We start from the raw sequence: 72,089 nt of genomic DNA, 5'->3' as shown, positions 1-72,089 counted from the left end.
CTTTTTAAAACCGTTTTGGGGTATTTTTTAGGATGTTAATGGTTGTTTTGTGCTAAAAAATCACGTTGTGGTGTTTAATTTTAAACCATCTAGGGTGTTTATAAAGAGCATTAAGGGTAAATTTTATAAAGTAATTATGGTTGTGGGTGTTAAATAAGCTCTTTTAGGGTTGTATTTTAAACCAGTTAGGGTATTTTGAAATAACGTTAAGGTTTTTTTTTTAATAATTCCCTTATGGGTGTTGAAAAAGCTTGTTTAGGGTTTGAATTCAGAACCATTTTAAACCCATTTGGGGCATTTGTATAGACCATTTGACGTGAAATAAAATAAAACATGATACCCTTAATGGTTTATTTCACAACCGTTAACGGACTGGTTTTTTTGACAAAAATGAATTTACCATTAAGGGTTTAGGGGAAGTCCCCTCATTTTTACCGTGTGTTGTTTAGCGCCATCTTCAGCATTGCCAGAGTAAATTTTTCCCCTAATTGAATAAATTGTGTGGATTTACTTTGAACGTTTTTCAAATAACAGTGTACTTATTTTTGTGAACATTTTCGATAATTTTACTCATAGGGCCAAGTTGTGCAAATAAATCCATCGAAAATATATCCCCTAAAATATGTCCCTGGTATTCATTTGATCAGTTCGCTTCTAGCCCAAGGTCCAATGATTTAAATCATTGAACTTTTACAATAATCGATTTTGCATCTTTTGGGTTACCATTCCATTGGATTACCTGGGCTTTAGACATCTTTAATTCTAAATGTTGCGATCGGTTTTTGGTTGGCTAATTTTTTCAGACGGGTTAAATTAATCCCGTTTATTTGATGATGCTTAAACATTTCAAAGTCAATTTTATTTGATAACAGTTCCTTGATAGCTTGTAGTGTTGACATAGTTATATATTTCTACTTTAAGATTCGGTGTCAGTATTTTATGGTAACCGGTGTAACCGCGATTTTAGATGGTCCTACATCCCCGGTATATCATCATATTGTCCTGAGCAAGCATCCATAGCCCGGACGGGTGACAAACAACAATGGATAGTGATAGATCCCTACTGCCGAAAGCCACACCTTTGACGCAATCCAACCAATGCGCCGAAAAACCCCGAAATGGGACGACCATACCTCACTTCCCGCACAGCTGCAGAAAAAATGAATAGATGGAAATGCACCAGCAGACACCCAACTTACATTGAAAGGGAGCCAACGCCCGAAAGTGAAGGTTCTAAAAGGCAGGAAGGATAACGTGCTCACTGGAAGGCGGAATAGTAAGTACCAAGGTGGCTCATATAGAGACCGGCCGCCACACAGCTAGAAACCAACGCCGCCAAAGCAAAACATATGCTGGGACACTCTCTGTTAGCCCGAAAGTCGGAGGTGGAGAACCACTTGCCCCCGCTAACGTCTCCCAGTGCGCCAACGCCCTTATGTTTAACAAGTAACGGACCCCAAATCTCCGGTAAAGCCAACAGTTATTACACATCATGGCCCGTTCAGGGTCATTTCATTCCGGCAAAAAGAACCGGAGATAGAGTGCATCTTAAAAAGAAACACCATCTTGATTAGCTCCGAATGAATTCCGAAATTTTGTGCCTGAATCATGGACTACACATTGTAAACTTCAGATCTATGATTAAATTGGTTTACCCCAAAAAAATATTTATGATTATTAACGATTATTATTACAAAAAAAAATATTTTGTCCTCAAGTTTCAAAAAAAGAATAATTTTTTTCTGATGATTGCAATTTATAAGAAACATTATTTACTTTTTCATTATTTTTCGCTTCTGTTCATCGTTAAATCCTTTCCTTACAGCAATGGCCAACCGCTCTTCAAGCATGTTACTTTTCGACAAATGAAGTGGTTTCTCGTGAGTGTGCCAATTCCCTTCAAAGTCGAGTGCTTCCATTTGGTCAAATTCAATATTTCCGTTCATTGATAATTCACCTATGCTATATTTTTTTTCAACTTTGGTCCAAATTGATTTTGAATTTTCATTATTCTGAAAAGAAATCTAAATTGTTTGAAATTTATCGAATCACTTTGATTTAGTTTTGGCAAGACAGTAGTTCACAAATAACTTAAAGCTCTATCATTTCCACCTCTATTAGGATAAGGCCCTTGTTATTAGAGATGGCAATGAATCGAGGAGCTAACCATTTAAATTATGTGCACCGATTACAGCCTTTGATAATGCAAAATTTATAATTGATAACGTAACCACTTTAGTACAGTCAAAGCTAGAGGCTCGTACAGCGATTACGAATAGTAATTATTGCCTCGGTTTCGAAGAATATCGATAATAGCATTTTTTAGGCGTTTAACAAAGAAAATTGACCTTAAATCTACGCAATTAATGTTTAGCTTAGTCTTCCTCTCCTATTAAACTTAGATAATTCAATCAGAAGCTGATTGGATCACTTTGGATTTTCTCTAATAAAAATCAAATTAAGCGTGGTTTAAGGAAATCGAGATAATATAATATTTTGTCTAATTAATGGCTTTTTCCCCATATACTGATTGTAGGCTTACTTATATAGGTAATATTGTTAAAAATCAAACAAAATCTTAGATAAAAACATTACTTTACTCACTTTCAAATGATCCCAAGCTCCTGAATCTCTATAGAAATTAATCTTTCCCCCACTCTTTCCGATTTCTAATAAATCCTGAATGGAATCGACGAATTTGGTATTAGTCGGCATTGCAATTGTGGAGAAGAAAATGCTCGCAAATGCCGATGTGAGAACCGCAAAACAGAAATCCCAAAAAAATATCAAACAATTTTCCTCTCTTACTGACATTTCTTTGTGATATCCTATTAACAATCTTAATTTCAATATTTTAATTATTAAATATGCGTAATAAATTGCTTGGTTTAGGTTCTTTATGTATGAATACGGTGTTTAATGAATGTAACTTAAGAATTTTATTAATGATATGTATATTTTAGGAACGTTAAGCAATGTTAATTTGTAAATTTAAACATTTAGAAGTAATTGAACAGTCCGGACTAGACAACAGGTTACTGTGACCAACTCAAACACATGTAGTTTACTTCAGACCCTATTGGCCTTCTTAACCCTACAATATAAGAAGAAATTCTGTATTATATCAAAGGAATCATTAGGAATGAAAAATGTATTTTAATTTTGAAAGGTTATGTTCGCAATAATCTTACTTCAAACCACCAGCTTCAGATTACCTTTTAGTGTTTAGTTCTTTAAATTTGTGAAGTACCTACCATGTTTAAAAATAACTGAATAGCAATGAAATATGTTTTCAGAATACTGATGTAAATTGTTTCTCCAGCTAGTATTTGATTTTACACAAGTTAAAATTCCAGGAAAAATGAAAAGAGAAGCGAATATAGCCAACCAAACCTAAAAAAAGTTGAACTGAATCAATACCCGCTTCGCAAATATTGTGAATTTTGTTTGAAACCTCCTTGAGGTTTATTCGAAATAGTTATAGCTATTTAATTTTGATTTTATTTTAAAGAAATTCTTACCTTAAAATCAAAGATGTGGATAAATGTAAACGAATCAATTTCGAAAGTGACGGAGCAATGGCTGATTATTTTGGATCTTAGTTCGTAAACGTACGTCGAATAATCCACTGACTCAAGGAACCGCCTATCCGGTGAAATGGGAACTGCACAAATATCGGATAGCTAAGAAATAATTAAGAGAATGTCTTGAAATTTTGCTATCAATTAACAGAGCGTAACGACGAACAAGTTTATGAGTACAATTATCAAATAGTAATATGTAATTAGAAAATGAAAAATAAATAAAAACATAAGGAATGGGAAAGTGAATTAGGCTTGGAAAGGAAAAAATTATCACTCGGCTCTTCCTAAAAATTAAATATTGGTTCACACATTCAAAAAGCGAATACTACTAAATTAATAAATATTAAACTATGTCGTCGATTCTATCTTAAGAATATTTAATATTACTCTTATTTATTATTCATTATCTGTGTATGTGTTTCATATTCAATAATTAAACATTCGCTAACAAGCTTTCCGCAATTTACACTTTACCATTTGAATTCAGTTGCTTTTAAAATTTCTTAAGAAACCCGTTTAATCTTACAATTAAAGTTATTATTATCAATTTATTCATGTTAGATTTGGTTATAGATGAAATTTTGAAACGAGCCAACGGTAGTATATGTCGGACCTACCAATATTACGCTTGTTAATGAAACTTTTGTCAAACGTAAAAACAGTCAGCCCAACATTATCTACATATAGGATAACAAATGCATATGTTAGACATATCATTATAGATCAAAGGTAAGTGCAACGTCGGCCATCGTCTTAGCCAGCAGTCAGCAAAAGATTGGACGTAACATTTAAGGTGCAGGCGGGCCGACTTATGTTGCTGAACATTGGCCGCTGTGATATTCAACCCGATCCACCAGACAGTACGCCGACCTTTGGCCCAACCTTTTTTAAAGGTCCTTGGCCCGACGATTTCGTACTGTCGGGCGTTTAGCACTTCCCTCTCTTGATCTCTTTCAGTGGGGTGTTTGAATCAAATCTAATAATCAATAATCAGCAAGGCTAATGCAAGGCGCCAACTAATTTCCCAGTCAGCTAGTGACTCTTAATGCTTACAAAATTAGGTTGCAACCAACCCCACCCTTAAATACACCCATGGTGCGAGTGGCCAAAAATTCAAACTTACATTCATTTGAAGCTTTGAATGCAATTGATCATTCATTGGGGAATCGTTTTCCAGCAAGTCATCTAAAAATCTTAATGAGTAGCTAAAAGATATAGTTTGAAAAAATTTAATGCCCATTAATTATATAAAAATATATCGTGATAATTTTTCGTAAGAGCTTTAAGCTATTTATGTATCTAAGTTAGTGATTTAAACTTTCCAAAAACGTCTGGCGAACTCCTGTAATCCCAAGTTTGTGTGAGGACGACCACCAATCCCCCAACAGGTGGGCGGAATACTTCCGCCTTGGGTGTCCGTGCACCCCTCCCAACGATGGCGTGGCCGTTAGACCTATCTCACGATTGTTTAGTCCCACACGTTACAGTCACATTAAAAAAACAGTATTGCTTTGAAGTAATTTAAGAATCTTGGTTATCGATAAATCAGAAAAAAACAAGATAATTAAAAATGTAATCTTACTTATAACTATAATGCTGAGTTAATTTATAAAAAAAATCCAGAAATACGCCAGGTCCACAATCACAAACTTCATACGGGTGACTGTTTTGCCGATCATCGAAGTCGAAACTCTCCCAAGCATCAAATAATATTCCCATCTTTTTAAAGCAAATAACAAGAATTGAACTAAGAAATAATGCGGTTTTCATATATCGAAAGAGACTCGGAATCTGGTAGAACGCCATCTCCCGTTCCTTTAAAGCAAATTGAGTATCTCACTAGAGTTAGCCAATTTTTATCTCTTTCGATAACTTTCAAGTAAAAGTTAAGTACTCACATATCTAGCAAGCACTCTCATAGAGGAATCGGACAAATCATAACCATACTTGGGCTTCCCCATTTTGAATCAAAGTAGCACAACAGACAAAGGTGGTTTTTTCATAGTACAATGGCACACTGTTGCTCACAACTAGGTTGCACAACCAGTATCTCTAGATTTTCTGGTTTAATTCTGAAATTCAGCCCGTGTGCCTTTAGTTATGTAAGTAAGATGTTATAAACGGGCAGAATAAATAATCTTTTTAATCAACATTATTGATCCCGTAGATAACTATTGTTTACAGTGCGGTTCCCACACAATCGTTCGCTTAAGCCTAGGTTATATTGTCCATATTTATTCCAACAATTTTATCTCTAATGAGAAAGTGCCTGGTATAAAGACATACAAATACACAGACACGGACATTTTTAATTATGTCAGAAGCTTGTAATTGTCCTGGAACAATAGATATCGAGCGTTGGGAGAGTAATTTAATATTCAAATGTGTAACTTACCTTATGAAATTGGATTTATCCTTACCCGCTACCACTAGCAAAGTTTAATGTAGAACTGTCTCTATGGTAACGAGTTAATTGTACTATATTGAAATGATAAACCAAAAGCAAAAGCCCTATGAGGAAGTAACAATTTCATACTAAGCTACACTGCAAATTTCCTAAGTCACGATTGTTTACGTTATATTTAAATTCTCAGTGAACTTTATGTGACTAGAACGCAATCAATAGCACAGCACGCGATTTCGCCGAAATTGTTCTTATGACTCATTTAAAATAGCCAATCTAAATATGCCTTTAATTCTAATACAATGATTATTATTTCCAGCTGAGCCGTGACCAAAACACTTAATAGGTGTTTCTATAAAATACGGGAGGTCACGTGTAAATGTTTTTTCTACGTCGCTAGCTGTAGTAGTTGAAGATAGAAAACGCGCCCTCGAAAATATTTTTAAATTTGAATTCCCTGTGCGAAAAGCGCGTGGAAATGAAGTACTAATACGTTTTGTACATTGAAGGCTTTAATGTATATACTCTGAATGCATTTACCTTTATTGTTTGTTTTTGAAAGCTTAATCTCTTAGAAGAAGAACTAGGAAAATCAGCTCCAGACTAAGAAGTTCTTCAAGACATCTTGAAAACCATGGCTTCCAGAAAAGAAGAGATCTTGAACTGGATACTGAGGAAGCTTTCACTTTAGAGTTCCAGGCATAACAGGTCTGTCGAGAAAGAATGCTAATTCTTGAAGGGAAACTGAGAGGATGATACTGGAGAGGAAATTAATTGCAAGGAATTTTAGGGGTCGACAGCTTAAATGATCGAATTAGTTTTGGTGAAACCCATCGAAACGCTCGTAGGGTATGTCAACTTGACAGATTTCCCAGTCACAACACCGTTCTCGAAGCTGTTCGAGATTTCCAGAACCAAGGAGATGTCAATCCAAGATACTGAGGAACTGGTTGTCAAAACATCGACGAAGGTGAGCTAGTTTTAGCGTACTTCGTGGCATATCCTCAAGCAAGCATTCGAAGTGCAAACGTAAAGTTGGGTTTGCCCAGAATCCGCTTTTGGAGTATCCTTCACGAGCACAATTTCCATCCTTATCGAGCAACACATTATTAAGCTCTCCATGACGGAGATAACGTTCGTGAATTTGACTTTTGTAACTGGTTAAGCAACATGGAGATCGAAACTCCGAATTTTATTAATCTGCTCTTGGTGACCGATGAGTGTTGGTGTTTTGTTCTAAAAATAAGAGAACAACACGCAAGGGCTTACAAGTCAATTATGACTTAGCCCTACAACTCATAAACCTTAAAAGATGTATTTAATAAAATAATTGAATTGAATAAATGGAACCACCAAAACAATCACATGTGGAGTGATGTGAAACCACGATTGGGATTTATAATCTGCCTGTTTTCCTTTAAGTTTTTTCCCGGCGCGCAAATATCCTGGTGGTATAGCCAACGTGTTCTGCGGTCGACCTACCACTAGGATATTTGCGCGGTGGGATGAATACTTAAAGGGAAACAGGCAGAAAAAATCTAGGCCTTAAACTATCTAACCATTTGGGTTAGAATAGTCATCTTTCATTAAGCGATAGGAAATTACATGGCCTCGATATCTCATCAAGGGTTCAGTTTATGTTATGTCTTTACATAACATAAAAATCTCCGAGCGATAGCCGTCTTAATATTTTCGGGATTGAGGGCTAAAATCCAGTTCATCTAGAGCAGATCAATTATATTTCTCTAACGCTATTTAAATAATTTTCTCGTTTGTTGGGTAGTGCAACTCTTTTATACATAGGAGGTTAAAGATTGAAACCAGATAGCTTAAAAAAGTGTTACTTTGGGTGCTTTTATCAATAGACCTGTTTATTGAAAAACATTTTCCTATAAGGTTTAAAATAAATCTTAACTATCTTTAATACGCTGTTGCTTTGTTGCTTCGGTCAATGAGGAAAATTGGTTTTTCCCTCTGGTGTTAATACTTGGATTGGAAAATAGTAGGTTATAGGCGAGATTAATAAAACTCATGTCAAATGGAATTGAGATGGTTGGAAATTGGGCCGTACAGAGACGTTTCGGACCCCAGGGCAAATTATATTATAGTGGGCCCTTCTAACTGAAATTTTCATAGGGAGGGGGATGCTAGTGAAAGAAAATCCAATGGGCCTCAATCGTACCGGGCCCCTAAAAGACATGCTTCCGGATCCTTAACCACCCCAGTGGGGAAATATTGAGAGCGATGCATATGAGACGGTATTTTTATGGTATGATAGTATTTTTTGTGGTATGATGGTATTTTTGGTGATATGCAAATATATATAAAAGTGGGCGGTATATATAAGCCCCGTGACATCGTATATTTATAAAATGTGATTTCCATACGATACCGCAATAAATGTAACTTCGGTAATGTTACTTAAATAATACGGAGAAAGTATAAAAGGCTAGACGTGAAATGTTAAATAATTATTCGCGGTTTTACTAACGACGCTACAACACTCCCACAATGTGAGTTTCATTAAATCGATATGTACATTAAATACTATGAATATTATTTTTTTATTGTTAGGGAGTTTGAAAATGATGTTTCTGAAATTTGCTTTGTTGAAGAAAGTTTTATCAGGGAAAACGGTACCTATTACGTGAAAAAACTGGCGTACCTTTTAACGAGCATTGGAGAAAGCGGATTATTTTCCTTCAAAAGCCCGTTTCCATATTGCGATTTATCAACAAAAGACCAGAAATATTTGTAACCTTCACTGGAATGACGGGGAAATTAATTTTGTTGATTTATAAAATATATGCATTGACATCAGTAAAAAAGCGACAAAAATTTACACTAAGGGCTTGGAAAAGTCCAAAATACTCTCAAAACTTTTCGGAAAAGAAATTATAAATGTGGAAAGTTTAGGATGCCCCAAACTTCCAGATGTATCTTAAGATATCAGCTTACCACAAGGTTTTTGTGAAAACCACGTACACCATGAATGAAATTGCTGTCTATTTAAAGTACATCAAATTGTGAAATGGGTGCGTTGAAGGAGTGTTGTTGAAAATAAAAATTTGTTTGCAAAATTATCTTAGGAATTTATTTATTTGGTTCATTCACTATTTAAATTATTAATTAAGTGGAAATTTAACTTCCCCCACATAAACGAGATACGCCTATAGAAGCGTGGGACGCAGACGGTTGAAACACATTCACAAGTTCCTGGTTCGTGCTTTGCATTGACGGAGAAATTTGAGAACAGCATGGACAACAAGAAGGCTGCCGCAGTTGACATGAATGTGGCCGTTACAGCGATTCGGTATCGGTGGGGGGGGGGGGGGGGGTGTTAGGTCCTATTCCGAACCACTTTATTGTTATCAGCTCAAGAATTGTTTTTTCAAATGTGATTGAACCCTCACTAAACACAACCTTCTCCAAGTCTGAATTGCTGTGTAGGTTAAAATGATAAAATTGTTTTTGAGTTCAATAATTCTGCTTCAGTGTGATAAATTTGCATAAATTAACGTTAATGCGTACAAAAATCTTCAGTGTTTTCAGAATGAAACGTAATGGAAATTGCCTTTAAGTATAGTTAAAAATAGTCATTAAGAGTCGGTGTTCACTTATTGATTCTGCTAGAAAAGTAAAAATATTTATGTAGACAACTTTTTAATATTTGAGTTTGATATTTTGGTAGCAAAGTACCTATATCACTTATCTAAAAGCTCAAGCTATTTTCCCCCATTCTATTTAAACCATTACTTAAAACAACCTTCCCCAAGTCTGACAGACTGTGTAAGTTAAAAGTGAAGTGGCTAAATATTTTTGGCTTCAATAGTTGTATTTCTTGGTAAAAATTTGCATTTATTAAAAGGTATCGTGTTGAACGGAGCTTCAGTGTTTTGAGAATTAAACCTAATGTAAATTAGCTTTAAATATATTTAAAAATAATCATTATCGGTCTGTGTTAACTTATTGATAATGGTAGGAGATGGGAAATTTTCATTTATGTAGTTTTGTTAAATTTGAGTTTGAAATTATAATATCCTGCACCCTATACCATTTATTTAAAGCTCAAGCAATTTTTTCCAAATGTGATTGAACCCTCACTAAAAACAACCTTCCCCAAGTCTGACAGACTGTGTAAGTTAAAAATGAAGTGGCTAAATATTTTTGGCTTCAATAGTTGTATTTCTTGGTAAAAATTTGCATTTATTAAAAGGTATCGTGTTGAACGGAGCTTCAGTGTTTTGAGAATTAAACCTAATGTAAATTAGCTTTAAATATATTTAAAAATAATCATTATCGGTCTGTGTTAACTTATTGATAATGGTAGGAGATGGGAAATTTTCATTTATGTAGTTTTGTTAAATTTGAATTTGAAATTATAATATCCTGCACCCTATACCATTTATTTAAAGCTCAAGCAATTTTTTTCAAATGTGATTGAACCCTCACTAAAAACAACCTTCCCCAAGTCTGACAAGCTGTGTAGGTTAAAAATAAAGTGGCTAAATATTTTTGGCTTCAATAGTAGTATTTCTTGGTAAAAATTTGCATTTATTAAAAGGTATCGTGTTGAACGGAGCTTCAGTGTTTTGAGAATTAAATGTAAGTGAAGTTGACTTTAAATATAGTTGAACATAGGAATTGTTAGACTGTGTTCACCAATTGGTTATGGTAAAAAATGGAAAATTTTCATTTAGACCACTTTTTCAAATTTGAGTTTTAAATAAATGATAATATATTGTGCAGAATATCAAAATTTAAAACTCAAATTTAAAAAAAATTGCCTAAATGAAAATTTTCTATATCCTACCATAATCTATGTGTGAACACAGATTAACAATGCCTATTTTAAACTATATTTAAAGGCAACTTCGCTTACATTTAATTCTGAAAACACTGAAGCTCCGTTCAACACGATAACTTTAATAAATGCAAATGTTTCACCCAGAAATACAACTATTGAACCCAAAAAAATTTAACCACTTTATTTTTAACCTACAAAGCGTTTCAGACTTCAGGTGCAGGGTATTAAAATTTCAAATTCAAATTTGAAAAAACTACCTAAATGAAAATTGTCCATCCTCTACCATAATCAACGAGTGAAAACAATGCCTATTTTCAACTATATTTAAAAGCAACTTGAAAACACTGTACCTCTGTTCAACGCGATTACTTTAATTCATGCCAATTTCCCACAGAAATAAAACTATTTAATCCAAAATTATTTAACCACCCTTATTAGTGCTCTAAGTATAATTAGTCAGTATTGGGTAAGTGAGGGTGAAATACTATTACAGGTGTGCCATTTTTTTAAACTTGTATTTAGTTAAGCCTAGGCCATTTGTTTATATAAAAAATACAATACATATATTTACTCATCTTTAATGACTTCTTTATTTACTTAAGTATTACTTAATTATTATGAAATTCTACTTACTTATTTGTTGTGATGATAGTTTTATCTGCATGGCAATTTCTGGCAAAGTCCGATATTACCACGACCTAACCGAACCGTTACTTTTTGAAAACCGCTGTCAGCTATCTCAACAAGAGGGCAAGACATAGGTTATTTGGTATTAATATGTAACACAGGCGCTCCTTAAACGACCCTTTAGATGCAACATAGATGTTCCATGTTCAACAGATGTCCTATGGACATAAAGAGTACGGATTAGACCACTCAGAGTACACGTTGAACATCTGTATTGCATTTGTAAATAAGTAAATAGCATCTAAGTCATACGTAAGGAACATCTGTAAGACATATGTAGGCATTTTATATGTTCAACCGATGTTTTTAGGCGCTCTTCAGATGTCATAAAGATTTGCAGTGCACTAGGCTAAAACCCAAGGCACCACCCTACCCCTATGTCATCGAGCGACTTTTAAATCGTTTAATTCAGGTGGCTTAAATACCATAAATCTGATCAAATATCGATTAGTCAGCACGAAGCGAAAATGCGAACCCCCAGGAACCGGTGGTTAACGACGAAAACAATGTAGATACTTAAACAGATGAAGTAGCGGATAGTTTTGAAAATGACGCCAATCACCGTAAAGCTTTAGACGGGGTTGTGATAACCACCAACTAGTATCCGAAGTTAAAACAAACTGATGCCGAAATTTTCATGAATTCAATCAAATGGGGGTTAATTAAGTATTTGGAGAGAAAACTGGATGAAAAGAGGATGAAAATGGATGTGAAGAAGAAGCGAAAGCCATCCCATTCTTTCGTTCAAAAACGCCCGCAACTCTTTTATCCCTAGCAATCCCCAACCAAATCAATATTTGCGTTACACAAAGCAAAGGCAATGTAGAAATTTGAAGATACAGGAAGTGGTTGGGTTATACAGGAAATTCAGTTCTTGAAAGTGGATATCATCAATTATTTGCCCCTGGTTGAAGGTTTATTTTCCGAACTACCTAGGGAATTGCGGAATTGTTGAGGGGTCTTAAACATTCAAAATATAGATGAAAATTGTTTCCTTGGTGTATACTTGCGAAACTTCACCCTTCAAGTTCCAATCAAATTATAATTTGTAGATACAAACAATACGAATTCGAGTGAGATTGTTCAGCTATCAATTTTCCTGTTTCCCTCAATATTACGCAACTAAAAAATTTTGAACGAGTAAATTCATAATCTATAAACATTTACAGATACGAGGGTGGGATCTTTCCACGTTTTATGAGTAGCAATAGAGTGAGCGAAGAGCGTCAAATTGACCCCTTATTAATTTCCAATCAGAGTACAAATAATTTTTGTCTTATAACTGATTTAAGTAAGCTCGTTAGCAAATTCACAAAGCACAACGGAAAAGTCTACATATGTAGGTAGCGGGATTAACGCCAAACTCAATCACAAAGAACATGTAAAAGATTGTAGCATACACGACCCGCAACGTGTGAAAATGCCTTTCAAAAACCACATACTAAAATTTGACAAGAGGGAGTGGGAACAAAAAGTAAGTTTAAGTTAATGATTCTTTTTCCTTTCTATCAACCTTAGATGTTAATTTTCCGTAGGTTCCGTATATCATCTATTTAGACTTGGAATCTTTGTTAAGAAAAATTGATACTTGTTTACCGGATGAATCTGCTCTCGCAACTTTCTGAACACTTTGCGTGTTGTTTTTGTTATGTCGTCATAGGACCAGACGGTGAACATTTTACCAAAAATTAATCATATTTGAATATTGTATAACGATTTTTTTATACATAGGTAAACCGAGAGATCCGGTTGTATATCGTGGCTTAGATGCGGTGGATATTTTGTAAGATAATTTATTAGTGGAAGAAGAGGTACTTTTTAATGCGTTGAAGCAGAATATCCGGATGAGAAAAGTAAAACTGAAACGAGTTGTTATATTTGTTTTAATATTTTCTCGGAAGAGGACACCAAAGTAAAAGATCACGACCACTACTCAGGTTTATTATATTACTCGCTTTATAGTTTTACATGTCATTAACAATTTTATTTCACAGGCTGTTTTTGAGGTATGGCGCATAGTTCGTGTAATTTAAAAATGCGTTTGGGATCCCACATTCCTGTAGTGGTACATAGTTTGTCGCACTACGATGCACATCTAATAATGAATAGGATTGGCCTTCGTTAGGGAAATAAGATCAAATGGATTCCTATTTCTTCGGAAATCTACATTAGTTTTTCATTCGGCCGACTGAGATTTATTGATTCCATACGTTTCCTGCCCACCTCATTGGAAGCGTTAGTAGAAAACATAGCCGTAGGCGGTATATCAAACTTCGCCATCCTCAGCTCTTTCTTCCAACCTGAACTTGTCACCCTACTACTGAAAAAACAAACATACCCATACGACTATATATACTATATGTCGAAGTTTCAGGAACCTCAACTACCACCGAAGGAAGCTTTATTTTTACGTTTTAACGGGCGAGCACATCCCCGACGAATCTTATCTACATGCGAAGAAAGTTTGGGGAACATTTAAAATAAAAAAATGGGGTTTAATATGAAATATAAATATATATATATATAGTATACATGAAAAAAATCTTAATTTTTTTTGACCGAAGTTGAATTGCATTTGCTTACTGACATCAACATGCATCTTTTCATTGAAAGGGGTATTCGGGGTGAGGTTTCGCTTATCAGCCGACATTACGTGAAAGCTAATAATCAATATCTCCCCGAGACTTACAATGACAACAAACCGGAAAAGTATATAATGTACTTGGAAGTTACGAACTTGTATGGAACTGTTATGCATGATTGTCTCTCTATTCGCGACTTTTCGTGGGTTGAAGAAAATAACCTTTTGGACTACACGGAAGAGAATATTCCCCACAGCCTCACCCTACGGTTACATTCTCGAGGTGGACTTGGAATACCCTGACGAATAGCATGAGCTTCACGACTGTTATCCGCTTGCGCTGGAATCTAAAACAAATCACAAAAAATATGTTTTCCAGATACTACAAACTTCTGTTACTGAAATGGACAGCTTACCAAAGTTAATCCCAAACTTATGTAAAAAATAACGATATGGTCTGCATTATAGAAATTTGACGTACGTCTGTTACAAAAGTCTTCAACAAAGGGAGTTTTTACATATTTCTTAAATTTTCTCGAAACGTGTAAACGATAGAAAAATGAAACCCGAAGCAATTTTACAGTTTTTACACCTATTTTCTAATTTCATTGCTTCCATTCTCTTCTCATTTCCAATACAATATTATATGTTGTTGAAACTCTTTGTATTATCGGGGGAATGCAACGAGTGATATTTGACGTCTTTTAGTTTTTCCTAAATCAAAACCAAAATTGCAACCGATTATAGCTCCTCTACCGTTGGTCGCAGAGCGATGACAGTTACACTTTCTAAATATGAATCGACCATTCTGAATCTGAAAATTCCGGTTTCGGGGGCGTAACTCCTTTATTAAAAAAGTTGTCAAAAACGACATCTGGCGTTACCGCTGAAACTATTGTCGCTTTGAAAAAACCGACAAGAACACGTGAAAGGAAATAAAAAAATATTTAAAATTGCTTCGGTTTTCATTTTTCTATCGAGAAAATTTAAGAAATATGCAAAAACTACCTTCGTCGAAGACTTTTGTAATAGACTGTACTACCTCCAAAAAGGGTTGCGGTTGACTAAAGTGCATCGTTTTATCTCGTTTCGACAAGAGCCCGGCTTCGTGTTAATATCGATTTCAACACCGAAAAACGAAAGCACGCCACAACAAACTATGAACGTAATTTATTTAAATATATGAACAACAGCGCCTTTGGTTAGTACTTTAGATAACATTGTTTACATTTATTTTTTCTAATAACTTGATGAATTTCAGGAAAAACAATGGAAAACCTAAGACATAGAATCGATTTTAACCTTGAACAAACTCCTGAAATGGCGACTAAAAAGGCCCCATCGCCGGCGTTTCAGAAGTTCACAATATTTAACAACGATCTTGTGGGGTTAAATATGGTGAAGAAAAAACTAACATTGAATCGACCCATTTATACAGGTTTCACTATCTTGGATTTGTCCAAATTATTTATGTATAAATTTCATAAAGAGGGAGTACGGAAATTTTGCGAGACTATTATTCACAGATACAGATAGCTAAACTAACGACATCCACACTGAAGACGTATACGCAGATTTTAAACAACATTCGTACCTGTTTGATTCCTCCGATTACCCTAAAAGCCACCCCAATTACGACCCATCGAACCATAAAATATTGGGTACAATGAATGATGAGCTATAAAGTACCCTCATTCAGGAATTTATAGGCTTAAGACCTAAAATGTACAGCATATTGTCCGAAAAGGGGTAGAACAAAACTGTAAAAGGCGTTAGTAAACACACGGTTAAAAACGTATAAGACGTAGCCACTATCGCGATTGTGTGCTTAACGGGAAGGTTTCTATAAGTACTATGAATCGAATCGTCAGCCAAAAACATGAGTTATTTACTATTAATCAAAACAATTATCCCTTAACCCCTGCGACAATAAGCGATATCTTTTAGCTGACGGTAAACGTACTCTATCTTTTGGACACAAGTTGATTAAACTATTAAAATGAAGCTGTCATGTTTTTGTCTTTTTTTTTTAAAATTTTAAAGTTCACTGTTTTAAAATATATTAAAAACTTTTTTATGACAAATTTATTGAGTATTTCTTATACATAAATTCAGTTATCATACAGTCATTTTCATTCAGGTTTTGTCACGCTAATTTATTCGAGTTGTATTATTTACCTTGAGTTTCCCCCTAGCGATAACAATGAAGAGGAAAGGTCTCAGATCTCCTGAAATATTTTAGCTTAGAACTAAAAGTCGGAGGGTCCTCAAATCAGTACTCTCAGAATATCGTGCCAATGGTCGTTTATTTCGTAACATTTACTACAAAATTTCTAGTCACCTGACTACCTCAATCCCTTATCCCTTATTGAATACCCACCCACTAAGTTATATAGCCCCCGACACCACACTCAAATACTTTAAATGACAACAAATAATACCCCGACACTTCCAATCAACACATAGTTTACAACCTAACCCTTGCCGCTGCCAGATTTCTATGCCAATTATTATTTACAACTAATGCCAAGCCATATATCTCGTAAAGTACTTATCACTGGTATAGCTGCCGGTATCAACGCACACCTCCGGAAAACGAAAGACGAAGAGATGAGAATAGATGGCCACAGATGAAGATTAGCGGACAGAAATTAGCGGTAGACGTCGGCTCGGAATCAGCCTTTCACACCTTCCCGACTCGAACGGATTTGGTTATGCTTTTTTTGTTTATTATTATTTTCTAACTGGTAAATTGTACAATATTCACGAACGCCAATATTTCAACTCCCGAGTTAAGTTCAGACCTTCTATTTTTTTTTTGTCGAGTAGAGGATCTCTCTGCCTCCCTACTCTAGTTAGTCTTTTTGGTCCCACACTCTGAAAAAAGCAATGTTCTCTGGTTTTGTTCTTCTAGATCCTTTGGTCACGTGGGGTTATAGTTAAGGGTCATACCAATCACACACAGAGGTGGAGTTATATTTAGCCAATCCAAGAAGTGAGCCGGGTTGCGTAGAAAGTCAAGGTCTTATTTTATAAGTTACTTCGAATGGCTTTATGGCTCAGTCGTCATGGCTGGCAGTTGGCTTAGAACTATGGCATTTTATGGTGGCATATCTGGGCTTTTACGGTAATTGGCAGCGGCGATATAAGAAGAAATGAAACTCTCCTACCAATACTTTTAACGTTTTCCCCCAAAATTTCAAAATGTTCAAAACAAGGTTATAAATAAAAATAGTGACAATAGTCATGACAAGCCCGAACTTTCTTGGAAAAGAAGAATCCATTGGCACGATATCCTTTGCGCGGAGCCGACTCAAAAAGGGCTATCTGAAGCATCCCGAGGGCCATTCATTAACAGGGGGGGGTAAGGCGACCACTTAGAGCCGCGCGACCCCATCGAAATTCCAGGAACAGGACCCACTCTTCTTTTCGCGACTCGCCGGGGGGGGGGGGGGTTATTATAGTTTTTATTGGAAAATATATGGAAAACATTGAAATTAAAATTTTATATCTATAAAAAAAATGTACTGTGACAGTTTTGAGTAAATCTTTGTAATATTTGAAACAATTTGACCCCCTGCACATATTAAGAGCAAAATAAACGCAGTAGCCACCGCAAGTCTTACTAGAACTCCCTTGTAGTTGAATAGAATTATTTGTTAAAGTTGAGCAGTTTCGTTCTATAAAATAGTTAAATTTAAACAAATCAGGACTGTTCCCAAAGCTTTCGCCGAATGTACAATTTTTCGATCTTGAGAAATATATTATACTCCAATGAATACCGAAACCCTTAGAAATATCGGTGTTAGCGTTGTATAGTTAAGGAAACGACGTCACAGTTTTTGGGAGTTTATTCGCGGGGAATACACCCCTGAACAGGTATTTGGTGTTTGGATCTTTTCTGAGTATTTTTTCAAATTATTCTGTGTTCACTATCAACTCTGACAGAATAAAACTGCCCTGTTTTTTATCAATTTCGATCAATGATTGATATTCTGAATAGTAAATCACGCTAACTGTCTCAGGTAAAGATTCCCCGAATATTAATTCAAGTGGAACACTCCCGTTCTTTATAAGGTTGAAACTCTCCGTTGAATTCCCGTTTAATTCCGGAGTTAGGTCGAAGGCAAATATTGAATTTCCGTCAGCAAATTCATCCCGACCAATTAAATTTCCTACATCAATATTCCACTGACCCGTTTGAAGAAAAAGGTTGACGTAAGATCTCATGAACAAATTACTCTTGAAGTTCGGATTTAACGGTTTGGTTGGGATGCTAACACCTTCAATGTATAAGACGATTTGGCTCAATGAGAAATTTTTAAAGTTGAAGGGTGACAATTTGTAGTCTCCTAGAAACGTGTTTTGGCCTACAAACCCAATAACAACTTTACTAGGTAACTGGCCATTATATAAATTGTTTTTAACGCATATCTTGTTCCCCTGAGATATCGAAAACAAATTACACTCGATTTTTGTGATTGGAAATTTCATTGTAGAAAATTCCAAGGTTTTTGCGTGAGATATCATAATTTCTGGGGTTAATCTCATTTTTCTTACAAACATCGATGCGTGAGTAATCATAACTTTACATTTCACCCCATCCGTGTGTAAACAAAATTCGTTTGGGCTTTTGATCAACTTGAAATTAACGTTGATTAGGTTAGGAATGAAACGACTTAGTTGAAAAATATCTGCGCGTACAACTCCAATCATGTCAATAACGCCTTCTTGAGCGAAATGAGCACGTTTTTTGAATCCATCGTTATCGAAAAAATTGACAAATTTTGCGCTTTTATCTTTATAAAAAAGCGAAGCCGTTAAAAAACTCTCTTTTGCGGGTCCTACAAATGTTAGAAGATTTTGAATCATACTCTTGTAGGGAAACTGTTGAGCACACGATGTAACTGATCTGTCCCCCAACGACACGTGAACTTCCCTAAAGAGGCTGTTCAAAAATAGATTTTCCGGTTGAACTTTGTCTGCCGACGTTGTGGTTTAGTAGTAGCGTCATAAATTTCACCTTTAGGTAAAGTTCCATCCGGTTTTACAATTTTCACTTGAACTTGGAGAAGGGTGTTTTTCAAATCAATATACGTTTCCGAATTACCGGCGATATTGAAAATAATCGCTTGTTTCTCGTTAACGTTCGACGTTGGGTTGTATTCGACCCATTGACTCCCTATTATGCCGCTTCGGGTATACGGGACATGAAATAAATCAAGATCGGAGCTAATGCTATTTTGAGAGGCTGCCATTACGTATTGATTAACTTCTACGAAAATATATCAGGCTGAAGTAGGGAACGTCCTTTTTCTTCCAAGCTCGAACTGAACTGATAATTGGTGAAGGTTTACGTTTCGTTTTACGTCCATTTCCTGTTAGTTTGGCCACTTCTTCAGCCCCTCTTCTTAAGGCTTCTTTCCCGAGTTTTTAATGCTTCTTTGATAGATACACCGCTCGAAACATCTGACGAAATTTTTGACCCCGTATTGAAACCAAGAATCGAAACCTGGACTGTAACCTTTCCAACGAACTAGAAGTTCTTTAGTTCCCTGAGTTTTGGTCCTCTTTCTTAACACTTTGTATATTTTAAATAAACAGTTATCGAGGTCCTTCCCGACTTTATTTCCTCTTTGTAGAACACACCCAAAATGGGTACAGAGTTTAAAGCGAAGAGTTTATATACCGGTGGGTCCCTCGGGATTCACTGAGCTACCTTGAATAACTCTTCAGTAAAATTAGCTTTGTTCCCTTTTTCGAAAAATTTTTTTGGTTTTACTGATCCTTACGAAATCACCGCTTTCATAGGGGTACGAAACTAGGGGTGAAAAATTAACTGTACCGTACAAATTGACCCATACTTTCTTAGAGTTTTTGTTTGTCACTTCAACAGGTTTGCATTTAATAGAACTGTGATAATTGTTCTTGTAAGAATCCAATAAATCCGGTAATACGTTGATATACCTCCGAGGGTTTTTCCGTGAAATATCGGTACATACGAGATTTTAAGGTGCGATTAAAACGTTCTATGACGCTACTTTTAGCTTCCGAATGTGTAGCGAAAAACTTGATGCCTATTCGTTTCAATTCTCTTTGAAACTCATCGCATAGAAACTCTTTCCCGTGATTGGTCTGTACAATTTTAGATTTTCGACCAAATTCGATAATATATTTAAACGCTGTAACCTTCGTTGACCCTTTCTTGTCTTTGGTAGCCACAGCGAAAGCAAATTTGCTAAACACATCAATACAGCATAATAGATACCGAAAACCGTCATTGTGACTTTTAAAGTCCTGCAGGTCTGCCAGATCAATCTGCCATTGTTCATCAATTCCATACACTATCGTCTTGTTTCTTCGAAACGTTTTCCTCAACGGTTTATATAAGGTGTAGATATCCTGTTGTTTAAGAATTTTTTTCACGTCTTTTATAGCAACCCTAAGTCCCTTTGCCCTGGCAGCGCGATAAAGCCCTTGTATACCCCCGCAACTTCCGGGTTCTTTTACGTTTACGTATATCTCATTCAAATTAACCATTTCTCGTGCAGTTTATACCCCGTTCGTGATATCAATATACGAATTTCAATACTTCAATAACGATAATAATTGAAAGTTATAAAAACCCTGTGAACACTTTAGAAGATTTTAAATAGGAAAACGTTAAGGCTCTAGTAGGAATAACGTCGTTGAAACCAACCATGGTAAAGTTTGAATTGTAAGTGGAATGAAATGCTAATTGATATAGGTAATATTCTTTATTTTATCCCTACCCAATCTAGTATTCCGCGCCCAACATCGGTAGATTCTGGGCTTGGGGGTAAATAATCTAACTCATTAGTCATTTCGTCTACCGATTCATTCAGTTTATCTGTAAGAGGGGTTTTATCAATGAAGGGTTTGAGAGGGAATTTATTTTTCACAAATGATTTTGGGACATTTTCCTTCTTGCACGATGGGGCGCCACCACATTTCAGCCGTGCCGTGAGAGACCACCTCGATGCGACATTTCATTTAAGGTGGATAGGACGAGGAGGAACTATTCCACGGCAAGCACGATCTCCCGATTTGAACGCTTGTGACTTCTATCTTTGGGGACATCTGAAAGACGTAGTTTATAAAACTGAGGTCCGAGATGTCGACAACTTGCGCCAGCGTATTATCGATGCATGTGAGACAATTCGAAACACACCAGACATCTGGGAAAACTTTCGTCAATCATTTGTCCGACGTTGTCGTTTGTGCATTAGAGTTCAAGGTGGGCATTTCGAACAACTCTTGTAAATAATGTGAACGGTGCGTGAAACAATGTCAATAATTGTTCTGTTTTGATAAATAAAAACATTCCATTAATTATGTGCTGCTGGTTTTTGTACTTTCAAACACGATCTAGGTTACAGTTAAACGTCGAAAATTATTACAAGTCTTGTTTTTAAAGCTTCTTCGTAAATTCACAATCTGGAATGATCTTTTGATTTTCGGCGATCCTTTTATCACTTTATCTCTAAATAACAACCGATCATTTTAAGACAACAATTATGATCAAGGCATAATAAGGATTTCACATTTGCGTGAATTTCGGTGTTTTTAGGTAAAATTTTGAAAGCTTGTATCTCCTAAACGGTACATTTTAGGACCATGGTTCATTAGAAATTTGCAACTCGTATTGACCCATAGAACACATTATAAAAGTCTCGGTACTCTTATCCGTAACACCCTGTATAAGTTCGCCGCTGGAGTTCCATTCAATTTTGTTGTTCCGCTCAATCCACTTGTATAAGGCGATGACGGATTTGAGATGCGAGTCTGGAATCGCAATTGCTATTTCGGTAAACCAATCTTTCTTCTTTTTCGGTTCTTCAGCCATTTTCTTTTGTTAATAGTACCCTGCAATAAGTGGTTATACAAGTTTACTTTTTGAGTTTGATTAAGCTTCCGATTATTCAAAACCGTCTTCTTATCCAAGTTTTCATCAATTTTTGGTTGCAAATTCAATCGTCGATAAACATCTTCAGATACCAGAATCATCTTTCTAGCCATTTCTGATAGCTCTACTTATCGCTGCACCCGCCGTGCTGCTGACGATAGATAGAAGGGGCCTAACAATAATGGGAGGAAACCACCCTTTTGAATGAGAATCTTTTTTTGATTTGCTATGGTATTGGGTTTAGATAGCTTCCGTAAAATTCGACAGTGTCTCTTCCATCGCTTCTTTGGTTCATTTGACAGTTTCACGTTACCACGTAGAACATTTATAGAACATTCCTTAATTGCCTTGATCGAGTCATTATTCGCGTATAAATAATAATAATAAGCTAGGCTAATACCCAAGGCACCACCCTAGGCCTAAGTCATCAAGTGACTTTGAAGCCTTTTAATTCAGGTGGTGCATGTAGAGATATACTTTAAAAATTCTTCAGGATTGTGAACTAGCTTCATTTTGGCACAAAGATGGCAGCTTCTTCCCCTGGTATAAGTCCGGTCCGTAGCCTGTATTCATCGGGTGTTGTTGGTTTTAAATCAACCCATAAATATCCGAAGTCTCGAGAAACTGCTTGATGAAAAGCATCGATGACGTATTTACTGTTAGTTGGGGAAATCTGTCTGAACAAGTGAAATATCGCCGATTTGTCTCGAGGAGATTTGAAAATAATCAGATAATGCGCGTTCAAATTAAGCTTTCTAATTTATTTCCCGGGGAAGTATAAATTTCGCATTAACACAAAAACTGACGTGTTTCAATGGTGGGACCCAAGAATAAATAAATTCGTTATTGCTTTTTTATTACTGATCTCGCAAAGTAAATCGTCTAATATGACAAAGTTCTTCACATTTGGGTCAAATATGTTTACGTCCAGTAGACCTTCGTGATTTCCACTGTAGGCGTATGATCTAATTCTAAATTGAATAATTTAGGTTGATACTCGGTATAGCACTAAAATCTTTATATCGTAATACGGAGGCTATAAATACACTTTTTCCTGACTGAGTCGTGCCGGCAATGACCACATTCAAAGGGTGTTGCAGTCCGAATTCCATTTCGATGAATGACACATATTAGAGAAAACGAATAGTTTTTATTCGTAAAACAAAAACGCACTTTCATACATTTGCAAGATTTATGGAACTTAACGCTAATGAAATAATTGTTATTCATTTTTCTTTTCATGTAATAACATTTTCTTTCCATTACATATCACCTGCGATAATATTTTTTTCACAGAAATCAATACCAAAAAAAGTGTTATTAATGAATGTATAAGTGATATCGGAATAACTTAAAATATTCATTGCATTTATTCATCCCACGTTAACATTAAACAATCGTGTTGAATTTGGAATGGGTGATCAATTTCACATCCACCACACTTTTTTCGTATGAATTCCTCGAGTTGATTAAATGTGATATGTTTTATTTCCCTGAAAACACGTTTAACCTCATTGAGGCACGCTGTAACTTCGTCGTACTTGCTGACAAACGCTTTCCACGTAGAAAGAGAGATGGTGAATCCCACCTTTGTTGGGAAAAACTTTCCATAATTCTCCCCCACCCCGCGTATATTTTCTCGGATATTTAATAACCTTCGCCCTTGATAAATACATAAGTAAATTTTACTTGTCTTTGATACTTTGAACAGTCTAGTGTAACAGCTATCGCCTTTATCGGGGAAATTAGGAAAACCTTCATCCCTTCCCTGAAATAAACGAAAAATATAAACACATTTAAATTAAATAAGCGTCGTTAGTAAAACCGCAAAAAATTATTTTATATTTCAAGTCCAGCCTTTTATACTTTCTCCTTGTTTACTCATGAAAGCTTGATTAAAATAATTTAAGTAACATTACCGAAGTTACATTTACCGCGGTATCGTATGGAAATCACTTTTTGTAAATATACGATGTCACGATCTTATATATATCACCCACTTTTACATTTATTTGCATACCACCAAAAATACCATCATTACTTAAAAATACCACAAAAATACCGTCTCATATACATCGCTCTCATTATTTCCCTACTCACCCCCTTTGGCAGGGCTCTAAAATTATTTAAATGGAAATGATATGGGAATAAATATTGTTTTTTACGAGAATGGCTGAGAATTATCAAGTTTCTGCTTTTAATGTAGTGATAACCACTTCACAACCACATATTTAAATAGTTGGTCGTTTTAGGAATAATAACTTACTCCCTTAAATATGGGTTAAATAAACCTTGTATTTCGATGATAACAGAAAACGGATACTAATTAAAGGAATATAAATTATTAATTTATTTAAATAATGAAACCTGGTTTTCGCACACTTGACACAAAAGCGTTTCCATATCAGACACATTGTATTTAGGAAAAAAAAGAATTGCATGTGCTGGTTGCAAACTGAAAAAATTAAATGTATAAGTATTTTCCGACGGTTCTGGTAAGTCTTCACTGCTCCATTTATTAAAGTGAACGAATCATTTTTCAAACCAATCTTTTATTGGTATTAAAAACTGTGCAATTCTTTTGTTGAAAAATCCCTTAAACCCTTCGTCAAAATAGAGCGGGGCAGCCCAAGTTTCCAATTCTAAAATTTTTAAGGTCATATCCAAGGTCGAAATGTTTATTGCAGTCATATTCAAGGTCGAAATGTTTATAGCAATCATATTCTCATCATAAGATTTTAGTACAATTTTGAAACAAACAATTTTAAGAACGAGGTAGGCGTTTGGAAAGTTGAGATCGCCCATTTAGGCACCCCTGTCAGAGAATAAGCACTATAAGAATGATACAAAAATTAATAAATTTGTTATAAAATACGAAAAAGTATCTTTTTTATTGTGCCGCCTACAATTGTTTAAGAGGTATGGCCATCATTGAAATCGTCCATAAAGCTGGAACTGTCTGTAAACAGTTACTACACTATGATCTTAGCCTAGAGGTCGAGAAGCTTCTAGTTGCTGATGCACTATATATATTTTCCCAAGAGACTAATTCAACGAATGCTATTTTAACTAAGAAAAACCTAATTTTTTTGGTATTTACAGCCCAACCGGACATTAAACAAACACTAGCAGCGCAGCTGGATGGTAAACAAGGTAATGTTAAAATTTACCTGCCAGAAATAACCCTTTTTCTAGGAAAAAGGATTAATAGTGAATATTTAAGTCATAAAAATCCCCGCAAATGGGAAAACCGTACAAATAACAAATCTGCGCAACAGGAAAATCGCGCAAACGGGAAACTGCGCAAACGAGAAAACCGCGCAAGCGGGAAACTGCGCAATCGGGAAAAAGCGCGCAAATGGTAAATTGCGCACATGACAAACTGCTCAAATGGAGAGCTGCGCAAATAACAATTCCGCAAATGGGAAACGCGCAATTGGGAACGTGCGCAAACGAAAACTGCGGTAGTGGGAAGTGCGCAAATGGAAACTGCGCAAGTGGAACCAAACCGTGGGTCACCATAAACAGAAAGATATTTAAACAAAAATGCATTTACTAAATCAGTTTTAAGGCAGATTTTAGGGAAGCGGTGAAGTGGCTATCTATTAAGGATCAGATATTATTTATAATTCAGATTTGGATATATTTTTGTGAATAATAATAATAAATTCATTAATGTTGATCAATTTACGGAAAGGTGACGAAAATTGATTAAAATTATGAAATAAATTAAAATATACTTTTTTAAATTATTCCCAAAAAATATCTCAAAATCTAAAATATAATTAATATCTTATTCATTATTTGTTCTAACATAGCCCCCTCCATGGAATCATCCTTTAAACTGCTTTGTTAAAAGTATTTTTGTTAGAATAAAATATAATGCTTCAGTCAGCAAATGAAACGTTTTTGCATTAATTATCGGTATTAGAGGTCCAATTTTTGTGTGGATATTGCAATAGAAAACATTTATTAAAATCGCTAAGAGTGGCCTTCTCATTAGTCATTTTGATAAATATTCAATAAAATAAGATGACAATTGAAAATAAGCCTTGGTAGATACGATAATAATATTAATAATCAGCTTATAATACCTGCCATCAATTTAAAATCTTTCAGAGCGGGGCCAAATATTGCACTTTTGTATTTTACAGCTGAAAGTCAACTGACAGATGTTTTAAGACGTTTCCATTCTGAGAAGTTCGTGCCACGCGAGCCAAAAACACCCTACACTTACCTGACTATTACCAAAGAGCTAGGGAGAAAACCCATTTAACCAGCCGGGAGATAACTTAAACACTCAACGCAGAAGGAGAGGTTCCAATTTTTCAATACAACAAATAGACCTTCAAATATTTTATTTTTCAAACATTTAAATAAAAATCAAGCAATTAAACTTTGATTAGCAACTATAGCTTTTCCAAAATTCTGAACCATCATTTACAATTAAAATTCCTTGGTTCTCCCAGAACCATGTAAAAGCGGTATTATTTTGGCAAAAAGTGAATCCTCACTATTTGGGTTAAAAAAACATTTACGTACTATCTCAGAAAGAGAATAACTTTTTGTACTTTTCGAAGCCTTAGCCATAAATATTCCCAACAACGATGATTTAATAGGATAATCAAAAATATCTTTATAAAAGTACAAGAATTGGCAATGATAGTTATTTGGTTTTCGGGCGTTTGATAAATGTAGCAAACTTTTATAACATCCCCAGATTTTAATTTGAAACAACTATCTCTAACATGAACTGATACAATAAACTTTGGAGTTATAATTTTTTTAAACGACCTCGCATTTATCGGTACAAGAGGACTTGGATTTTTAAACTCTTGCTTCAGTACTGTTCGGCTTATTTTACAGTTTTTAACTAGAGCAACATTTTCACTCAATCGCTTCTGAATTTGTTCTATTGGTTTGTTTGGGGAACGCACGAGTTTCTTAAGCAATTGAAGATAATTTTTGAAAGGAAAAGCGCCAAAAGAGTCTAATGGTCCGAACATTTTGACATCAGACGATAAATGGGCTAAAGAATGGACATTTAGCACAACAAAATCTAGACCGTAAATATCTGAACAGGAAGAAACAAACGTTTTTAAAAATTATCCAGCATAATCACAATAATTTTCAATTAAATTTGGAGATGCTAAAATGTAAACAGCGCAAGAAAGAATTTTTAAGTGTTTTAAAACGCAATCTTGGAATATACATTCGCCTACGATAGGGCCAGTGTACAATAGAAACTGCCTAAACTCTGTAGCTTTCCATCTGTCAATAGATCTTGAAGCCCTTGGCTTTCGTGCAAATTCACTGGGAATATATCTTTTGCATAAATTAATCTTAGTAGATAAAGCTATTACCATCTGACTGGTTAAAATGAAAATGTTCTTTCCCTTTTTAACCATAAAAGTTAACATCCTTCGCATACCTACCTTTCACGAGCTGCACTTACTTTGATCCCTCAAACTAAGCTGTGCCCGAATTTCCCTAATTCAGCGTAGATCGGAGCTCTGCGGTTATATTACTAAATAAAAGCTCTTAACACGCGTCGACTAAATATGCGAAAATTATGCAACATTGCGATATAAGGCTGCGTCCGTTAACTGCCAGGCCGAACGTTTGGTAATTTAAAAACAAAATCTTCTACCTAGCAATTTTTTCAATCATCATTTGTAATTGATGTGTTAGAATAGAACCAACCCATTTCTTTAGTTTTCTTGGTATTCCTAAACCTCTATTTCTCTCCTCTGCACGACCACAGCTAACTTTCATTCTCGTTTACACGAGGTCAAGCCCTATAAATTTGGCCGTAGAGAAACAACACGTGTTTAACAAAAAGACCTTAGATTCTAATTAAAATGAAAATTAAATATATTACTGTTTCAAAAATAAAACAACAGTATTTTAAAAGCCAAGATACTTCATGGTAAATTTTTTTTTGTTTATTTACATTGGCGAGCTTTCGGACCGCGGTCCCTTTTCAAGCCGAGAGTTAAAAACACTGTACGTATTACGTTTTCGTTAAAGACAGTTTAAATACAATATTTCACTAAGCCTAACGCAGTCTTTGCCGGCCCTTTCTCCTCGGCAGCGGCTGGAAACCTATTTTTCATTTCGATAATGAATAATCTAATTAATTAATTCTAACCCGTGAAATATTTAACCTTATATTAAAATTACAAAAGGAATTGTTATTAACCTGATTGTTAAATGCCCAAAAAATGAATAATAAAGAATTTTTTTTGTGTTTTCGCAACGAGAAAAAAATAACCTAATTCCCACGGTGTTCGATTGTAAAAGTTAGTCTGTGGGGTAATGGCTGCCCTTCGACCGTTGAAAAGAAACAAGTTGGCAAGCCAAAATATACCTCTCCTCGGAAGAATGGTCCATAGTTGTATTTATTTATCGAGATGACCCTAAATGATATATCTCCGCAAGTCAGAGTTATTTACTGAAAACGTAATCCTGGTTCGATCCCACCCGGTATAAAATTTTAATTATAATAAAAATAATTGAGACGAAACAACCGAAATTAATTTATTCAGAATATTATAAACTTAGTAGTTACAACAGTGAGTTAGACGTACTAAAACAATGCACAATTGAGTTTAACCCTCTTAACAGTACAAGTTTATCAAATAATACGAAGCCAATTTCAATGAAAGGAATATTTACAGAGGGTACTTGTTATTAGTGTTCTCACTTACGCAATACTTGACGCATCTTTAACGCTTATTTTATTTCAACACTTGCCCATGATGAAGATAACCTGGGTAAAACCGACACCCTTTCTTAGTTCTTCTTTAGATAAACCCTCGTCTCCTGCCATCTGATATTCAAAATATACTAACTCTTATTTAAAAATCACTACACCAAATTCAATAAAACAAACGTCGTGGCATAAAACAATTCCTTTATAACAACAAAAAACTACTTTAAACCATTTCACACAAAGAACAATAATTTAATGCTAACAATACCACCCAAAAGCTCAATACAATCAACAAATTAAAATACAAAAGCCCAATCGACCAAATTTCGGAGCCAAAATTAACAATAGAAAAATATATAATAACAACCCTATCCATCAGGCTTTAGAACAAAAATAATTAATAGAAAAATTAATAATAATAACCCAATCAATAAAATTTCAGAGCAAAAATAACAAATAGAAAATTATAAAATAACGCAATCGATCAGGCTTCAGATCAAAAATATCCTATAAAAATATTAAATATTAACCCGATCGATCAGCCTTCAAAACAAAAATACTTAATAGAAAATATATAATATTAAGTCCATCGATCAGGCTTCAAAGAAAAAATAACCGGAATAAAAATAGAACGCAATCAAGCAACAAATACCTTCAAAAATTTAGAAAACAAACAATAGAAAATTTAATTATAGCAAGAAGTGCGACACCTTACCATTAACAAACAGGAATTTTCGACATTATTATTATGAAACCAGATAAGCTAAATAACACGACGTACACACTGTAAAGGTTTCTCCAAAACGACGTTTTCGTGGAAAAAAATAACCTCAAACAAGATTTGACGTTTAAAGTTTCATACGTAAAATATTTAGACTTTAACAAGTTCAGAAAAATTAAAAAACAAAGTTCAATAAACAATATATACAGGTATTGTATTAATCCGTTTAGTAAAAAAAACCCTCCTTATCATTATGGTTCCTTTACTTTAATATTTTCTTTAAGGAAGTCAATGGCTCGGCGGTGAACTATCCACATTGTTATAATGCGACCCTAGTTCAATTCCTGATCACGATCAATATTTACATAAAAATACTAAAATATTTAATTAAATATAAAATTAATATAATTTATAAATATTTAATTAAATATAAGATTAATATAATTTATACGCAATGGTTACGCTTTGCTCCGAAAATGCGAACGCGTTCGCAGGACAGACACACTCACACAGACAGACAGATACGGTGATTGTATAACCCCTCCTAGGTTACATAGTACCTCGGAGAGGTAATTAAACGGTATAGGATTAAGATTAATATAATTTATAAATATTTAATTAAATATAAGATTAATATAATTTATATATATTTAATTAAATATAAGATTAATATAATTTATAAATATTTAATTAAATACAAGATTAATATAATTTATAAATATTTAATTAAATACAAGATTAATATAATTTATAAATATTTAATTAAATATAAGATTAATATAATTTAGAATTATTTAATTAAATATAAGATTATAATAATTTATAAATATTTAAAATGATGTAGAATAAATTATAAATTATAAAACCTAAAATAGAAGATTCCGCCATTCGAGGCGTTATTTATGAAATCCCTTGCTCATGTGGAAAAACGTATATTGGTGAAACAAAACGTTCCATTTTAGACAGGATACGTGAACATAAATCCTGCGTGGCTAAGGGCGATATGAATAACGGAATTTCAAAACATATTTGGTCTACGTTAAACCACTCTATTAAATGGGATGATTACAAAATTTTAAAACGGGAAACCAATTGGTACAAAAGAAAATTCTATGAAGGATTGTATATTCGTAAACTAGGTAATTTAAATTTAGATAAAGGATGTCAAGAAGTAACTAATTGGGGTAATATTGTGATTTAAAATTTTATTTTATTTTATATTTATATTTTAATAATTCACACTGACTTACATATACTTTGGATTTATCGGTTACATTGATTCTATTACACACGTAAATTGTTAAAATCAGTAAAACTTTTGTTTATTTTTTAACACGCTGACCTTCTGCTCGCGTGATATTAGAACTTGAATATGGCGCGTGGTAAAATTTTAAATCAAATTAAAACTAACGAACGACTGAAGAAGAGCCTCGGTTCGAAACGTCTTGTATAAAATAAGTTTTATCTTCTAATACCATGCCGTTTTCTCTGAATTAAACATAATTTCTACTAATATTCACCATGGTAAATAATAAGTTTAATATATACGATTATATACATGATCAGAGACATGTATCATCATTTTATCGGACTCGTCATGTTGGCAATACTTTGGCAAGAGTATCGAATCAACTAACCTTCTTGAGTAAATGTAAGTCATGGAATTTGATACCTAATGGATTACGAATTAGATCATCCTATACACCCACGTCGGGTGGGAATGTAAGAATTCAACGCGACACTTATACTCTGGAGAGTAGCATCCTTCATGATAGTATTCTAGCCCTAAGACGAAAGAAAGCGGACCTTCAAAAAGAATTTAAATTTCTCTCTAACCGCCTCTCCAACACCCTTGATACTCAGATTTTATCAATTTTACTTGACGTTATCTCACGTTCTAACTCTAAAGAGTTCCAAGAAGCTAAATCTAAACATATCCGAAAATTCAACGAACTGTGCCTCAGACACGCTACAAGTAATCCGAAATCGAGACATCACATTGATCATCCATCTAACCCTTCTATAATCACCAACCTTTCTAATCGACAATTGACAACCGGCGAAACTTCGCTACTAGAAAAGGGTCTTAACTTCAAACCAACACAAACCAATCCCAATATCAATGATATCTATGCTACAACTGAAAATTTCTTACGCACTTCAAAACAATCCGATCAAGATAAACAGGAAATAAGGAGTCTAATCAAAAATTCGTTCAAACACGAGAAACAAGTGAAAAACTTAACTCCATCAAATCTAAACAAAATTGAAAGAACAGCTCTCAAATTCTTTAAAGAAAATAAGGACATTATTGTTTTAGAAGCGGATAAGGGTAAAAAAGTAGTTGTTATGGATAGACTTGATTATGTTCACAAGATGGCTGAGTCTTTAGATAAGAACAATTACTTAAAGCTAAAAAATGACTGTACTCAGGACATTGATAGGAAACTTAGGATTATTATAAATCAAGCGGTGAAATCAAAAGAAATTACGGAAAAGGAGAGATTTAGATTCTATAATGACAATGTTCAGACCCCTCATATTTATGGAAAACCCAAAATTCATAAGCCGAATAACCCACTACGAACTATAGTAGCTTCATATGGAAACCCAACGTACAACACGGGAAAAATTTTATGTAATATAATTTCCCCTTTAATTGGAAACAATATTTCTTGTTTAAAAAACTCTGAAGATTGTATTAAAAAACTAAAATCCCATTGCCCTGTCTTATCCCAGAATGACGTCTTAGGGAGTTTTGATATAACCGATATGTATGGTAGTATCCCTATAAATGAAGCCCTTAAATTATTGGAATCTAAATTGAGAAATGACCCTAATTTATTACAAAGATCTCCTCTTAAAATCAATACAATTCTTAAGCTTTCGGAATTATGTTTAAATAGTACTTATTTTGACTTTAATTCCCAAATTTATAAACAAAAAGACGGCCTAGCAATGGGGAATCCATTATCACCGGTTATAGCAAATCTCTTCGTGGAAAATCTAGAGGATACCATTTTTGGGTCGGACATGGACAAAAATCATTTGGCTTGCTGGCTTCGTTTTATGGATGATATATTTTTTGTATGGAAGGGAGACTTGGATTCATTAACGACTTTTCACAATGATTTAAATAATTTACATAACTCTATTCACTTCACTCTTGAACTAGAAGTTAACCACGAAATTCCTTTTTTAGACCTATTTATTAAAAATGTTAATGGTAAACTAACCTTTTCATTATTCCAAAAGCCTACTCATTCAAAAACCTTTTTAAACTTTAATTCAAACCACCCCAACCATGTAAAAACATCAGTCGTAAAAGGTTTAAAACACCATATTGAATCCATATCTGATAACCCAATTGCGGATAAATTAAAAATTAAAAATCAGTTAATTGAATCAGATTATCCAAAATCACTTATAGAAACCATATTTGACAGAAACTTAATCAGCATGCCTTCTGATATGAAAAGTAAACCTAAAGAGGAGGTTTTAGTTTTACCCTATATACCTAAAACCACAGAGAAACTTAAACGTATTTTGAAAAATTATAAAATAAACTTAGTATCAAAAACCACTAATATACTAAAAAATCAAATTTCTCATTTAAAACCTAAAATAGAAGATTCCGCCATTCGAGGCGTTATTTATGACATCCCTTGCTCATGTGGAAAAACGTATATTGGTGAAACAAAACGTTCCATTTTAGACAGGATACGTGAACATAAATCCTGCGTGGCTAAGGGCGATATGAATAACGGAATTTCAAAACATATTTGGTCTACGTTAAACCACTCTATTAAATGGGATGATTACAAAATTTTAAAACGGGAAACCAATTGGTACAAAAGAAAATTCTATGAAGGATTGTATATTCGTAAACTAGGTAATTTAAATTTAGATAAAGGATGTCAAGAAGTAACTAATTGGGGTAATATTGTGATTTAAAATTTTATTTTATTTTATATTTATATTTTAATAATTCACACTGACTTACATATACTTTGGATTTATCGGTTACATTGATTCTATTACACACGTAAATTGTTAAAATCAGTAAAACTTTTGTTTATTTTTTAACACGCTGACCTTCTGCTCGCGTGATATTAGAACTTGAATATGGCGCGTGGTAAAATTTTAAATCAAATTAAAACTAACGAACGACTGAAGAAGAGCCTCGGTTCGAAACGTCTTGTATAAAATAAGTTTTATCTTCTAATACCATGCCGTTTTCTCTGAATTAAACATAATTTCTACTAATAGTACCTAATGTTATAACTTTGTAAAGGACATTCGCCAAAGCTGTTTTTTAGAAAAACACCGTAACTTATCAAGCGTTGGTGGCTGAGTGGTTAGAGAAAATCTCTTGCACGAGGCAGACCCGGGTTCGATTCCCGGCCGGTGCCAATAAATCGCAAATTGATACTAAGACGAATACCGTGTACAATTGGTAGAAACCCTGCCATTGGACGTTGAGAGGTTGCATAACATTCGGTCCGTCCCAAAGTCATTAAGAAGAAGTTGGAGAGAAAACACCCGTACAAACACAACAAACTCCACACCCACAACCGTCATAACACGAACTCAACATCGACAACGATCATAACACAAACACAACAAACTCAACACCCACAACCTACACATAAACATTACAATAACGAAATATCCAATCAAACTGAATTAAAACTGTCGCGACGGTCAGCGTTGACGAAAACAAGTTGGCAAGCCAAAATATACCACTCCTCGGAAAAGTTTTTAATTTTCAGTGAAGCGTAACTGTATCCGTGGTTCTGCGGTAGAACGTCACCTGTCGTAGTGTCTAGCGGAACGGCGGGGTACAAATACATAACTTTATGTCGTTCAAGAGGGCTCGGGTTTGAATCCCGGCCGATTAAAAAATTATACTACACCCAATGACCAAAAGAGGACGCTTTTGGAAAAACCTATTCCCTGATTCTAAGAAACTGTGTACGCACCGATTACACTTTGCTCCGAAAAACGAACGCGTTCGCAGTCCAGACAGACACTGTGATTGTAATACTCCTCATCGGAGAGGGAAAAAAGACTTAAGAGGCAATAGAGATATTCCCCAAGAAAGGTGCAGGGCAGGTAAGTGTTCAGTATTACCCCGTTGAATCGCGAACGCGATTCATTGAGCAAAATATTATGAGGAACCTGGCTCCCCGGATACGAAGACAACAGGAATGGTCCCAGGCCAAACTATCACGGTAAATAGAAACAGTTCACAGCCACCGCTTTAAACAGATATCAATTTTCAAGCCCAGAAAAAATACTCGGTTTTCTTATATTCATTATTTGGTATTTTAGAATATTATATTAATTAATAATAGTATACCCGAAATTTAACTTCATAATTTAGTCGAATCAAGTAGTGTAAAATATCTTGCACCGTCCTACTTCAAGGTCGTTTGACGTCGACTTCACACTTTACACATATTCAGCCCAAAAATTTGCCTCTGTCCGGAAAACTGTTGATGTTAGAAAACAAATAATCGAAGGAAGAAATCAGCTTAGACTAAATATGTGACAACGCCCGCCAGTCGCAATAAAATGTCTGAGTGATATTAAAAAATCGGGTCAAGATTAACGTCATTATTAACGTTTTTTTTTTAACCGGAGGGGCTCCTCTCGAACTCTGGGCACTCGGCCCAACGGGCTCAATGGGAAAAAACGGCTCTTCATTAGCAGTTAGACTACAGTGCAACGGGAAAAATACCTTAGTTTGAAAAGTCAAATCAATATTTGTACCTGATTACGTGCCATATTATTGTTTCTGCTGCAACTAAAACATATAACTTCGCGGAAGTGGAAGGGAACTAATATAGAAAAGCAAGGTAGGTGTAGGGAGCTGTCGAGTGGCATGAGGGGCTGGCCACCACCCTCCTACGCTTTTTAACCCGGCCACTGGTTAAAAGGCTTTATAGGTCGCAAGATGACTAAGGCCGGTAGTGGTGACTTAGGTATTAGCCTAGCTTATTATTATTATTAATTAAGGTACACGAAAGGAAATAATATACTTAATACAGTTGGACTTAACAATAATAAGTTAATAGTATATATTTTATTGATTTTGTTTACTTACTTTGTTATTTTTAAGGGGGCACGATGGGACAATCTCAGATTTAATTTGAGGGGGCCATGGCCCCCAGGCCCCCTCGCTGGCTACGGGTCTAGATGGAAGTATATATCTGTGTAAGACTAGTGCCGTCTCGCAAAATTAAACGAATGGTCTACTCCCCTTATATTCGCTAAGTACTCGCAAAATGGTAGCAAAGTCATTTTATTTAACTTTTAAAAGACGCAGAATACCCTTCAAAAGTGGTGAATTTTAATTTCAATTTCTTTCAAAAGTAATTATTTAATTATTGAAATTTAATTTCCAAACACCCTTTACCATACAATACTGCTTAACTTGGCGAAATATAGTCGGCGTCAAAAGCGCGCGGTACAAATTTCGAGACAGACGTCCTTCGAGTTTGATAGCGCCGCGGTATGAAGTTAGAGAGAAAGCTAAGGAAACTATGGAGAGAGTGCGAGATAGAGAGAGTTTAACAGAACTTTAATATTTGTCAAGTTAAATTACTTCAAAAGATTATCTTATATTAGAATGAAATAATATGGTGAAATAAAAAGAAAAAAAATGCAATACAATTCAGTTTATTATAAACAGATTCCCGGTTATTCTTAGCTCAATTAAGTAAGTTTGGGAGTTAGGTGCGCGTTCACGAAAGATAGTGAGACGGGATATCACAATACGCTTAGTTTTTTTCAATAAAAGGCCGCTTGGGGTATTGGCGGAAGTAAGATTTTCTAGAAGGACACGCTTAGTTATAATAAAAATAATGTTGCAATAATGAGCTTCTTATTTATGGTACTACAGTTTTCATTGGTGGTGGATAAAATGTTGACTTTTATGCCGGACTCTTGCGGAAGTCGGATTACTGTTCAATGGCGCGTCGTTTTATTGTCATTAATATGTAGTTGGTTAGTTATTTTTGTCTACTAACTAAGCACACCAATGTCGTGCCGCTGGCGATGGTGGAAAGGGATATATTTCGGTCCCCAAATGAAAAAGACGTGAAGCCTCCCGCGTACGTGAAATTGCTTTTCCAACGTTCCTCGAATTGCCATTGATGTGTCGTTTGACAATTGTGAGAAAGAAATACGATAGGAGAATGAGGCTACTATTAAAATATGTGCCATCTTATTTTAAGTTTTTTAAGTGTGAGTTTTTTCCCCGACTGGTTCGAGCTCGTTTGGTACACGGATTTCTTTTAAGTTTCGTAATATTTAATAGATTAATTCAGTATTTATGTTGTGTTAGCGCTACAAACGACTGAATGTTGACAACTAATATTTAAATAACGAAATATTTTATAAAAATATTAAAAACAAACATTTTGTTTGAACAAAAATACGTATGGAAAATGTCGATGTCCAGACGTTTTGTACTGTTTATCTCAATCCACCTGTGGGTCACCTCGTTACGCTCATGCGCTTAAAATCAATCAAATCGTCTCGGTATTTCATTGCCTCCTTAAAAAGGTCACCCTATCGATGGAATCAAAGGCCGGGGACGTTTTGCATGTCGTCCAGCATCAGACATTAAAGGATTTAAACCTCTCCTCCTTTCTCAAATGGGCTTGGGACCGGCTATGGCGAAGTTATTTTTGGATGCTTTATTGGAGCGAGTTATTTTGCCTCTTGCTATTTGTGCTATTTAAAACAACGGTATTAAATAAAAAGCTCCATTTCATCATTTAGGCCTTTAAATGTGAATAAAATAATAAAATATAAATTTTTCTGTATTGAGTACCTAAAAGTTCATTTTTTTTTACAATATAAAAGGGGTATAAATCGAATTATAAGGTTAAACAAAGACAATAATGAAAGTTTGATTTTCAAATATGACTTTTAATATATTCTCGAATTTTTTTACGGGTCCATTACAACAACGTTTGCGTTGGGATTGACTGGCGCTGGTCAGTAAAGTTGTTCAGGGATATTTTTGATTTGGTTCGTGACGAGCAAAACCTAAATACCAGAGTGTGCTGGCGATATGTGCGCAAGTGCCCAACGTTCTAGCCCCTGATTTGCATGTACAATAGTAACCTAAAATTGGATTGTTTTCTTCAATGCCATGCAGTTCTGAATGTACGATGGAGCTAAATGGACTTGATTTACACCTATAGTTAGCTCTCGCAAATAACCCAAAGTTAAATGGGGAAAGTGTTGGAAATGATCTACTCTCAAATGTGCCCATCTACCAATTCGTACATTTAAATTGAGAGCATCTAAGCGGGCTTGTACCACGTTCGCATCTTTTGCTTTTTCCAGCATTGATCGTGCTAATTCTGCATTCGCTCCCTCCATGTGTATCGTGACGTGATATCGATTGATAATTGCGCCTGCTATGCAACAGAAATCTCCAAAGTGAACGGCGTGGGTAAGTTAAATTGTTCCATCAAAGAACTTAAACTTTGAGTAAAAATGACCATTTCTATACTCGACGACCCAACGCATTTAGATACTAATCTTGATGCATTAGCCTCTTTGGTAGATAGCTGTAGTTCGTTTCGTCCTAAGTGAGACGGCATTTTGTAAGTGATGCCCAACTGTTGAAGTAAAGGTATTGCATCTCTATATCCTCTGTCAACAATAAATATGTCCCCATCCTGAAACCAGTTTCTTATTTGTGCATCATCCTGGTTAAATTCGTATCGTAGAATGTTGGCATCGTTGTTTCGGGAATCTGAGAAATACGGACCCTGTCTAAAATATAACCGTCCGTTCCAACAATTAAGACCGGTTTTAGTAAGTGATGACCTTTATGAACGCAAAACCATTGTCTTAAATCTCTGAAGTTACTGCTTTTGGGTATATATGTAATATGCATTTATGTAATTGCTTTTGGTATTTCCGGTTTATTGTTATATAATTCATTAGCAAATTCAGTTACATGGTTTTGAAAGAACTCTTCCCTTGTTATCGCTTGAAAACCGATGTTTTGAGGTACAAATCATAAACGTAGCGACTTTCGAACCTTAGCGATTGCACAATTTGCGTTTTGCCTAGACGAGAAATTAAAAAGTACCGTTAAAAATTCGTCTGATAAACCTTGTCGTAGTTTGCAAAGAAAGGTTAGAAGATCTTTTTTACTGACGTGCCCTTGAAAAGCTCCCTCCATTATAGGGTCGCAAAAGGTAGTCAATTCTTCAAATTGTTCCTTATTTATTGGAGAAATGGATTTAAATTCTTCGTCAGAAAAGCTATTGGGAAACCTCCAATCAGCGCTTCTGTTAGCAGTGCTACGTAAATTATTAAGAAAAAATAATAATTAACGCCCCTAAAAAATATACGGTCTGTTAGTAAAACTTATCCCTGGTAATAAGTATTGAAATATATGATCTGCCTCGTCAAGATGCAATGGGCAGCATCGTACACCGTTCAGGAATATAAATATCCCTAGCAAGGTAAACTTGTACTCGACACTCATTCGACAATACTTGAATAACGTCTACGGCATTACAAAACATACAAGTACCACTAGAAGTTTGAGTTAAAACATTTAGCCTAAGGCATGAAGGATCATTCTCTATAGCCTGTATATCATTCATAGTCGACCTTAGACAGATAACACATAGTCTTGAAGCATCATCAACTTCAATGGCTGGTCGACCTGCAGCTACATGCCGACTAATCGCTATCTCACGCCTAACAACATGCTCTGCGGCGTCAAATCGAGACATAACTCGAACGTTACAGAGGACGTGACATACGTAGCAGTGGAAACGATTTCTATTCGCCATCGAAACAAAGTAACCCTACTTCGCTCTAAGCAAAATGATTCGAGTAGAAAACAATAACCAACAAGGGGTCAAAGAAAAGATAGTATTTAAATATAAGTTGCTTAGAAAAAGAGGAGAGTAATAATAATTAATAATTCTTCTAAGAAGGGATATCTTCTTCAGCTCAAAGCTTCTTTTCAAGAAGGTCCCTTTAAATTGCGTAGGAAGATGGTGGTTAGACCTCATGCCACTGCTAACCACTAGCAGTATATTAGTGCTATTGATATTTTTTACCTTTTAAATATATTGAATTTCGATAAATCAATAAACAATCTTATGGTAAAGTCTAATCACCCAAAAATAACTCCGCCATGGCCGGTCCCAACTCCCAAGCCGGTTTGAGAAAGGAGGAGTGGTTCAAATCCTTTAATGTCTGATGCTCGACGACATGCAAAACGTCCCCGGCCTTTGATTCCATCGCGTAGGGTGACCTTTTTAAGGAGGCAATGAAATACCGAGACGATTTGATTGATTTTAAGCGCATGAGCGTAACGAGGTGACCCACAAGTGGATTGAGAGAAACAGTACAAAATGTCTGGACATCGACATTTTCCATAGGTATTTTTGTTCAAACAAAATGTTTGTTTTTAATATTTTTATAAAATATTTCGTTATTTAAATATTAGTTGTCAACATGCAGTCGTTTGTCGCGCTCACACAACATTAATACTGAATTAATCTATTAAATATTACAAAACTAAAAATAAATCCGTGTACCAGACGAGTTCGTACCAGTCGGGGAAAATGTTCACACTGAAAAAACTTAAAATAAGATGGCACAGTTTTAATAGTAGCCTCATTCTCCCGTCGTATTTCTTTCTCATTCTGGGCTCCCAACGTCCCCTTTTCACCATGGGCGGCTGGAGGGAACTGGTATCGATAGGTATACGAAAAAAATTGTCAAACGACACATCAATGGCAATTCGAGGAACGTTGGAAAAGCAATTTCACGAACGCGGGAGGCTACACGTCTTTTTTCGTTTGGGGAGCAAAATATATCCCTTTCCACCATCGCCAGCGGCACGACATTGGTGTGCTTAGTTAGTAGACAAAAATAACTAACCAACTAATTATAAATGACAATAAAACGACGCGCCATTGAACAGTTATCCGACTTCCGCGAGAGTCCGGCATAAAAGTCAACATTTTATCCACCACCAACGAAAACTGTAGAACCATAAATAAGAAGCTCATTTCTCTACTTTCAACAATCTTGTCGGTTGAACGAACAAACGAACGCTCTTATAACTATCAGCTAAGCGAACGAACTAACGGTTGGGCCTGAGAGCAAATGTGGACCTCTCCCTAAACACTGGTGCACTGCTATTAGAACACTTTTACATGGGCCAGTAGGTGAAAAATCACAACTTTAACGCCCTCTACAGGTCGAACCATACATTTTAGGAGATTTTGTCCCATTGAAACCTTGTTCATCACAACGAGATCTACCTAAATCCCAATTTTCATCAAAATTAGCCAAAAGCACTTCTCCATGTTAAATGTGCGGGGTCCTTTGAATTTTAATAGCTTAACAATAGATAATTAAATATTAACTAACGCCTTTACTTCAAACAATTTTAATTTTATACTTCTCAAACTTTAAAATATTATTATTTTATTATTTTTTAGAAGAAGATATGGTCATAGAAGAGGCAAAATATGTAGAAGAACTAACGTCACAATTTCCACCAATTCCAAAGAAACCGAGAATAAAACATAAGCAAAATCAAAAGTTGCAGCAAGAAATGATAGTTCAGTTCTCAATATTAATAACTTTAATGAAATGTGGGAAAGCTCTTTAAGTTGGCCGCTTCAAAATTTGGATTGCCCCGATTCTTTTGAATATAACTATGAGAGACCTGTAGCCCAAGCTTTAATTGATGACCATTTTATTGAACCCAGTACTAGTAGTCATATTCAAATTATTGGAAATTACGGCAATTCTCAAGTATATAACTCGGGAGATTGCGATTTAGTGCAAAGTCAAATTGATAATTTTCTACGTAAGTCTTTAATATTTAAAAAAAAATAATGTACATTATAATAATAATAATCTACTCTTATATCCGGCTTTGCAACAGTTCTGAGGCCCTTTTAACAGCGATGCAAGGTAATTTTGAACTACTTGGGAGGGTGGTGGCTAACCCTACCTCAGCGAACTACTATCGTCCCTACACAAACTATTGCTTTAAAACCTTTGCAAGTTTTGATGCGAAGGGGAAACCGAAGATCTTGGGAGAAAAACACTTAAACCAGTGGCGAGAGAGCTCGCAAATTTTACGCAAGAGCGGTTCCAGATTTTTACCCAGGACCACAAGCTAGGATCAAACCTGGCTCATCTCTCTGCGTTGCGAGAGTGCTAACCACTTTGGCAGTAACCCACGATAATACATAAAATAATATATATTTTTTGTTTTTTTTACAGATCCAAAACTCAGTAGCAATCCAAGCAGCTTTATACAAGTTCAAATAGCTCCAATTACAATATTGATAAGCTCGAAGAGCTATGCGATTCAGGAAGTAGACCGAGAAAAAAAATCAGAAAGTGTGAGGAGGGAGGAAATTGATTCAGATGTCGAAATTGATTTGAAGAGTGGGCAGGAGAACGATCAACCAAACTTGAGCCAAAACCAATCTTTTTGAGCATCGGAATCTTAAGAATCAGAACATTCATAAAAAACGGTAATTTTGTTATTAATTATACTTTTAATATTTTTATGAAAATAGTTATTTTTACTTTTCTTAAATTTAGTTACTCTGTTGAAGAAGAAATAAAATTTATCGTCAGTACTGGTATGATTCATGTATAACATTTAATTGTAACAATTATTTAACATATATGGTATCGGTAATAACATATAGTTTCTTAGTCGGTGATAATCCTCTTACATTAATTAACAGCAACTCCTGAAAATATATCTTCCCTCGAAAGGTTTTTGGCAGAACTTAATATGGGACACAAAAAATCAGTTCATAAAACCACCATCTGAGCCATCATCTCTCCGTGTATTTCGAGACATCCAAAACGAAAAAAAGGTACGAACACATTTAAAAACTTCATTTAACTACTCATTTTTAACGCTTGTTTGGTATTTACATCTAAGGTTCCCCTTGTCTCTGGATATAACGTATAAATATCGGTAAGCCAAAAATATACGGAAAACTGATAAGGCTTATTTTGGACGCCATTTATCCTTTTCCGAAGCTTGATAATTTTTCTGCAGATGGAAAACGGGAAACAAAAGGTATGGTCAGGATGTTTTGAATGCCATATTGGTAAAACATTTAGAATGACTCCTGTATTTTTCATATACGTAAATTGACATTACTGATTTTTACGGTATACATAAAAACAACAGTTGGCAAGTTTGAAATTAGTAAGACCGATTTCACTAGAATTATTAATAATAAATGAGGCTCACAAGTCAGTAAAACGTGCGTACAAGGAAGTTTCAGATATGGAAAAGTAAACTAAAAAAATTAATTCTTCAATTGATATACAATGAATTTATCGAAAAGTACATTTCGACTGATTTTCCTCACCTTTTATATATTTTAAAACCCTTCCCTTAAATTTGAGCATTGAAACTGTAAAAATAAACTGAGAAAATTTTAAATTGTAAAGGATTACGTGTAAAATGAAATCATTTAACTTCTATCTGTACTAGAGATCGGCGTAACAGATAAATGAACTGGCAAAATTTCAATTAATCATAATAATTGCGGTTAACCGTTTATCCATGGATATTATCCATGGATAGAAACGATTTAAGATGGTAAAAAGCCGAAAATAACTGATTATATGTTGGAGAATTTTTGTTTATGAATATTATCCAAATAAACGGTTAATTTTTATCCAAACGCCAACCTCTAATCTGTACATATAAAGTAGTTTCACTCTGAAGCTTTCCCAATGGCCGGCATTTTGTGAGGGATTTTTTCTTTATGGGAAAAAGCATGGGTGACGTCGAATCACGTGACACTGAAATCACTATAACAGAAACCTAACTAGAAAAAGTCAGAGAAAAAGGGATTTTCAATAAATTTAATCAAAACTGTGTTCAAGTTAACAGATAATATAGCTTCTATTTTCACGATCAACAGATGATATTCTCTTCCTGTAGAGAGAGCCTGCAAGTGCAAAGAGAGCCATGTGTCCCTTTGGCTTAGAAAAGATAAGTCATGGTTTTTCTTCCAATAACAATAAATTATCATACGCCTTTCTAGAAACAAGTCACTTTTTTACTACCAGCCCTTAATCGACTTGTGTGGAGCTTCAGATTTTCATTAGGCATGCCAAAACTATATAAAGCTCCGTGTTGTTATGTGTAATTCTACCATGGATTAATGAGGTTAATTAATTTGTTATTCTACTTTAAACGAAATTTTAAAAAAAATGCAAAATATGATAGATATAATTTAGTTTATGACTTATGCAACATCAATTAAATTCATCAAGATATATACCTTACATAGAACGTTGCCAACTAGTTTATCCGTTTAATTTATTTTATATTCATACAACACTTTTAATTTAACATACAAAAAAGGAAATTAATTAGGTTCTAACTCATTACGAATACTTATTTGCAAAATAAATCTGCACTAGCTAGTTACACCAACGTAGCAGACGTCTATCAGATTGAAAATCAACGCCAGAAATAAGCTTTTCATTTGAAAAATATGGTGCCGTATCAGGCAATGTAGCTTACCTCGTATTTTTGTCGTTTTTTATCCATGACTAAATGCGCTTGATTTTAAAAATTGGTTTAAATATTTCAATTAGAATAGAAAAATTAAGATCTGAACACGCGTTTTCATTTACAATTGAAATTGGTTTGGGTCCATTAGCACACTTCCCATCTGCACAGTTTCCGTTTACGCATTTTCCATTTGCGCGTTTCCCATTTGCGCCACCCCATAATATAAAAAACGATGGACCGTCTATAACGGCACCTAGAGAACAGTACTTACGAATCAAGGATTGACCAACCCGATATTAAACTTACCAAAATTATTCTAACGTAACCTAACCTTACCAAACACTTTTTCCCCTTAAATAACCTTTTTGACCCCTAAGAATTACGCAATGTAATTAGAAAGTGTATTTTATGTTGTAGGCACGTCTCAAGATTCTAAATTTTTTATCATCATAACTTATTTTTTAATTGTTATAATCAGTGACAGGATGAATATTTTTCTTTAATTTCTCATCGATTTGTCTGTTCTAAAATAAATAAAAAGCGGAACAGAGAGTGCGCAATACTAACTGCATAAATTAAAAAAAGTATTTAGAGTAATATAAAGAAAAACGAAAAACAATTGGATAAAATAAACCGAAACCACGGATAGGACTGGAAAATTAGACTTTTGTAGCTATATTGCACTATTTTACTATGTATAATTATCGCCCGTCGAGATATTGAACGACGAAACCCCTTCCAAATTTAATTTTACCCCCGTAGGTAACAGGTTCATCGAAATCTCGGGGACTCGATTGCTGCAAACATTTTTCTTTCGCTATTAATAAATGCTGGTTTATAGCATATTTTTATGTTGGAAAAACATTTTAATTTTTAGTCATTCCGCCTGATACGTCAAATGACCCTTTAAGAAACCAAATTTTTGTTAGACTAGTGTTTTATTGTCTACGAACGTAATCACTGGTCGGATTGGGAGGAAAGTAGCGATTTTACCAAGTCTCCGCGGATATTTTCCAAGTCACAAACTATACCTCAGTTTACCAACTACCCAAAACTTAAGGGGGGAGGGGGCTCCCACATCCCCTAAGGGAGCCTCTAAAAATAACGATTATAATATTATAACTTATTTTAGGGCATTTATAATTATTTAAAGAATTCAATATGTTTTCCCAATTCTAATACACTAAGTCTAGCAGGTTGCCCACAAAGTTGAAATATCCTAAGGATTTGTGTGTATTAGTTTCACGTACAATCTAGCCGTTGCCGTTGCCGTTGCCGATTCTGATGCTGCCGTGTCGCGCATATCTCTTCAACTGTTAGGGCTAGAAAAGTCAATGATATCTCTTTCGAGTGTAATATCTCGCCATTGATAGCCTTTCATATTTTTTTTAAATCGAAGCCCAAGAAGTTGGGCATTTGCCCAATTTACCGTTTTCGGTAGTTTGGCTTTGTTTGGTAGATATTTTGTTAAAAATTAAGTGGTGTAACGTTAAAAAATATTATTGGATAGGTTAGGATTCAGCGGAACTATCCCTTCGGCTATATCAGTAAATATTAATGTTACAGGGAATATAACCTCAGGTATTTCGTATGGAACACCAACGTTTGCAGCTCTGGCCGCTTTTGCCATTGGCTTTAGAAATGTTTGGCGCCTCTAAACAGGGAAATTTGTTAAGTATGGTAATTTAAGGGAGCCCGATTTTCGTGGTTTTATATTTTCGCCTGAAAGTCGACATAACGTTCCTTAATTTAAGTCCGATTTTGATGAAAGTTATATTTTTAAATAGCTGTTTTTTCCATATAACCTAGAATTGCAATTACGTTGCTTAATTTTAATTCTAAGTAAGGTTTTTTGGACAGCGTAATGGCGTATACGTACCCCCTCAACTGCCAACATTGGAAATACGCGTAGTTATAGCGACTATACGCGAATTTATCTCTGCCATTTTCCAAGGCCGTTCTAACATGACCCAAAGTAACAAATAAGTGTGTCAATTATCAGAGTAATACGCGATGCTTACAACGTATGGCCTGAAGTAACAAATAAGTGTGACACTTATCGGAGCAGTATGTGATGCTTGTACCGTATGAACACAAGTAAGAAATAAGTGTGATCAGAAGTAAAAATAAGAGTGACACTGATCGAATGAACCTTCGATGTTTTCAAAGTATGACTAGAAGTAACAAATAAGTGTAAATAAAATTATGTGGGGCCGTGGATATATATTGGTTGTGATACCGGCGTTGCAGGTTGCTATGAATAGCTCAAAGAAACTTAACACATTAGAAGGATTTTGTGTATTCTGACCGTCGTACGTCTTCTTTATATTATCCTATATGGAGAGATGACCCTAAAAAAGAGTGTCCAATGAAGATGGCGTCAGTGGTCACCGTCTAGCTGAGGATGTGGCGGAGGACCACCAGCTGGTTAGTCGGAGAACCAACACCTCTTTTATCCTTGGATAAAAAGTGGACCTCCATGTGAAACCTTTCGAAAGTACTTTTTGAACTCTATACTTAGTGACGTGCAGACAGTGTCAAACCAAGTTCAAACGCGGGCTTGCAAACCATACGTTCCAATTACGATATCAACTTAATTCTGCGCCATAGAAATGACAAATTTAATTTGGCGGGAGATATTGGTTTTCAATGAAACTTAATTGTTTTTACATACAATCCCTATTTATTTCTATTGAATAATATGATGTAAAAATTTTGGCATAATCTCATGTCGTAAATAGATATTTGAGGTTTTAAAAGTATTTCGATTAAGTTTTTCTTAAAAAAATGTCCTAATTGCGTTAACGGCATTATTTACTTTTTAAAGTAACAGTCTACTGACGGATTTTGTATTATTATGCCCACTCTTTATAAAGTGTTAATTGATGTTTTATATACGGTTAGTTGAGGTACTTTTAGTAGTAAATTCCTTTTTTGGAATGCTAAAAACGCTGTTGATAAACCGTTGATAAGCAGATTTTTAGCAGTGCTTATAGTGTAGGCTACTGTTTTATTATCTTATTTTAATGGTGAAAGTTGGGCACTATCAACCGCGATTTCGACCACAATCGAAAAAGTCGTGTGTTCCTTCGTCTAACCTTAAGATTACTATCATTGACATCATTACATTCACACTGTTTTGGACGGTATGCTATTAGAGTGTAAACTCAATTATAATGGAGCAAGAAAAAAATTTGCACTGCATTAATATTCTCAATACCATAGCAGAGCCTATAAATCTGAGCGCCAGTTCGGGATAAGGACGATTGAAACTGGTCATTCTTTCAAAGACATTAAGTAGTAAACGGTATAGAGAGGGGAATTACCGTCTGGTGATTGGAATAATCAGTCTGATATCTTATTCCAATCACCAGATGGTAATATGGTAATAGCAAGATCCTCTCTGCTTCCTACCCCCTCCCCCCTCTCAATCACCAGAATATCCAATCACCAGATTCTATCTGCTCTCCCATCCCCAATCGCTTTTTCTTATCGTTTCCATTCACCAGAATTTCCAATCACCAGATTCTATCTGCTCTCCCATCCTAAATCGCTTTTTCTTATCGTTTCCATTCACCAGAATTTCCAATCACCAGATTCTATCTGCTCTCCCATCCCCAATCGCTTTTTCTTATCGTTTCCGTTCACCAGAATTTCCAATCACCAGATTCTCTCTCTGCTTACCACTCCCCCTTTCCCCCTCCCTAAACTCCATAAATTTATGGCTATATTTTCTAATATCTAATCACTAGATTCTCTCTACTCTTTCCGTTCTCCAGAATTAGTTTTCCTAACATAGTTTTTACCCCTCCCCCCTGATCACCAGAATTCTTTAACGCTTCCAATCCCTATATCTCCCCAAGCCCTCTCTTTGTTTACCCCGTTAACTGTAATTTCTAATCTCTAGGCAATAAAAACAAGTTATTTACATTTAAGTATTTTTATTTTAGAACTTTGTTTACATGTTAGTAGGTACAATCAGATATTCCATTAAATGGTTATCTTGTACATTACACAATGAAAACAAATTAAACTAGCTAAGTTTACAGGTTAATTGATTATCTACGAGTAAATTAGTAAAATCTTGTAGTACTTGTTTACAGGTTAATTGATTATCTACGAGTAAATTAGTAAACTCTTGTAGTACTTCCGAAGGTGATTTACAAGAGCCAAAATAAGATTAGCAACTTGTATAAATAATTTAATTTAAAGTATTTGTAGTGTCTAACAGCAGTACCATCTATCACATGAGGGACAGTCACAATCGTCGACTTCTTCAGGTACAGGTGAGAAGCTTTTATCGATGACAGCAGTTGCTTTTGGCGTAGGTGTTATGTCCCATTCTTGCGAGATATACTTTTTTTCCCGAGGGTGAATTATCCCTTGACGGACAGCATGGGAAGGAAATGGCGGGTTCAAGTTCTGGTACGTCTCCTGATTCCCAGTTTCCTAAGACTCCATGGCACTTTTAACATCGTACATCATCATCACGTTGAATATAGTCGAATCCAGCCTTCGCTAGTTTATCTTTAGTGGCGTGCGGGTTTTTCCAGTGACGAAACGTTTCAAGTCGATAAGTTTCATTTTCCATAGCTGATCTAGACAAAATATGTTCTATTGTTTCAGATGATACATTCATTAAGCCTACATTCTAAACCTAAATTTATCACTAAGCCTACTAAACCAAATTTTCTCAATATGGTTAAATTTCTACGCTAAAATTCTCAATATAAACGCTTTTTTCAATATGCAAATTGTTTGGAAAATTGTCTAAAATATATATATATATAGTTTACTACAAAATAGAAATAGTAACTTACTTTCTACACGACCTAATTTAGGCCTAATTTTCTGTCTAATATATAAAAGAACGCCTAAAAATTTCATTTTAAATATAATAAAATAGAAACTTACTTTTTTCTCTTTGACGGTCGGAAACCCTAAGCCTATGCCGTATAATAGAGCTCACGAACGGCTGAAAACGGAGCAAAAACTGCGTGGCCTTCAATGGCTATTCCCTAAGACTTAAAGAATGAACGCTAAGTGGAAAAAAACCCCCACTGACGGTTTATCAAGAGGAGGACCTCTAACGAGACTTTTCTGAACCTATTATCGTGTGAAAAAAAAACCCATTGCTCAAAGTTCAGTTATCTTATTAAACGTGCGCGCGCACAGAAAAATGAACGAGTCACGTGAGAATCGGCACGTCACGAGCCCCTATCGAGAATTTTTGGAACTATGATATTCTACGTGAAAAAAACCCATTGCTCAAAGTTCAGTTTTCTTATTAAACAAGCGCGCGCACAGCAAAATGAACGAGTCACGTGAGAATCGTACGTCACGAGTCCCTATCGAGAATTTTTGGTACTATGAAATTCTACGTGAAAAAACCCATTGCTCAAAGTTCAGTTTTCTTATTAAACAAGCGCGCGCACAGCAAAATGAACGAGTCACGTGAGAATCGGCACGTCACGAGCCCCTATCGAGAATTTTTGGAACTATGATATTCTACGTGAAAAAAACCCATTGCTCAAAGTTCAGTTTTCTTATTAAACAAGCGCGCGCACAGCAAAATGAACGAGTCACGTGAGAATCGGTACGTCACGAGTCCCTATCGAGAATTTTTGGTACTATGAAATTCTACGTGAAAAAACCCATTGCTCAAAGTTCAGTTTTCTTATTAAACAAGCGCGCGCACAGCAAAATGAACGAGTCACGTGAGAATCGGTACGTCACGAGTCCCTATCGAGAATTTTTGGTACTATGAAATTCTACGTGAAAAAACCCATTGCTCAAAGTTCAGTTTTCTTATGAAACAAGCGCGCGCACAGCAAAATGAACGAGTCACGTGATAATCGGCACGTCACGAGCCCCTATCGAGAATTTTTGGAACTATGATATTCTACGTGAAAAAACCCATTGCTCAAAGTTCAGTTTTCTTATTAAACAAGCGCACGCACAGCAAAATGAACGAGTCACGTGAGAATCGGCACGTCACGAGCCCCTATCGAGAATTTTTGGAACTATGATATTCTACGTGAAAAAACCCATTGCTCAAAGTTCAGTTTTCTTATTAAACAAGCGCGCGCACAGCAAAATGAACGAGTCACGTGAGAATCGGTACGTCACTGAAAATAGGGGAAGTGTCCTCACTAGAGTTCTTTTATCAATATATGTAATTAAGGATTATTTCAAAGTTTAGATGGCGCCAGGGTTCTCAAAGCAGTGATATTAAAAGATCTCAACGGGTGGAATTGGAGAAACGCTAAAAATATTCTCGACATATTCATTCTCCCCGAGTATAAATAAATACATTCGTGGCGTTGTAGTAGGATTTTAAGAAAAAAAATTAAATACGGAAAATCAATTATTTTATTTTAAAGGTTTGAAATGTCTTCACTTGAGATGTCCCACCAAACAATTTCAACATCTTCGATGTAGGCTAACTCATCCGGGGCATCCCAAAAATAATGTTTTTTCTTGAATATTGAACATTGCTTGTATTCCCCGTATCGGTTAATCTGAATACAACAAGGAACAAAGAAAAAGAGAGATATACTTAGATATTATTTTATAAAAAATTTCTAATAAGGTATAGAAAATGAAGAAATTCAAACATAAAAGATAAACTTAGAAATAAGTTTTTATGATAATGAGGAATTACTATTTTACCTCTTAACCCAAAAAATATATTTGGGTCGTAACCTTCGGGTACTTCGGTCCAACTAAAAGAAAAAAAGTATTATTAAATCTTACTATACTTGAAAATTCCAAGAGATTATTATTAAAATTCTTACCTTTTAAAACAATTTTCGAACGACATTTTGTTTTTTGCGTTATACGCGTAGTTGTAGTGATCGTATTATGAATCTTTCATTTTCATTTCAGAGGTATATATACATAAGGGCCATACAACCTCGATAGTTAAGAAACAGTTTTGAATAAAAAGATAATTAGAAGTCATCCAAAGTTTAGGAATGATTGTTTGAATAAACAACAAAATTTCTATTATCATTTATTTCTCATTGAAATCTGAGCCTAATATAATCAGGTATCGTACGTGGTTTTTCCTAGAAAATAAAATTTCCTCTCCGATTATAATCACGTTTCGTAGACTTAAATAAATTTATTCGATTCATTTTAAGTACGTAAATCTGTTTTAGTCCTATTAACGCCTATTTTAGACCTATGTACGTCTGTAGACGTGTTTCAACAACAGACATGAAAATATTAATTAATTTGGACAGGTAGATTGTTCAGATCAGTACTTTAAGTCGATGATTAAACATATCCTTTCTGGCCAAGTACCGAAATTGTGTACGTCATTCAGAAAAGAGGATTAGGGAAAAATTTCCATTAACGTAGCATAATACAAAAAATGTCTACTACGCGGTATGAAATTAATTATTTGCGCCTTTAGAGGTGTTTCAACAAAAAGACATGAAAATATTAATTAATTTGGGAATATATTCGATGCTTACTGGTTTTTTACCAGTTCATTTTAAGTACGTTAATCTATTTTAGTCCTATTTACGCCTATTTTACGCCTATGTGCGCCAGTAGAAGTGTTTCAACAAAACGACATGAAAATATTAATTAATTTGGAAATATATTTGATGCTTACTTGTTTTTTACCAGTTCATTTTAAGAACGTTAATCTATTTTAGTCCTATTTACGCCTATTTTAAGCCTATGTGCGCCAGTAGAAGTGTTTCAACAAAAAGACATGAAAATATTAATCCATTTGGAAATATATTCGATGCTTACTGGTTTTTTTACCAGTTCATTTTAAGTACGTTAATCTATTTTAGTCCTATTTACGCCTATTTTGGGCATATGTGCGCCTTTATAAGTGTTTCAACAAAACGACATGAAAATATTAATTAATTTGGAAATATATTCGATGCTTACTGGTTTTTTACCAGTTCATTTTAAAGACGTTAATCTATTTTAGTCCTATTTACGCCTATTTTAAGCCTATGTGCGCCAGTAGAAATGTTTCAACAAAAAGACATGAAAATATTAATTAATTTGGAAATATATTCGATGCTTACTGGTTTTTTTACCAGTTCATTTTAAGTACGTTAATCTATTTTAGTCCTATTTATGCCTATTTTAGGTCTATGTTCGCCTGTAGATGTGACTTACTTTATGCCTTGTACGTTGGGTGGAGAAAAATCGGCTGCAAGAGCTTCTTGTTGCACTTAACCATTGTATACGATTTCGATAGTAGATAAAACCTAAACTCCAAATTATTCCACCTATTTAAACCATGGTCTAAGTTTTATATCTTTGTTTATTCGTTTAGGGGTTTTCATTTGTTCCACCCAAGCACTTGTCAAATTCCCAAAGAGATGCGATGGTAGTCCAGATCGAACAACGGCTTCTGCGCGGACTCGTTGTTTATCAATTTCCGCTTCTACTTTGCCTAAGTTTACTTTGTGAGGGTTTAGACTGCAACGTCTAATATGTCGACTCAGTTGTGATTTAAACGATTTATTGCACGTTGTACACGATGTACGTTTACATTTACGGGTTCTAAATTTATAGCTACGTATTCGTTTCTCGCAACTTGGACACTGAATATATTTGTTTCGACCCATTTGGAATATATTCAAAGGAGACAAACACGTACTTTTTACTCGAACCGAGTCTATTCATAAACTGTTCTCGTGTTTTGGGGGGATCTCCGTATACAAAGTTTAAAATGTGTGTTCTGAGGGTAGAAATAATATCAGCCCTATTTTGATGTTCTTCCACGTTAAGTGTTTCAGATAACGTTTACTTATTCCGCACCTTCCATCCATTTTTTTCACATTAATTTGATATAATTCCTACAATTCTGTAGGAGTATAAATTCAGCAGCACTATTTTTCTCAGCCGAATAACGCAATTTTCAAAGTGCTACGCGTCTAACTTTAATTTAGATTGCCTTGAAGCCAAGTATTTAACAAATTGTGTAACCAAGTAGATGGACCTTTAAACAATTTTTCAGTCATAAAGTCAAGGAAATGTTCAAATATACTTGTATTTGGTCATTTTGATGGTCAAATAGCCCAGTATGGAACTGCCCGCGCCCCGTCGGTGCCCCGTTTCACATTTCAGACGTCGATGGTGGCGCGGGCACCATCGGGGCGCGGGCAGTTCCATACTGGGCTATTTGACCATCAAAATGACCAAATACACGTATATTTGAACATTTCCTTCATTTTATACTGAAAAATTGTTTAAAGGTCCATCTACTTGGTTACACAATTTGTTAAATACTTGGCTTTAAGGCCATCTAAATTAAAGTTAGAAGCGTAGCACTTTGAAAATGCGTTATTCGGCTGATAAAAATAGTGCTGCTGAAATTATACTCCTTGCATAGTTGGGACTTACCAAACACGTTTTTACCAAGGCTTAGTGTGTTATTTTATATTATAATTCTGACACCTCATTGTATGATCTTCCCCAACGCGACCATAATTAACATTTTTTCAATTCAAAATTAAGAATTTCACATTAATTATATTAAATCAAAATAGCTCATTATTGAAAATAGAAATAAAGTAAGTGAAACTATCAAACGATTTTGCACCAGCTTACGTGTTAAGGAAATGCGTGTTAAGTTTAACTACCCTTTCACTTGAAATAATATCTAATACACTATTTTGCTGTTAAAAATAAACTTAAATAAACTGAAATAGTTTGTTCAGAAATTGATATAAGTGTTTTACTAAAAGAAATAGCGTTTAACTAAAAATTGTCTTATATATGTTAAAAATAATAGCACGTTTCTTAAATATTTTTATTATTAGTAAAAAAAATATATGTTAGATTTACAGGTATAGCGATTCACGATTAGAATTTTATTATCAACGATCGTTATCTAGTTATCTAATCTCATTGTATGCCATTTCTTATCTTGATAAGTTTACGTTTCACGGATATTTAAAATATCAATCTGTCAAAACCCGTATAATACATTGGAAAGTAGAATTTCGTAGTGCCGAATATTCTCGATAGGGGTAGCCATTATCACGTTACAACGTGGTTCTTGTTATGGAACTTATGACAATAAGCTTTAAACTTGGCTTATCTTTGATAAAAACGTCTCTTATTCCAAAGAACTTGTATATTTATCGAGAATGTACTTGCCCTTTTAGATATTTTGGAGGAAAAGGCCCTCTGAAATTTATGATTATTTACTTAAATATTCCATTGCAATCTTTCCTTAACCTAAGCAGTGTTTATCCTTTATATTTAAATATAACATATTATGTTTTTTATATTGACAACATTCAGATTAATCAGAAGCGATGATATAAGAAAAAGTTTTTATTGGATTATCCATTTCAGAAGATCAACGCCCGTGAATGAATAAGGCTAAATTTGGAATGATGTAATGAATAAGGGAATTGTACATAGCATAAAACTGAATTGTAGGAATTATATCAAATTAATGTGAAAAAAATGGATGGAAGGTGCGGAATAAGTAAACGTTATCTGAAACACTTAACTTGGAAGAACATCAAAATTGGGCTGATATTATTTCTACCCTCAGAACACACATTTTAAACTTTATATACGGAGATCCCCCCAAAAATCGAGAACAGTTTATAAATAGACTCGAATGGAGTAAAACGTACGTGTTTGTCTCCTTTGGATATATTCCAAATGGGCGAAACAAATATATTCAGTGTCCAAGTTGCGAGAAACGAATACGTAGCTATAAATTAAGAACCCGTAAATGTAAACGTACATCGTGTACAACGTGCAATAAATCGTTTTAATCACAACTGAGTCGACATATTAGACGTTGCAGTCTAAACCCTCACAAAGTAAACTTAGGCAAAGTAGAAGCGGAAATTGATAAACAACGAGTCCGCGCAGAAGCCGTTGCTCGATCTGGACTACCATCGCATCTCTTTGGAAATTTGACAAGTACTTGGGTGGAACAAATGAAAACCCCTAAACGAATAAACAAAGATATAGAACTTAGACCATGGTTTAAATACGTGGAATAGTTTGGAGTTTAGGTTTTATCTACTATCAAAATCGTATACAATGGTTAAGTGCAACACGAAGCTAATGCAGCCGATTTTTCTCCACCCAACGTACAAGGCACAAAGTAAGTGCCCTCTACTGGGGGAACATAGGCGTAAATAGGACTGAAATAGATTAACATACTTAAAATGAACTGGTAAAAAACCAGTAAGCATCGAATATATTTAAAAATTAATTAATATTTTCATGTCTTTTTGTTGAAACACTTCTACAGGCGAACATTGGCCTAAAATAGGCGTAAATAGGACTAAAATAGATTAACGTACTTAAAATGAACTGGTAAAAAACCAGTAAGCATCGAATATATTTCCAAATTGATTAATATTTTCATGTCTTTTTGTTGAAACACTTCCACTGGCGCATATAGGCTTAAAATAGGCGTAAATAGGACAAACAAAGATATAGAACTTAGACCATGGTTTAAATACGTGGAATAGTTTGGAGTTTAGGTTTTATCTACTATCAAAATCGTATACAATGGTTAAGTACAACACGAAGCTAATGCAGCCGATTTTTCTCCACCCAACGTACAAGGCACAAAGTAAGTGCCCTCTACTGGCGCACATAGGCGTAAATAGGACTATAATAGATTAATGTACTTAAAAAGAACTGGTAAAAAACCAATAAGCATCGAATAAATTTCCAAATTAATTAATATTTTTATGTATTTTTCTTGAAACACTTCTACTGGCGCACATAGGCTTAAAATAGGCGTAAATAGGACTAAAATAGATTAACGTACTTAAAATGAACTGGTAAAAAACCAGTTAGCCAGAAAGCATCGAATATATTTCCAAATTGATCAATATATTCATGTCTTTTTGTTGAAACACTTCTACTGGCGCAAGTACTTCAAATTAACTGGTAAAAAACCAGTAAGCATCGAATATATTTCCAAATAAATTAATATTTTCATGTCTTTTTGTTGAAACACTTCTTCTGGCGCACATAGGCTTAAAATAGGCGTAAATAGGACTAAAATAGATAAACGTACTTAAAATGAACTGGTAAAAAACCATAAGCATCGAATATATTTCCTTATTAATTAATATTTTCATGTCTTTTTGTTGAAACACTTCTACTGGCGCACATAGGCCCAAAAGAGGCGTAAATAGGACTAAAATAGATTAACGTACTTAAAATAAACTGGTAAAAAACCAGTAAGCATCGAAAATATTTCAAAATTAATTAATATTTTCATGTCTTTTTGTTGAAACACTTCTACTGGCGCACATAGGCTTAAAATAGGCGTAAATAGGACTAAAATAGATTAACGTACTTAAAATGAACTGGTAAAAAACCAGTAAGCATCGAATATATTTCCTAATAAATTAATATTTTCATGTCTTTTTGTTGAAACACTTCTACTGGCGCACATAGGCTTAAAATAGGCGTAAATAGGACTAAAATAGATTAACGTACTTAAAATGAACTGGTAAAAAACCAGTAAGCATCGAATATATTTCCTAATTAAATAATATTTTCATGTATTTTTGTTGAAACACTTCTACTGGCGCACATAGGCTTAAAATAGGCGTAAATAGGACTAAAATAGATTAACGTACTTAAAATGAACTGGTAAAAAACCAGTAAGCATCGAAAATATTTCCAAATTAATTAATATTTTCATGTCTTTTTGTTGAAACACTTCTACTGGCGCAAGTACTTCAAATTAACTGGTAAAAAACCAGTAAGCATCGAATATATTTCCTAATTAATTAATATTTTCATGTCTTTTTGTTGAAACACTTCTACTGGCGCACATAGGCCCAAAAGAGGCGTAAATAGGACTAAAATAGATAAACGTACTTAAAATGAACTAGTAAAAAACCAGTAAGCATCGAAAATATTTCCAAATTAATTAATATTTTCATGTCTTTTTGTTGAAACACTTCTACTGGCGCACATAGGCCCAAAAGAGGCGTAAATAGGACTAAAATAGATAAACGTACTTAAAATGAACTGGTAAAAAACCAGTAAGCATCGAATATATTTCCAAATAAATTAATATTTTCATGTCTTTTTGTTGAAACACTTCTTCTGGCGCACATAGGCTTAAAATAGGCGTAAATAGGACTAAAATAGATTAACGTCTTTAAAATGAACTGGTAAAAAACCAGTAAGCATCGAATATATTTCCAAATTAATTAATATTTTCATGTATTTTTGTTGAAACACTTCTAAAGGCGCACATATGCCCAAAATAGGCGTAAATAGGACTAAAATAGCTTAACGTACTTAAAATGAACTGGTAAAAAACCAGTAAGCATCGAATATATTTACAAATTAATTAATATTTTCATGTATTTTTGTTGAAACACTTCTACTGGCGCACATAGGCTTAAAATAGGCGTAAATAGGACTAAAATAGATAAACGTACTTAATATGAACTGGTAAAAAACCAGTAAGCATCGAATATATTTCCTAATTAATTGATATTTTCATGTCTTTTTGTTGAAACACTTCTACTGGCGCACATAGGCTTAAAATAGAAGTAAATAGGACTAAAATAGATTAACGTACTTAAAATGAACTAGTAAAAAACCAGTTAGCCAGAAAGCATCGAATATATTTCCAAATTTATTAATATTTTCATGTATTTTTGTTGAAACACTTCTACTGGCGCACATAGGCTTAAAATAGGCGTAAATAGGACTAAAATAGATAAATGTACTTAAAGAGAACTGGTAAAAAACCAGTAAGCATCGAATATATTTTCAAATTGATTAATATTTTCATGTCTTTTTGTTGAAACACTTCTACTGGCGCACATAGGCCCAAAAGAGGCGTAAATAGGACTAAAATAGATTAAAGTACTTCAAATTAACTGGTAAAAAACCAATAAGCATCGAATATATTTCCAAATAAATTAATAATTTCATGTCTTTTTGTTGAAACACTTCTTCTGGCGCACATAGGCTTAAAATAGGCGTAAATAGGACTAAAATAGATTAACGTACTTAAAATGAACTGGTAAAAAACCAGTAAGCATCGAAAATATTTCAAAATTAATTAATATTTTCATGTCGTTTTGTTGAAACACTTCTAAAGGCACACATAGGCCCAAAATAGGCGTAAATAGGACTAAAATAGCTTAACGTACTTAAAATGAACTGGTAAAAAACCAGTAGGCATCGAATATATTTCCAAATTAATTAATATTTTCGTGTATTTTTGTTGAAACACTTCTACTGGCGCACATAGGCTTAAAATAGGCGTAAATAGGACTAAAATAGATTAACGTCTTTAAAATGAACTGGTAAAAAACCAGTAAGCATCGAATATATTTCCAAATTAATTAATATTTTCATGTCTTTTTGTTGAAACATTTCTACTGGCGCACATAGGCTTAAAATAGGCGTAAATAGGACTAAAATAGATTAACGTCTTTAAAATGAACTGGTAAAAAACCAGTAAGCATCGAATATATTTCCAAATTAATTAATATTTTCATGTCGTTTTGTTGAAACACTTATAAAGGCGCACATATGCCCAAAAAAGGCGCAAATAGGACTAAAATAGATTAACGTACTTCAAATGAACTGGTAAAAAACCATTAAGCATCGAATATATTTCCAAATTAATTAATATTTTCACGTCTTTTTGTTGAAACACTTCCACTGGCGCACATATGACTAAAATAGATTAACGTCTTTAAAATGAATTGGTAAAAAACCAGTAAGCATCGAATATATTTCCAAATTAATAAATATTTTCATGTCTTTTTGTTGAAACACTTCTAAAGTCGCACATAGGCCCAAAATACGCGTAAATAGATATACGTACTTAAAATGAACTGGTAAAAAACCAGTAAGCATCGAATATATTTCCAAATTAATTAATATTTTCATGTCTGTTGTTGAAACACGTCTACAGACTACATAGGTCTAAAATAGGCGTTAATAGGACTAAAACAGATTAACGTACTTAAAATTAATCGAATATATTTATTTAAGTCTACGAAACGTGATTATAATCGGAGAGGAAATTTTATTTTCTAGGAAAAACCACGTACGATACGTGATTATATTAGGCTCAGATTTCAATGAGAAATAAATGATAATATAAATTTTGTTGTTTATTCAAACAATCATTCCTAAACTTTGGATGCCTTCTAATTATCTTTTTATTCAAAACTGTTTCTTAACTATCGAGGTTGTATGGCCCTTATGTATATATACCTCTGAAATGAAAATGAAAGATTCATAATACGATCACTACAACTACGCGTATAACGCAAAAAACAAAATGTCGTTCGAAAATTGTTTTAAGAGGTAAGAATTTTAATAATAATCTCTTGGAATTTTCAAGTATAGTAAGATTTAATAATACTTTTTTTCTTTTAGTTGGACCGAAGTACCCGAAGGTTACGACCCAAATATATTTTTTGGGTTAAGAGGTAAAATAGTAATTCCTCATTATCATAAAAACTTATTTCTAAGTTTATGTTTGAATTTCTTCATTTTCTATACCTTATTAGAAATTTTTTATAAAATAATATCTTTTATTAGTTTGACCTAAAATGCTAAGTATATCTCTCTTTTTCTTTGTTCCTTGTTGTATTCAGATTAACCGATACGGGGAATACAAGCAATGTTCAATATTCAAGAAAAAACATTATTTTTGGGATGCCCCGGATGAGTTAGCCTACATCGAAGATGTTGAAATTGTTTGGTGGGACATCTCAAGTGAAGACATTTCAAACCTTTAAAATAAAATAATTGATTTTCCGTATTTAATTTTTTTTCTTAAAATCCTACTACAACGCCACGAATGTATTTATTTATACTCGGGGAGAATGAATATGTCGAGAATATTTTTAGCGTTTCTCCAATTCCACCCGTTGAGATCTTTTAATATCACTGCTTTGAGAACCCTGGCGCCATCTAAACTTTGAAATAATCCTTAATTACATATATTGATAAAAGAACTCTAGTGAGGACACTTCCCCTATTTTCAGTGACGTACCGATTCTCACGTGACTCGTTCATTTTGCTGTGCGCGCGCTTGTTTAATAAGAAAACTGAACTTTGAGCAATGGGTTTTTTCACGTAGAATATCATAGTTCCAAAAATTCTCGATAGGGGCTCGTGACGTGCCGATTCTCACGTGACTCGTTCATTTTGCTGTGCGCGCGCTTGTTTAATAAGAAAACTGAACTTTGAGCAATGGGTTTTTTTCACGTAGAATATCATAGTTCCAAAAATTCTCGATAGGGGCTCGTGACGTGCCGATTCTCACGTGACTCGTTCATTTTGCTGTGCGCGCGCTTGTTTAATAAGAAAACTGAACTTTGAGCAATGGGTTTTTTCACGTAGAATATCATAGTTCCAAAAATTCTCGATAGGGGCTCGTGACGTGCCGATTCTCACGTGACTCGTTCATTTTGCTGTGCGTGCGCTTGTTTAATAAGAAAACTGAACTTTGAGCAATGGGTTTTTTTCACGTAGAATATCATAGTTCCAAAAATTCTCGATAGGGGCTCGTGACGTGCCGATTCTCACGTGACTCGTTCATTTTGCTGTGCGCGCGCTTGTTTAATAAGAAAACTTAACTTTGAGCAATGGGTTTTTTTCACGTAGAATATCATAGTTCCAAAAATTCTCGATAGGGGCTCGTGACGTGCCGATTCTCACGTGACTCGTTCATTTTGCTGTGCGCGCGCTTGTTTAATAAGAAAACTGAACTTTGAGCAATGGGTTTTTTTCACGTAGAATATCATAGTTCCAAAAATTCTCGATAGGGGCTCGTGACGTGCCGATTCTCACGTGACTCGTTCATTTTTCTGTGCGCGCGCACGTTTAATAAGATAACTGAACTTTGAGCAATGGGTTTTTTTCACGTAGAATATCATAGTTCCAAAAATTCTCGATAGGGACTCGTGACGTACCGATTCTCACGTGACTCGTTCATTTTGCTGTGCGCGCGCTTGTTTAATAAGAAAACTGAACTTTGAGCAATGGGTTTTTTTCACGTAGAATATCATAGTTCCAAAAATTCTCGATAGGGGCTCGTGACGTGCCGATTCTCACGTGACTCGTTCATTTTGCTGTGCGCGCGCTTGTTTAATAAGAAAACTGAACTTTGAGCAATGGGTTTTTTTCACGTAGAATATCATAGTTCCAAAAATTCTCGATAGGGGCTCGTGACGTGCCGATTCTCACGTGACTCGTTCATTTTTCTGTGCGCGCGCACGTTTAATAAGATAACTGAACTTTGAGTAATGGGTTTTTTTCACGTAGAATATCATAGTTCCAAAAATTCTCGATAGGGACTCGTGACGTACCGATTCTCACGTGACTCGTTCATTTTGCTGTCGCGCGCTTGTTTAATAAGAAAACTGAACTTTGAGCAATGGGTTTTTTTCACGTAGAATATCATAGTTCCAAAAATTCTCGATAGGGGCTCGTGACGTGCCGTATCTCACGTGACTCGTTCATTTTGCTGTGCGCGTGCTTGTTTAATAAGAAAACTGAACTTTGAGCAATGGGTTTTTTTCACGTAGAATATCATAGTTCCAAAAATTCTCGATAGGGGCTCGTGACGTGCCGATTCTCACGTGACTCGTTCATTTTGCTGTGCGTGCGCTTGTTTAATAAGAAAACTGAACTTTGAGCAATGGGTTTTTTTCACGTAGAATATCATAGTTCCAAAAATTCTCGATAGGGGCTCGTGACGTGCCGATTCTCACGTGACTCGTTCATTTTGCTGTGCGCGCGCTTGTTTAATAAGAAAACTTAACTTTGAGCAATGGGTTTTTTTCACGTAGAATATCATAGTTCCAAAAATTCTCGATAGGGGCTCGTGACGTGCCGATTCTCACGTGACTCGTTCATTTTGCTGTGCGCGCGCTTGTTTAATAAGAAAACTGAACTTTGAGCAATGGGTTTTTTTCACGTAGAATATCATAGTTCCAAAAATTCTCGATAGGGGCTCGTGACGTGCCGATTCTCACGTGACTCGTTCATTTTGCTGTGCGCGCGCTTGTTTCATAAGAAAACTGAACTTTGAGCAATGGGTTTTTTTCACGTAGAATATCATAGTTCCAAAAATTCTCGATAGGGGCTCGTGACGTGCCGATTCTCACGTGACTCGTTCATTTTTCTGTGCGCGCGCACGTTTAATAAGATAACTGAACTTTGAGCAATGGGTTTTTTTTTCACACGATAATAGGTTCAGAAAAGTCTCGTTAGAGGTCCTCCTCTTGATAAACCGTCAGTGGGGGTTTTTTTCCACTTAGCGTTCATTCTTTAAGTCATAGGGAATAGCCATTGAAGGTCACGCAGTTTTTGCTCCGTTTTCAGCCGTTCGTGAGCTCTATTATACGGCATAGGCTTAGGGTTTCCGACCGTCAAAGAGAAAAAAGTAAGTTTCTAATTTATTATATTTAAAATAAAACTTTTAGGCGTTCTTTTATATATTAGACAGAAAATTAGGCCTAAATTAGGTCGTGTAGAAAGTAAGTTACTATTTCTATTTTGTAGTAAACTATATATATATATATATATTTTAGACAATTTTCCAAACAATTTGCATATTGAAAAAAGCGTTTATATTGAGAATTTTAGCGTAGAAATTTAACCATATTGAGAAAATTTGGTTTAGTAGGCTTAGTGATAAATTTAGGTTTAGAATGTAGGCATAGTGAATGTATCATCTGAAACAATAGAACATATTTTGTCTAGATCAGCTATGGAAAATGAAACTTATCGACTTGAAACGTTTCGTCACTGGAAAAACCCGCACGCCACTAAAGATAAACTAGCGAAGGCTGGATTCGACTATATTCAACGTGATGATGATGTACGATGTTAAAAGTGCCATGGAGTCTTAGGAAACTGGGAATCAGGAGACGTACCAGAACTTGAACCCGCCATTTCCTTCCCATGCTGTCCGTCAAGGGATAATTCACCCTCGGGAAAAAAAAGTATATCTCGCAAGAATGGGACATAACACTTACGCCAAAAGCAACTGCTGTCATCGATAAAAGCTTCTCACCTGTACCTGAAGAAGTCGACGATTGTGACTGTCCCTCATGTGATAGATGGTACTGCTGTTAGACACTACAAATACTTTTAATTAAATTATTTATACAAGTTGCTAATCTTATTTTGGCTCTTGTAAATCACCTTCGGAAGTACTACAAGAGTTTACTAATTTACTCGTAGATAATCAATTAACCTGTAACAAGTACTACAAGATTTTAGTAATTTACTCGTAGATAATCAATTAACCTGTAAACTTAGCTAGTTTAATTTGTTTTCATTGTGTAATGTACAAGATAACCATTTAATGGAATATCTGATTGTACCTACTAACATGTAAACAAAGTTCTAAAATAAAAATACTTAAATGTAAATAACTTGTTTTTATTGCCTAGAGATTAGAAATTACAGTTAACGGGGTAAACAAAGAGAGGGCTTGGGGAGATATAGGGATTGGAAGCGTTAAAGAATTCTGGTGATCAGGGGGGAGGGGTAAAAACTATGTTAGGAAAACTAATTCTGGAGAACGGAAAGAGTAGAGAGAATCTAGTGATTAGATATTAGAAAATATAGCCATAAATTTATGGAGTTTAGGGAGGGGGAAAGGGGGAGTGGTAAGCAGAGAGAGAATCTGGTGATTGGAAATTCTGGTGAATGGAAACGATAAGAAAAAGCGATTGGGGATGGGAGAGCAGATAGAATCTGGTGATTGGAAATTCTGGTGAATGGAAACGATAAGAAAAAGCGATTTAGGATGGGAGAGCAGATAGAATCTGGTGATTGGAAATTCTGGTGAATGGAAACGATAAGAAAAAGCGATTGGGGATGGGAGAGCAGATAGAATCTGGTGATTGGATATTCTGGTGATTGAGAGGGGGGAGGGGGTAGGAAGCAGAGAGGATCTTGCTATTACCATATTACCATCTGGTGATTGGAATAAGATATCAGACTGATTATTCCAATCACCAGACGGTAATTCCCCTCTCTATACCGTTTACTACTTAATGTCTTTGAAAGAATGACCAGTTTCCATCGTCCTTATCCCGAACTGGCGCTCAGATTTATAGGCTCTGCTATGGTATTGAGAATATTAATGCAGTGCAAATTTTTTTCTTGCTCCATTATAATTGAGTATACACTCTAATAGCATACCGTCCAAAACAGTGTGAATGTAATGGTGTCAATGATAGTACCAAAAATTCTCGATAGGGACTCGTGACGTACCGATTCTCACGTGACTCGTTCATTTTTCTGTGCGCGCGCACGTTTATTAAAATAACTGAACTTTGAGCAATGGGTTTTTTCCACACGATAATAGGTTCAGAAAAGTCTCGTTAGAGGTCCTCCTCCTGATAAACCGTCAGTGGGGGTTTTTTTCCACTGGTACTTAAGATATGACGTCAGTGTAGTCATGGGAATCAATTCTTAGATGCAGTTTTCGTTATCTCAATAAAAAGTCTTATTTACACGTCACTTAGCGTTCTTTCTTTAAGTCATAGGGAATAGCCATTGAAGGTCACGCAGTTTTTGCTCCGTTTTCAGCCGTTCGTGAGCTCTATTTTACGGCATAGGCTTAGGGTTTCCGACCGTCAAAGAGAAAAAAGTAAGTTTCTATTTTATTATATTTAAAATGAAATTTTTAGGCGTTCTTTTATATATTAGACAGAAAATTAGGCCTAAATTAGGTCGTGTAGAAAGTAAGTTACTATTTTTATTTTGTAGTAAACTCTATATATATATTTTAGACAATTTTCCAAACAATTTGCATATTGAAAAAAGCGTTTATATTGAGAATTTTAGCGTAGAAATTTAACCATATTGAGAAAATTTGGTTTTGTAGGCTTAGTGATAAATTTAGGTTTAGCATGTAGGCATAGTGAATGTATCATTTGAAACTATAGAACATATTTTGTCTAGATCAGCTATGGAAAATGAAACGTATCGACTTGAAACGTTTCGTCACTGGAAAAACCCGCACGTCACTAAAGATAAACTAGCGAAGGCTCCATTCTACTATTTTCAACGTGGTGATGATGTACGATGTTACAAGTGCCATGGAGTCTAAGGAAACTGGGAATCAGGAGAAGTACCAGAACTTGAACACGCCATTTCCTTCCCACGCTGTCCGTCAAGGGATAATTCACCCTCGGAAAAAAATATATCTCGCAAGAATGGGACATTGCACCTACGCCAAAAGCAACTACTGTCATCGATAAAAGCTTCTCACCTGTACCTGAAGAAGTCGACGATTGTGACTGTCCCTCATGTGATAGATGGTACTGCTGTTAGACATTACAAATACGTAAGTTAGAACTTTAAATTGAATTATTTATACAAGTTGCTAATCTTATTTTTAAATCACCCTCGGAAGTACAACAAGAGTTTACTAATTTACTCGTAGATAATCAATTAACCTGTAAACAAGTCCTACAAGATTTTTCTAATTTACTCGTAGATAATCAATTAACCTGTAAACTTAGCTAGTTTAATTTGTTTTCATTGTGTAATGTACAAGATAACCATTTAATGGAATATCTGATAGTACCTACTAACATGTAAACAAAGTTCTAAAATAAAAATAATTAAATGTAAATAACTTGTTTTTATTGCCTAGAGATTAGAAATTATGGTTAACGGGGTAAACAAAGAGAGGGTTTGGGGAGATATAGGGAATGGACGCGTTAAAGAATTCTGGTGATCAGGGGGGAGGGGTAAAAACTATGTTAGGAAAACTAATTCTGGGGAACGGAAAGAGCAGAGAGAATCTGGTGATTAGATATTCTGGTGATTAGATATTAGAAAATATAGCCATAAATTTATGGAGTTTAGGGAGGGGGAAAGGGGGAGTGGTAAGCAGAGAGAGAATCTGGGGATTGAAAATTCTGGTGAATGGAAACGATAAGAAAAAGCGATTGGGGATGGGAGAGCTGATAGAATCTGGTGATTGGAAATTCTGGTGATTGAGAGGGGGCAAGGGGGAGGAAGCAGAGAGGATCTTGCTATTACCATCTGGTGATTGGAATAAGATATCAGACTGATTATTCCAATCACCAGACGGTAATTCCCCTCTCTCGGTATTGTTGAAATTGAAAACTTTTAGTTTTATTTTCGGCAGAGGATGTTCGTTCGGCTATTCTTTCGAACGAGTTTTCCCTTTTCCCCTTCATACTGGTATTTATTGTAAACATAAGTCTAAAATATTGTTGAGTAAGTACGTATAGTTAAAAATGTGAATATTAATATACGAATTGTGAAACATATAAATGTACAAAATATAAACGCTAATAATAATACTACTAAGTAACAATACTAACGTAGTATATACTTTGCTTAAATAGGATGTATAATTAAATTTATTTTTTAGGTTTCAACCGATTAACTCTCCAGGGTTGGCAAGTTTTAAACAAAATGATTAAAACAAGTGTTTAAAACACGTTTAAAACAAATATTGTAAACAAACACCAATTTGTTTTAAACGTTTTAAACTATCTGTTTTAAACATATTTTTTATAAGGTAAATTTTCATTGTTTTTTTTTGGAAGATTTTGGTTATTCAATATGAGGGAAAAGGTAGAAAAAACCATTCCAAGGCTCTAAGAAAGGTAAATTGTATTGATAACGGGTAGTTTGATTTTAAGATTCTCTGAAAAGAGCGAATGAAAGGGCTCGATATGATTTCATAAATTTCCTACCAGTGCAAAAATCCTACGAACGCATTGAATTTCGTCTTTTTGTTTAAATAGAATGTATACATGTATAGCTGCGAATATACATCTATTTGGGACACTACCTATGCACGAGATAAAAGTAGGTTTGCTGTTTAGTCGGGTTGTGCCGGGTTTTAAGTAACCAGAAACACGGCCGGTCTGGACAGATCGGCACTCCTAGATAAAAATCTAGGGATTTCGGTCCCCTTTCTCGATTTTTTTGAAATTTTATGACGTGATGGAAGTTTTAAGATTATAGAGGTATCTAAGTACTTATTTTTTAATAACATTGTTTATTTGTGATAATTTATGACTGCACACGTGCACATTTCAATAAACCAAAACTAAAAACAATGTGCTATATTAAAAACCATACTACAGGTTAGGTAGTATTTGCATGGGGCATCGAAAACCCTAAGGCCGTCAATGGTTGGTCAACAACGCTTAGCGAAATTCTTGGCTCGTTTAAATAAGTGTGTACTCTTTGGTTCTTCTCCCTGTGAGTTTATTTATAATACCATAAGTGACATAATTCTCCTAAGTGTGCCAATAGGAGCCTTTCCCACAGAAAATCTTCAATTTGAGCTTGTTCTAAACAGACCAAAGAAAAGTAGGACTCGCGAATTCCGTTCAAGTACCCAAATATTTTTAGTGCTCGCGCCGCAGACGCCGCTTCGCAAACACATTACGTAAATTTCATCACTTTCGTTAAACAAGGTATCATTGAAAAATTAATCTTATTGACACACTTAGGGTAATTATGCCACTTATGATAATACGTTTAATGATACGTAATATTTCTTTAAATGAGTTTACTCGTGAGTCTGATTCATAAATATAATGAATAGTTTAAAACGTGATTTAAACATAGATTTTTATCGTTTATTATGTGTTTTTTATTGTTTGATTTAAAAACAGTTAAAAACAATGAATCTTGTTTAAAACAATAAAAAACATTGTTTTTGTTCTTTTTGAAAAAAAGGATTTTGCCAACCCTGTAACTCTCGTTTCCATTTAGCGAGAGGCAGGTCACTTCCTTGATTAACGACGCATCCCTCGAAAGATTAAACACGATTAAATAGTAATTATTTTTATTTAATTCAATTTAACCACGATTATGTTGATTAAATCGCTTTTAATCATGAATGTTTACATCTGATTTAATCATGGTTTAATGATTAAATCTGATTAAAATGATTAAATACTGATTGAAACGATTAAATCGTGATTAGTATGATTAAATCCTGATTGAAACGATTAAATCGTGATTAGTATGATTAAATCCTGATTGAAACGATTAAATCGTGATTAGTATGATTAAATCCTGATTGAAACGATTAAATCGTGATTAGTTTGATTAAATCGCTATTAGAAATTAGAACGAAAATCTGAATGATTATATTGGTGTTTGGAATGATTATAATTGTGCGTGATTAGAACGAGTGGATTAGATTAATTTAATAAGATTAAAAGTAGTTCCCATTATAATGTAACCATACCAAGCTGTGATAACCCGTGTTAAAAAATTGTGTTAATTATTAATTCTAGCTGGGTTAACCTGTATTTCCCGCGAAAAGCTGGTTATGTACGTAATTTACAAATGAACCCCCGCCCCACTCATCATTTAAATGGAACGCTGCAATAACTGTCTCGACGCATGGCACCGTACCCAATATAACTAACTAGTTAATGACAATATTAGCCAATTATACGTTGATCACATAATATACTTTGCCTTTTATTATATGGCGTAGTATCTGGTAGAAGGCTTTTAAAAAAAATTGCAATAATTTAAACTTTATTCGTGTGTATGCCTAAATAATTAAGTAACTTGGTATTTTGGCTTAGACCAAAGTGTAGTATCTTGTATATAGCGGATATACCTAATTACTAAATTAATTCAATTAATTAAAGTTGTTTTGCCAACCGTAACCGTAGAAAACCACAGTCAGATAGTGTACCAAATGTAGTCGCCTTAGTTGAAAACTGTATATTCCTAAAGCGGGAAACAAACACTCTTCTTTATATGTTAGATAATTTATACAGCATGGCATATCAAGAGAAATAAATTTAATGTAAAATTTTAAATTAAGCTTCTTTTTTTAAGTTACCGACTTTTAAATCGTTTTACACATGAAAACTGGTGAATAAAATAGTTAAAAAAACGAAATTAAAACGCGGATTTCTAGTTTAAAATTAACTGTTGATAAAATTAGTGAAAATAACTTTAATTTCAAGTGAATATATATGCTTAATTTTACATATGAAAACTGGTGAATAAAAATAATAAGAAAATAAAATTTAAACGTAGATTTCTAGCTTAAACTTAACCGTTGATAAAATAGTGAAAATAGCGTTAATTTCAAGTTAATATTGATACTCAAATTTACACATGAAAAATGGTCAATATTATAATTAAATATTAACGTTGAAGAAGGGTGTATATAAACCAGAAAACGCTATTTCCACGACCAAACGGAATTTTAACCAAATTATTACGTAGTTTTGCTACCTGGGTTGCGTTCAACCGAATTCGTTGTTATGGTTGCTACGGTACTACTACCCATGCTGGATTTTTCACCTGTCCGGGCTAGGTGGGCGCTGGCGTAGGGCACTATGATGATTGACCTCCGGTGGTATGGTCTCTGTTACTCGTTACCGCGGGCTATAAATTCTGACACCCTGTATACGGTTGCTCAATTTCCCACGAAAGTACAATAGTTGCAAGAAAATACACAGAACAGCGTCGAATTTATGGAACCATATTTATATTATTATTTTCTTACTTTATATTCTTCAATTCTTTTCGTGAGTATAACTTTGAAACAAGGTTACTCACGGAAGATATCGAGTTCAAAATATCTTTGATAGTATATTAAAACAAAATAAGAACGAGGATGAATTTAAGATTTTAGCGCGTTATTGAAAGTTGTTTGACAATTGACGGTAGGAGAAAGTTCCTGCGTTCTTACTCTTGATATTTGCACCAATACAACGTTACGAATAACCACCAATTTATTTAAATATCCACAGATAATAAACGTTCATAATTTAATTTATTCACCCATGATATTTCTAGTGTCAACAGAAAAATTGTAACCATTGTTTACTTTTTTTTGCACTTTACAATTTTCTTCCATACAATTATGTGTCACGTGTTTCATAAATGATAAATTACTACGAATTACATGTCAGCAGAAATTTCAAAGTATATTAATCCAAGAGTAATCTTTTGTTTTTTTTTTTAAATCCTAACATTTTTAGTGGTTTGGGATATTTTTCAATCGTAGGCTGGAAACAAAATATTTAGAGAAAGCTGAAGAAAATTCTCAAAATCGTAAAAATAAAATTGTTTCAGTTGTAAGTTTTTTCACTAATTAAAAAGGTCATTTAAACCAAAAACTTTTTTAAATGTAATAAGTTAGTTGGATGGTTTTTTTTCCTAAATTCTACGATCAAGTAAAATTGAACTATATGTTTCAGGTGTTTGGTTCCATAATACTACATCTACCGCAAAACACATTTATCGTATATAAATCTGCTCTGTCATTACAAGACAAGCTTCAGTTACTATTATTTGTCGCAACCCTTCTAATTTTAATTTTTTCCATACGTTTTGGGAAAACCCTGAAGCTATATTCAACTCTAACCTTCTTACAAAATAATTAACATATAGTTACGAGGTTTGGTTCCAACGTTTATCTTAGGGTATTCGATATAAGGAAACACTTTTCTCGTAGTTGAAAAAATGTCAAAGTAAGCACCAGCAAATAAATAACTATCACTCTCCAACGAAAATATGAATATATCTGTAAATAATAAATATTGCTATTTGTCTAGAAAAATAATAATTTTTTGAAATAATAATAATAATAATCAGCTAGGCACCACCTGAGGCCTAAGTCATCAAGCGACTTTTGAAGCCATTAATTCAGGTGGCTGGGTTACAATGCGTAGGAGGGTGGTGGCAAGCCCTGCATGCCACGAGATCGAGCCAACAGCTCCCTACACTAACTATTACCGTTAACCTCGACAAGTTTTTATGGAAGGGAAAACCGAAGAACTCGAGGGAAAACCCCTTAAACCAGTGGGGAGAGAACTTGCAAACTCAACGCAGAAGGAGTTGTTCCGACTTTTCAACCGGTGCCACAAACTGGGATCGAACCCGGCTCCTCTTGCTGCGAGGCGAAAGTGCTAACCACTCCGCCACCCCACTTATATTTTATAGAACTAAAAATCAATAAATGCAAATTTCGTCTTAAACCGATTTGATCCAGAGATTAAACAACTAAATAAACCTGAACTGATGTTAAAAGTCGTAAATTCGCAACCCATGTTATAGTTTGGTATATACATGTACACATGACAGCTGAACTTCCATTTTTATGGCGGCTATAAATCAACGAAGACAAGGTTTTATCCTCGCCTCACCCCCTAAAAAACACCGGTGGGACACGGTATCTGTACATTTGTTTAATTAAAGTGTAACGGAAAAATAAGCTTCAAAACCTGGTGTTACTTCCTATTATTTTACTGATCTTTGAAAACTAGTAATTTGTGATAAATGCCATGCCTTTGGTTCTTATTTTTCCTATAATGAATAATTTATATGATTTGTGTCCCAACTATCCTCGTGTGTTTCATGATGTTACTTGCATACGTGGCAAGAGACGCCTGACTAATTTGTTGAAACGTTATATAGTCTTTGCGAAGATGGTTTTGAAACGCTTTCGTGGCGATCCCCGAAAAGCATAAACCATTGTGAGAAGACTACTTTTATTGTGCAAATTCAACAAAAGGATGTATTTGAAAACGCCGACATGGATCTTCAAGCATGGTGTTAATTTTTATCCCACTACTTGGCCAAAAGAATTGGTGTTCTTTAAATCCTAACGTAACTCGTCATCATGACAACGCGTTGTTCGTGCTCTTAGCTTTTAAATCGAATATTACGTGTCGACTTCTTAGATACCTCTAGCTCGGTCACGCCTAATAGCTGCAGAAAATAAGTAAGGTTAAAATAATATTCGATCAACGTCCCCCTAACTTTGGAGAAAACAGAGCAAAGACGTTTTTTCCACGTTTGCGATGTAATGTGATAAAAATATTTGTTGGCTTACAAGTTAACTTCACCCAGATTCAACTATTTCTAATGTTATAAACAAAATCGCCTAATTTAGTTACCAATTAATTAGATTAAATCTTGATAATGAGTCTGAATGGCTTACAATTGTTAGAAGGGCTTCGTTCAGTGAAGCTTAACGGTCTTATACCGTTTTACGTTTGCGTTGATTCCGTTGAGACTTTTTATCCTGTCTTGTTGAACGCTTTTTTACGATTGTT

At 34.6% G+C, this 72,089-nt stretch overlaps 2 long non-coding RNA genes across 2 annotated transcripts; one reads left to right on the top strand and one right to left on the bottom strand.

Moving 5' to 3' along the window:
* Positions 1-50,358: 50,358 nt before the first annotated feature.
* Positions 50,359-50,730, bottom strand: LOC149933756 (uncharacterized). Its single transcript, XR_016472937.1, has 2 exons — positions 50,677-50,730; positions 50,359-50,525 (listed from the first exon to the last, which is right to left on the bottom strand). It is a non-coding gene; the product is annotated as an uncharacterized LOC149933756 (long non-coding RNA).
* Positions 50,731-59,270: 8,540 nt separating this feature from the next.
* On the top strand, positions 59,271-59,788 carry LOC149933755 (uncharacterized). The gene is made up of 3 exons (XR_016472783.1): positions 59,271-59,328; positions 59,401-59,453; positions 59,622-59,788. It is a non-coding gene; the product is annotated as an uncharacterized LOC149933755 (long non-coding RNA).
* Positions 59,789-72,089: the final 12,301 nt, after the last annotated feature.

The sequence above is a fragment of the Leiobunum rupestre genome, chromosome 8 (genome assembly GCF_980474605.1).
Source record: "Leiobunum rupestre chromosome 8, qqLeiRupe1.1.hap1, whole genome shotgun sequence".
Lineage (NCBI taxonomy): Eukaryota > Metazoa > Arthropoda > Arachnida > Opiliones > Sclerosomatidae > Leiobunum > Leiobunum rupestre.
This window is presented reverse-complemented; position numbering and strand designations above follow the sequence as displayed.